Source organism: Lolium rigidum, chromosome 3 (genome assembly GCF_022539505.1).
Source record: "Lolium rigidum isolate FL_2022 chromosome 3, APGP_CSIRO_Lrig_0.1, whole genome shotgun sequence".
NCBI lineage: Eukaryota > Viridiplantae > Streptophyta > Magnoliopsida > Poales > Poaceae > Lolium > Lolium rigidum.
Genome location: NC_061510.1, coordinates 210,747,501 through 210,819,589, shown reverse-complemented (window position 1 = coordinate 210,819,589; position 72,089 = coordinate 210,747,501). Strand labels below are relative to the sequence as shown.

The window sequence follows — 72,089 nt, the reverse complement described above, 5'->3', positions numbered from 1 at the left end:
CGCCGCAGTGGCAACCGCGTCGGTCGAAGCAAGAACCGCCAAAGTGGAGCGCGAACTCCGCGGAAGAGCAACCGCATCCCTCTTCGATATCTGCGCTGCCATTCATCCCTGCTCAATAAGACCCCTACGTCTGCGCATTCCGACCTCCAACTGGCTGACGCCCTTCATCTCTACGACTGAGCAACCTCTCCTCTCTGACCATGAGCAACCTCTCTTTGCCATCGGACACCGATAGCGAGGGGAAGTCGCCGGGATGGCGCCATTGGTGGGAAAGAACTGCCACACCTAGCAGCTCTAGTTCCCCGCCGATGGACGACCGGGAGGAGGAGTGGGAGGCCATCGCCGACGACGGCCAGGAGGAGGAGGGGGAGGCCGTCGCCGCCGATGGCCATGAGGAGAAGGAGGAAGAGGAAGAGGATGGATATGGCAGGTGGAGACGGCTGGAGGCGGAGGAGGCGACTGAGGAGGCGGCAGCAGCAAAGAAGGAGGCAAGGGTTCGGGCGAAGACACCACCGGCGAGCACCGACGACGACGAATACACCAAGGACTACTCGCTGGAGGGGGACACAAGCTCCTCAGACGCGTCGAACGCCACTACCTCTTCGAAAGAGGTGACGAGCAGGAAGCGCCTCCATAAGGGCGACGAGGCGAGGCCATCAAAGAAGAAGTAGCTTATAGTTTAAAAATTAGTTTGAACATTACTTTTCGAAGTTTTTATGTTTAATTTGTTTCAATATATTGCACAACTTTGAAAATCTCGATTCTATCTAAAAATTCCTTCTCTCTATTAAAATGAAAATACAAAAAAAAAACAAAAAAGTTATTTTAATGTTTGGGGCCGCGGCTGGGCAGCGACGCGTCCCAAACGCGGCACGAAGCGGAGGCGTCCCCCAGACGCTCGATCCGGCGCCGTTTGGAGGACGCTTTGGGGGGACACAAGATGGTCTAACACGAAAGTTTGTTCCTACTGAAATTACGACAAGCATTAGCTCACACATGCATGCAGACAAGGTTTTAATCTTGAAATAAAGTATCATGTCACTGTTACAGGTTATAACTGAATTCCACAGCGTTCATGAGTCACAGGCACTAGCATATATCTTGCTCACATGGCATCCAAAAGCACCAATGGATTATTTTCTCCTTTATTAAGAGTTCAGACGATAGTGTCCACGCAGTGAACTTGTCATTTCCACGCAGAGAAAGAGAAGGACTTTATCTGACAGAGATATATGCACGCGCTGCTTAGACTTGACGAAGCAACTCACCTTTTTTTATTAAATTAGTACGGCAGAGATTAAGGAGTAAAGTAAATATGAAGGAAAGTGTCTGTAAAAACGAAAATACTTTGTTGACTGACAGTTTCTTCAGTCAAATATCAAAGACTGCGACAGTACCCTCCGAAAGTTTCTACGTAAGATCTTCAAGGAACAACTGATTTCCTGGATGATCATACACACATGATAACGATACTGGTATGATACTAAATTACTAACTCCTAACCTACAGCTAAGTACAAGTCTAGATCTTCATCGGGGAAAAGAAACCAGAATCATGCATATCGATCTGTAGATTTGAACCAGACAACAAACTTTGGTACAAATAAAATATAAAATGAGTGGAGATTTTTGGCTCCCAGGCACCAGTGATCTTGTTATTTTTTACGAGTTTCAAAGAAATTTGAGAAAAACTTCGGATGTGGACAATAGTTTATCCCACAAACGTGCCAAATATAAATTTCAAATACTACTTTATATTCTGAGTTGCACAAAAATAACAAACGTGTGGATGTGAGTATATATATTTTTGAATCTTCAAATTTGATCAGATTTTGTCATTTTGTGTAGCCCATAATATAAAGAATTCCGCATTGCGAGTTTTCATGTTTTTATGTTACATCATTGACAATGTTCATATTTTTAGTTTTTTTTTAACTTATAAATATCTCTGGACGGATCACTGGAGCTTGGGATCCAAAGAAACTTTCCGTAAAAAATTCATGTAGTTTTTTTTTTTTTGAGAAACACGGTACAAACGCAGACGCTCACATACACGCGCATACACTCGCCCCTATGAACGCACACACGCACACCCTACCCCTATGAGCATCTTCGGAAGACTGAGCCGGCGGATTGGATCTTGAAATTGACGAAGTCACCACAAGCACCTCGCTGTCGACGGGAACGTCGCCTCCCACTGAATGAATATTCCGCCTTTATGAGACACACAGATGTCAAATCGGGGATTTGAACTCTGGTGGGCTGGGGGTACAACCACCCTCCTAACCAGCCAACCTTAGGTTGGTTCTCAAAAAGTCATGTAGTTTTGGTTGCGCTACACCCACTTCTGAGGTCTTGATCGAGTCTTCTAGATGTCCCCTCAGATCTTGAGTCTTGTTTTTTTTTTCTCCAAAGAATGAAAGAAATATCACCTTCCTGCCTTACCCGAAATTTCTATGTAAGCAACATCCATACTCAACTTGGGAAAATGTAGTCAAACACTACATATGTATATTTTATTTAAAAAATTCATGACTTAGTATTGAAGACTGGACCACCCAGCTCTGGCACTTTGAGCCGGTCCATTTTTGGCCCTCCCTGTACACATTGTGACCCAAGTATCAGAACGTGGCTTTTTATCCGGAGCCTGTAGCAGTTACCCTACTTCAGCCTGGCTTGCCCGGCCAATTCATTCAATGTATATGATATGAACATTTATTACTTTTTGGTCCAAAAGAACCATGAATTACTCATCATGTTCGATGTGTTCTGAAATATGTTTTCATGTTCTGTATGTTTCCCAACATGTACACGACGAATTCCCGCGAAGAAACATGTACTAAACCAAGGAGCATAGAACATGCATTAGACTTTTGTGTGTGAGAGCAGAAAGGGAGAAGGAATAGAACTCATGAACCATCTCTTTCCAGGAAGCATCTAATGGAGTAAAAAAGATTAAAAGAGCCAGTAAGAACCAAGACCATAGACTCTCTGAATCTCAGGCTAACAAGTGTCATCTTGCTGTTTACTCTTCTTCCATAACGTTTTCCAAAGTGGAAATATCCTCTGACCTGCCTGGATCTTTCATATTGATTCTCTTGAAGCTACAAGTTAGGCTACAAAAACCAACTAGTTGGCTTCCTAGTTCCTATATAATCCTCCATTGGTACATCTTCCCTTCAACAAAACAACCAGACTACCGAGTTCACAGGTGAAGCCAGCACCAATGGAGAAGTCCCCAGCCACTGCAGCATGTCATCATGAACCAATTTTCCAAGAAGAACTCGGTATTCTCATCCTTTTCACTATCCTCACCTGGTCCATCTCAAAGCTTCAGAGGTTCTTCCCCAGTTCTTTCCAGTCCTGCAGTTGTCCTGTCTCCAACACAACCTCGACGCCTGTCCTCGCCAACACAGAGATATCCAAGGCACTGAATAATAATGAACACAATGAGGTAGATAAGATGCAATCTGATGCTGAGATATCCATGAGAAAGATGGGGTTCAATTTTGATCAAGAACATAGTGTGGCCTTGAACGCAATTAGCTCTGAATGTATCTCTACGCTGTTCGTGGACGAAGAACCTAGCTTGCAGGAAGTGAAAATGGCGTTCTTGCTGTTTGATGAGAACAATGATGGGTACATCGACGCATCAGATTTGCAAAGAGTTTTTCGGGACATAGGATTAGACGGAGTAGGGTTAAGTGAGTGTGAGCAGATGATTTCTAGATATGATATGAACGAGGACACGAGGATAGATTTTATGGAGTTCACCAATGTTTTGGAAGCCAGCTTTTGCTAAAATGATTCCGATGTATATATTTTTTTACACGCAGTGATTTGTATTTACCATTTTGTGATTGACCGAGTTAGTATCCCAGTTTACTCGAGAATTCAATTGTGGATCTTTCACTAAGCTATATTACAAAGGCAACTTCTCGGCCAACAGGACCTATTATGCCAGTTTGCCATACAAGGGGCAGTTCCCTTAACCTGGTAATGCTCATTTACCCAACTTCGAAAACCTCACGACAGGGGCGAGATCCTACTGTTGCTTGTCTAAAATTAGCAGGCAACAAGTACGAGATTACAATGAGTTGTGTCATGCCTCTAGGGCTCCTAGTATCCGGCTTATAAAGGTGTCTGGATCTAGGATTACAATGGTAGCGATCCAATCAGATATGACTACGCCTAAGCTAAGCTAAGTTATCTTGTCGTGTACATCAAGGATCCTACCGATCTCTACTATGGGTCGGATCCGACTACTTCTATCCAGGCTGGATTCCTCCATCTTGATTCTCCAACAACTAGGCTGTTATAGGCCTCACCACCATCTGTGGGCCACCCGAACTTTCCGGAATTAGAACCCTGTCATGGTATACCTAGTTGGCATATTACAACAACTTTGGACCTCCATCTTAGGTTGGCCTCATCAACCAGCCCGCTAGCTCTGCAAATGCCAAGCAAAGATGGCTAGGCACATTCTTCGAATGCCGATAGGCTAGGCACATTCCTCGAATGCCGCAACTCCAAGTGAATCTAGACAGCTGCCACCTCTTGGCTTTATTGCCCGACTATCCTGCAGAATTTTGTATATGAAATACTGATAGTACTTAAATATTGGCTAGCCTTGGTCACAACTCCGTCCTTTTCGGAGAATCCCCCGTGGTTGGATGGTTAGGAGCGCTGTGGCATCTACCAGAGTTCAAACCTCAGGTTTAACACTTCTGTGTCTCATAAAGGTAAAATATTCTTTAAGTGAAAGGTGACGTTCCCGTCGATAACGAGTCACATGTGATGACTTCGTCAATTTCAAGACCCACTAGATTAGTTTCTTCGACTCAGACTCTCGGAGGTGCTAATAGAGGTAGGGTGTACGTCCGTGCGTTCATAGGGGTGCGTGCACACTAATACAACACTCAATGTTAGAGTCCGTTCCCCACAACAGTCCTGAGCTGAATTTTGCCATCCGGATCTAGGTTGCATCTCTATTAAGTTTTTAAAACCGGCTCTAATACTCAACACCCTTCAATCGGTTATAAACAACAACCGTCTCTACTACTACCTCCTCTCCAAATCTTAAGGCTTATATTTTTTTTAGAAAGTTAAACTATGTCAAGTTTGGTCGAGTTTTTATCAAAAATCATTAACACATAAACTACAAAATCAATATCATTAGATAGATGATGAAATATATTTTCATATGGTATCTACAAAATATCATATTTATTGATAGATTCTTCTAAAAGTATAGTTAAACTTTATTTGGTTTGACTTTTCAAAAAATATATGCCTTAAGCGTTGAGATGGAGGTATTAGTATTTTAGCATAGGCGGTCAACCGCCGACTCCAATAATTTAGCACATGTCAGCTTCTACAAGGAAGCGGCTATAGTGCTTCATAGGTGAATAAAAATAAGTACATCTGTCGATGCTATTCCTCGGCAATGCCCACCATGAGGGGTTTAGGGTTGACGGAAGGCGACGATGGAGATTTCGGGAGCAAGAAGGCACACGACGTACCCAGGTTCACATCCCCGCGGTGGAGGATCGGTACGTCCTGCTAGCAATCCACTATATGAATATGTGTACAGGGGCCGCCGTTGGCGTAGTTGTTGTATCTAGTCTAGTTCTAAACCGCGGGTTGCGATGTCTAGGCGTATCGTGTGTTTGTTTTCTGTTTCTAAATATCCTCTAAGGGGTGCCCCTGCCTGGCTTTATATATGCAACTAGGCAATGGTTTACAAGAGTCCTAGTAGAACACGAATTGGAGTCTTCTTTTTTTGTACTCCAAGTTGATATTACACGCGGGTCCAGTTTGTCGAGTCTTTGGGCTGATCCATCGTCATAATCTGTACCGGGTATAGTAATGTCGGGTACCCGAAAGGTAATGCCCACATCAACATCCCTACCCCATAGCAGGGTTCCTCAATCGTACACACCAATTCCAAATATACATACAGGTGATTCAAACCGATCAAACATTTACAAAAACAGATTATACAATATATTTGTAGTACGCCAATATTTCCATTCTGAGAATACACTAGATCAACTAGAAGATTGTTGGAAGACAATTTTTTTTGAACATCAAGATCAATCAATAAATTCTTGTAAGACAACACAATTTCTGTATATACACATTTCTGAGCGTCTGCGTATGTACCGTGTTTCGCAAAGAATTTGGTCTTTCTCTCCCAGGGGCTAAATCCGCCATCATTCTCATTTCCTGGAAAACCTAGAAGGAAAGGAACCGTGATGATCTCCAACAACAAGTCTTCGAGGCCGTCCGTGCTCACCTAAAAAAAAGATGAAAGCAAGAAGTGGATTTTGGCTGGGGCAAAAAAACCTACGGGGAGATTATGTATTGATTGGATTTTTTTTTGGTTGGCCGTCTCTGAATTTTCTTTTTGATTAACATGAACGGCACTTATATATACATCAGCGATGTTAGACAAGGTTTTCAGAATCGTGATACCAAGTAGTATCATTTCCTTGGCACTAGCATCGAATCTCAGATTCGTACGCTACTGTGAGATTTTCGTTTTAAAGTTTTACCTATTTACATTTAAAAAATACCTCAAGTCCACTTAAAGTTAGTTAATAATTTGATTTTCCAGAACATTCTATGTGCTTCAGAGATGCTATTCATATAAATGCTGCATTTATATATTGAATATAGATTCGACTTCAGACTTGAGCATAGGCGGACCCAGGATTTTTTCGAAGCCTGGGCAAGCCAAAGTGCGACAATTTGGTGTCGTTCTAGCGAGCCGCTGCTGGCGGCATAGTTGCTGCTTGTCGACGCCGTTGCTGTGAGCCCGCTGCCATTGGTGCTTGCCGCCGCCGGTACCGTTGCTGCTTGCCGATGCCATTGCTATTTTTGGGCGGCGCCGGTGCTGCGAGTGGGCCGCGCTACTGCTATGAGGAGTCAACCTCGTAGGAGAGCGGCGGTGCTGCCGACGACGTCTGTGGTGCTACCGGTGAGGGCAGCTTTGCTGCCGGGGCGAGTGGGGTCGTTCTGCGGGGATGGCGCTGGTAGATTTTATTGTGCGCTCGTGGGTGTTACTTTTTCATTTTCTTTTTATTTTCCTAGAAAGCATTGACTGCAGATGAATGTCGTGATCGTGCCCATTGTACGGCGGGCGACCCGGGGGATCGGGAATTTTGATCCCTTTGGGACGCTCAGCAGGCTCCATAAATTAGTGGGCAGAACTAAGCTAACACAAAAGTTCAACTAATATTCGAATTTAAGCCAACCTAATTGCCTTGTGCCTGGTGCCCTTGGGGTCGAGCTACTCTGGATTTGCTTGCAAGCAGCGTACAAGCTGGAATTTAGGAATTGGGGATCTCTAGTTTTCCAAGGGAGGTAGAATAGAGATGGACAGCCATGAGGCCCATGAGCCCATGTCCCGTGTGCGTCTGGGTGCCTCAGGGCCCCGGTAGTCGGGAGCGCCTACTCTCCGCCTTAAGCGGGAGGCAGCATTCGCTTCGCCTGAAGAGATTCCCCGTGGGTCGCTCTAAACCTGGGCCCAAAAAAAACGTACTGCTTCTCCCTTTTCTTTCCTTTCAGTTTAGATCTTTAAAAATGTTTAAATCTAAAAAAAATCAAAAATAAAAAAGTTTGAACTAAAAAATGTACAGATTAAAAAATGTTTGAATTAAAAAAGTTTGAATCACAAAAAGTTCAAAATTAAAAAAATTCGGATTTAAAAATGCTCGAATTTAAAAAATGTTCAAATTAAAAAATGTTCAAATTTTAAAAATGTTTGAATTTTAAAAACGTTCGAAACTGAAAAGGTTTGTATCTTGAAAATTCGAAATTCAAAAAGATCAATTAGAAAAAATGTTCAGATCTAAAAAAGTTTGAACTTTGAAAAAGTTCAAATTTCGAAAAGAAAGTTCATAATTTTTAAAATCGACCAAAAACAGAAGGAAAACCGGAAATAACTCGTTAAAAACCGATACACGTAGAACCAGTTGACAGCCAAAAACCTAGAAAACCGGAGAAAAGAAGTTGCGTCGCTAAACTTGGTTGTAACGGGCCATCCCATAAAATCGCCCCTGAGCGGAGCCCTAGATACATCCCGCAATGAGCGGGGAATAGGGTTCACCCCGATAGTCCGATACAAGCAAACAATAGAGATTCGCTAGCGCAAAAAGGGTGGAAGTGGGCAGCAGCGAAAAAAGAACGGCAGGAAGCCCGGGCGTTGCTTGTTTATCGAAAATGAAATGTTCATCTATGATCTTTCTTAATTAAGAAAGGATAAGAATGTACGGCAGTTCTCGTTAGTAGATTCGCAGAACAGAAGAAGAAGTTCACTCTGACTTGCGCACTACAAAAAGGCAGCCAACAACTTCGGACGTACTCCGTCTTTCGAGCCTCTGTTTAGCTTCAAAAGATAAGGCGCTAGTGCAACGAACGCTGCTTTGGTGCGTCCCACCCCAACTAACTAGTGCTTGACTTGACTTTCCCCGCGCGTCGTGTCAAGGAAGCTCGCCGGTGAGAAGCCCGGGCAGTCGCGCAGGCTGCAGGGATGGTGGGTCTGCCCATGCACCTGAGTGAATATGCATGGTCGTGGTATTGCCATGGACGAAAGGCCGTCAAATCTAACGAGCCGTATAAGAGCTCGGGTTTAGAATGGATCGGGTGGTGGTGCATAAAACTCGTTAGAAATGATCCACGTGTATGTTCCGAGTCTTGAGCACAGCTAGCAAGCGAGGTCTGAATGACATGCCCCGACAATGTATCAACAGGCTGATGATCTGGCAAGGAAAGTTACGAGGCAAGGGGCGCGTTTGGTAGGATGTGAGCCCTTTGGCTCGCATCGGTCCAACAAAAACCGGTCCGTTTGGTTGGCTGTAAGAGGTCTGCGTTGTGGCTCAATCGGTTCTCAAAGTATCCCTGGGACAGACCCTGGAGGAACGCCCGAATCGGCAGTTTCTCCGGGGCCAGGCCCATTGTCGTGCCATTTTGCACACCCGCGTGCAACGGTTGCATACGTGGAGAAGCGCGGGAGACACCGCCTTGCCTTGGTCCTCGCTCCCCACTTCCCCTCACCGCTTTAGTCTTTTCTCTCCCCATTCACTCCTGGCACAGACAACATCGCCCTGTCCCATCAACCGCCGCCATGGCCTCCTCGCCTCCTCCGCCTCCGCCTCCGCCATCGTCTCCAGCGCCGACGGATCCAGCCGTACGGCCGTCGGCAACCAGGTCCACCGAGGCGGTAATGCGCCTCGTCCGTGAGTACGAGGCCGGAGGCGGCAACTCCGGGGCTCAGATCGATGCCGGCCGCGTGCCGGTGATGAATCGACCATCACCGTTCGCGAGCATGAGGCCCGCCGGCGTCGCAACTCGGAGCGCCGCCGTCCTGGCTCTTTGAGCCGCCGGGATTCGACCGGCGGATCCGTCGAGGACGGGGGGTTTTCCCCATCCCCACTAGGGTTTCCGACCGCGAGGGCGGCCGCAATGGCGGGCGGTGCTCCGGGCTCCAGCAGGGAGATGGAGCCCCCTCCTGTGTTCGCGTCCACCCCGATGCAGTCGGCGATGCCATGGGGCATGCCGCGTCCGCCTGCCCCCTATGGCGCGCCTCCCGTCCTGCCACCGCCGGGGTTCACCCGACCTCGCGCTCGGTGCCAGACGTCAGCACCATCGGCGCCCAGCTTCCCGACCGCTGCACCGCGGCCGGACCTGAGGACGTACTTATCGGCTTGCCCGCCTCCTCCTCCACCGGGATTTGCTGCTATTCATCCTCAGAAAGGGGCGCTGGCGATCCACCCAATCTTAAGTACATTCACTCAATCTCCTTGTCGATTGTACATGTGAATGTACATAGGTTTCATTGCAATGTGCTTATGTTTGCAATGCCAAGGTCAATCACCATCATGGACTTGACAATGTCAAGTCCATGGCACTACTTGAGCTTGGCATTGCCATTGTCCATGGCAGTGCTTGTTCTTGGCATTGCCTGCTTGTGATTATGCATGACATTGCCATTGCCTGCTTGTGATTGTGCATGCCATTGCCATTACCTGCTTGTGATTGTGCAAGACATTTTCATTGCCTGCTTGTGATTGTGCATGACATTGCATGTTTGTGATTGTGCATGCCATTGCATGTTTGAGCTTATGCATGCCATTACCTGCTTGAGCTTCTGCATGTCATTGCCATTGCCATTGCCTGCTTGAGCTTGACATTGCTTCCTTGTGGTTGTGCAGAACTGGCCCTTCCTGGAATTCTTCTCGGGCGGGCCCATACTGGACGCTATCGACTATGACGTCCGTGTGCAGCTGCGTGATCCCAACACATCGTTCATGGAAGCCCACCAGCAGATCACAGCGCTGAGGCGCCACGCCGGTCGTCCTGCTGACCTGGGGCACGCAGCCAATGCGCGTCTGCCGGCGTTCTTCGTCCAGGTGGAGAGCCACGACCTCCGTGCCCTCGCCGTCCCGCCGTACATGGAGGAGCCCCTCATCAGGAAGTACAAGCTCAAGAACAATGGCCCCCCTGTGAAGGTCTGCTTGTACTTGGGCGCCCGTTGCGAGTGGAAGGTGCACCTTGAAAGGATCGTATGCCGCACCTAGAAGGGGGGGTGAATAGGTGCTAACCAATTTTTAGTTCTTTTTCAATTTAGGCTTGACACAAAGGTAAATTCTCTAGATATGCAACTATGTGAATTTACCTATATGACAAGGTCAACGACTAAGCAAGATATGGCTACGCAATATATAGAGGAGATAAAGGATAGAGGTAACCGAGAGTGGAGCACACGGAGACACGGAGTTGATTCCCGTAGTTCCCTTCCTTTGCAAGAAGGTACGTCTACGTTTGGAGGAGTGTGGTCGCTACGAAAGCCGGACCAACGATCACGAAGACTTCACTCAGGTCTCCTGTGAGCAACGCCACGAAGGCATAGCCCACTTCCACTAAGGGATTTCCTCGAGGCGGAAACCGGGCCTTTACAAGGTTCTTGGGGCACACATCCACAACCAAATTGGAGGCTCCCAAATCTGTAACAACACAACAATCAACAACAATACATCAAAAACAAACAACTAGGGATCCAAAGAGGAACACTAGCAAGAGAGCCCTCAAGCATATGAGGGGGAAATGTAAATCGCTTCGGGTGAGGATGTAGATCGAAGTCTTCTCCTTCGAGTCTCCAAAGATCAAGAGCTTTGGTTGGGTGAGGGAGGAGATCTTGCAAATCTTGAGTTCTTGAGGTGGCTCTAATGGTGGTGAGGCTTGGCAGAATTTCTTCAATGATTGAGCAAGGAGGAAGGTAGGAGAAGGGGGGTATAAATACCCCCTCTCAAAATCCAGCCGTTGGTGACTTTCGAGGGCCGGATAATCCGGCCTAAGTTGGGGCCGGATAATCCGGCCCCCCCAAAAAATCCGGCCCTGGAAAAAACCGGCCAAAAGTCCGGCCCCATGCCAGGGAAGTACTGCGTGACACTGCCTCTGGTCCTTAGCCAAATTGTGGGGGCCGGATATTTTGCAAATATCGGGCCCGGATTATCCGGCCTGGTGAAACTTTTCCAGCTTCCTTTTGACTTGTTTTTCCACACAAGTCACTCATATACATGTATCTATATAATCCCTGCACCACTTCATCAAACATTAGTGTATCACATACATTGACATCAAACACACAAAACATATTGTGAGAGATGTTCTTTCAATCTCCCCCTTTTTGGTGTTTGATGACAATATACGGATTTGCAAGAAAATCACTATAGAGAGCAAGCATGTTGGCAAAACATAGAGGCACTCCCCCTACATGTGTGCATACAAGTAATTTGCATTTGAATACAAATACACAACATATAGGTGCGAGGTGCCTCAACACAAGAGATATCCAACATGAGCTCAAACAAGAGACATAGACAAATATGAAGTTGAGACAAGGTGATAGAAATCATACCCATATGGAGATATATAATACCGGATATATAACATCACACACCATATAATAAACCTTGGTCTCAACATATAGAAATCCGAAATCCATAACATAATGTCTCACATCCACACATAACACATAGTTTTGAACGAACAAACCAACAAGCCAAATGGTTCAAATAAACGACATAAAGAAGGACACAAGCAATAAAGGAATGATAAACGCATATGCTTGTGCCCTAACCATGCAAATCCCCGAGAAGTCCTAATAGAACACTTCTCCCCCTTTGGCATCGAGACGCCAAAAAGGGGAAAAGCGCGATGCTACTCGCCCCATGAAGATCACTCGGATTCCTCGTCGGTCGGGTCCTCCTCTTCATCTTCAGTGTCAGCGGCAAGAGGAGAGTCACGAGTGTAGACGGCCCGCTGAATGCACTGCTCAAGATCATTCCACGGAACCTGAGAAGAGTGCCACCCACTGTAACCTGGGTGAACTGGAGGCTGAGGCGGAGGTCCTTGCTCACCACTGAGCTTGTGAAGAATGACCGCCTGAGTATGCTGAATCTCAGAACGCTGACGGCTGGCCTCAAAGTTTTCCTTGTGAATCTCAATGTTCATGCACAGAATGTTGCGTTGAAACCAACTAAGCTTCTTCACATGCCTTTGCATCACAGGAATATCAACATGGCGAGCAGGGGCAAAGCCACTAGAGCGGACATCTCCCATAAAGGAGTCAGGAGCAGGTGCAGCATGGGGAACTGGCTTCTTCTTGTAAGCCTTCTTGACAGTGTGCTTCTCCTTAGGGAATCTAGTCAAGTCTTCATCCATAGTAGCAGAGTTGTTGATGAGGAGCTGGATATATGGTGCATAGGGCATGGTGGTCCGGGAGACCATGGCATCATGAATCTCATTGAAGATGAAGTCCATAATATCAAGGGTGAAGTCTAAATTCTCATCACCATCACGAGCACACTTAAAGCTGAGGTGCATAAGATCCACAAGAGCTCCACGGAGTCCATCATTGTTTCCACCACTTGGAGCAATGGTGGCTCGAAAGAAGCGGAGCAGCTGACTGTAGATAGGGAGGAGTCCCTTGGTAGAACCAACAACTCCAGATGAGTCATAGAGATCAAAGAGCACATTCTTGTCAGTCTTCTGGGGGGCATGAAGGCGATGAGTGCCTCCCATGGGAACACCAAGAATCGAAGCAAAGCGGCGCAAGGTAGCCTGACAATGGGTGGAGCCAGTCATCCATTCCATAGTGCGTTCATCATCTTTCTTGAAAGCAAGGGTAGCAAAGAATTGCTTGATCAACACGGGGCTATAGTCACACTGTATCTTCATGAGATCCTGCAACCCCATCCTATCAGTGACCGAGATGGCATCCTCAAAGTGATTATTGACAGCAAGGAGATCCACATTGATAGCTTGCATGGGTCTCACTTTCCTCATGGGTTCATATATGTCCTTGAAAATGAACTCCTGCTCCAAGCACCAGAAGCGAGTGTCCTCTATCTCATCATCCCTCTGAACGTCTTCATACCAGTTCTTCTGACGGATAGCTGCATAAGAGACACCGTCCATTGACTTGTAGTTCTCCCTCGATGACTTGCCCTTGCGCCTAAGAGTGGCGGACTTGCGAGGAGCATTTGGAGCAAATTCATCACTTGACCGGTTATGCCTTGGGCGCCTCCGAGAGCCACCACCTGTGAGAAGCAAAGACGGGTAGCAAAGAGAAGATAATGCTCATAAGTCATGCATTGATACAGTAATGTACTCTAGAAACATACTATGAGTTGATACAAGTTTAGACATGAAAGATTGAAACAAGACTGCAGCAGCAACAAAGCTCCAGGCCGGATAATCCGGGGTCCCCGAGGGGCGGATAATCCGGCCCGGCCGGATAATCCGGTGGGCACGGGGGCCGGATAATCCGGCCCTGCGGATCTGCAGAAATCTCAAGCAAAACTTGTCTAAAAACCAGATCGGCCTCATAGCATGCAAATGGAGTATACTACACATGATTTGGAACAACTAAACACCATCTCCACCAAGAAAAATGCACATATAAATCACAACACCTAGGGTTAGGGATTGTGAGTCATACCCGCATCCATTGGGGAAGCCGCTTGGAGGAGATGAGAGCTAGGGAGGAGGGGCACCCGATCCACCCAAAAACTCCGGGAGGGAGCGGACGGGGCGGCTCCGGCGAGGAGGAGGAACTCCGGTGAGTTGAAGGCAGAGAGAGAGAGGCGCGTGGGGGAATTGGTTCTGGAACCGTTCACCCCGCGGTCTCCCCTCATAACCCATCGAAACCTGCCCAGGCTGGATAATCCGGCCCTAAGTTAGGGCGGATAATCCGGTCGGGCCGGATTTTCCGGGTTTCCCAAGGGCCGGATTATCCAGTTTTCTGGAGAATTCCAGAACACCGGAAATCCTGCCTATCTTTTGTTGGTTATTTGCATAAGCCCATATGTGGTGCAATGAAGTATCACAACACATATAAGATGCATATTGACTAATAAGATGGGGCAACCTAGATCATCCGACCGAAATTCCTCAAACTCCAAGTTTTTACCAAAACATGACATGTGAGCAAGATGGAAATGGCTTATAGATGAGTGTAGGCTTGGGTTTAGAAAGCTCAAACTGTTAATGGTACATGATCACTCAAGTTTGCAAGATACGAGCGAATAAGGCCAAACTAGAGTGATTTCCCATAAGAACAAGGAGTTGTCAAATAAAAACATGAAGATCCAAATAACTCCAATTCTTCACAAAGAAGAGTGTGGTGGCCTAGGCCACCATATATGAGTGTTATGGCATGGCACCGCGAAGATATATCTTGGGCCCAAACAATTACTCATCATTGAAGCTCACATATCAACATATGATATAAAGAGAATGATTTCTTAATGTTGGCATTATGGGGGAGGGATAGCTCAATAATTTAAATCGCACTCCCCCTATTTCCATGCCCACATCTAAACCAAATAAAGTTTTGAGATAAGGGTGTGTTTGCAAGATGGTCAAGCTATACTCCTTGAATCAATGATATTTAGCTCATTCCTCAAATAGCAAAACATTGCTTCATCAAGAGGCTTCGTGAATATATCGGCAAGTTGGTCTTCGGTAGGAACATAGATAAGCTCAATATCACCACGGGCAACATGATCCCTAATGAAATGATTCTGGATCTCAATATGCTTCGTTCTTGAATGTTGCACCGGATTATAGGCAATCTTGATGGCACTTTCATTGTCACATAATAGAGGCACTTTGTCACAAATGACACCGCATTCCTTTAAAGTTTGCCTCATCCATAACAATTGAGTGCATCCACTTGCGGCGGCAACATATTCGGCTTCGGCGGTGGAGAGAGATATACAATTTTGCTTCTTAGAAGACCAACACACCAAGGACCTACCAAGGAATTGGCAAGCCCCGGAGGTTGATTTCCTATCATCCTTGTCTCCCGCCCAATCCGCATCGGTATATCCATTGAGAATAAAACTTGAGCCTTTAGGATACCAAATACCATATCTTGGGGTATCAACTAAATATCGAAAGATTCTTTTGAGAGCCATCACGTGACTCTCTTTAGGAGAAGCTTGCTACCTTGCACACACACCAACACTCAACACTATGTCCGGTCTAGATGCACAAAGGTAAAGCAAGGATCCAATCATGGAGCGATATACCTTTTGATCCACCTCTTTACCATTGGGATCTAGTGCAAGATGACATTTGGTAACCATAGGAGTGGCAACACCCTTCATCTCGGTCATCTTGAACCTCTTGAGCATGTCTTGGAGATATTTTGCTTGATTGATGAAGGTTCCTTCTCTCAATTGCTTGATCTCAAAACCAAGGAAGAACTTCATCTCTCCCATCATAGACATCTCAAACCTATCGGTCATAAGCTTTGAAAATTCATCATTGAAAGCTTTGTTAGTAGAGCCAAACATAATATCATCAACATATGATTGGCAAACGAAAAGCTCCCCATTGACCCTCTTAGTAAAAAGAGGGGGATCGATCAGCCCAACATCAAACCCACGGTCTACCAACAATTCTTTAAGGTGCTCGTACCAAGCTCTAGGAGCTTGTTTGAGACCATAAAGTGCTTTATCAAGCTTATAGAAATGGTTAGGAAAGTTGAGATCCTCAAACCCCGGGGGTTGCTTAACATAAACCTCTTCATGCAAAGGACCATTAAGAAATGCACTTTTCACATCCATTTGTTGTAACTTAAAGTTATGATGCGATGCATAAGCAAGAAGGATACGGATGGACTCAAGGCGAGCCACGGGAGCATAAGTTTCTCCAAAGTCAATTCCTTCAACTTGAGAGAAACCTTGAGCCACCAATCTTGCCTTGTTCCTCACAACATTTCCAAACTCATCTTGCTTGTTCCTGAATATCCATTTAGTGCCTATAACATTGCGGCACCCCTTTGGCTTCTCTACTAAAGTCCATACTTTATTGCGCTTGAAGTTGTTGAGTTCATCGTGCATAGCTTCCAACCAATCCGAATCTTCAAGGGCTTCAAATACTTTCTTGGGTTCCACTAAGGAGATATAAGCATGATGATTGCTAAAGTTAGCCAATTGCCTTCTTGTGGTAACACTTGCCCTTAAATCACCAAGGACCTTGTCATGAGTGTGTTCACGAATTTCAAGGTTCCTATCTCTTCTTGCTAGACGACGGGCCTCGATCTCCTCCTTGGTTCTTCTTGGCCTAGGAGGTGTCACTTGATCAACTTGATCATTTGGGTCCCCGTCTTGACCTTCAATTTGAGCTTCCTCAATTTCTTGAGATTGCTCTACTTCATGTGCTTGATCTTAGACATTACTCGGTGAATGACAAGAATTGAATGGATCCTCATCGGAGCCATTATGAACATTTTGTTGATCTTGTCCTTGATCTTGCACACAAGAGGGAGGGTTTTGTTCTTGTTCTTGGGTTGGTGCATCATTTGCTTCAAGAGATGGGGTTTGTTGATGTTGAGAAGATGAGGGCTCCACCGTGGTAGAGCATAGTCCTTCCCGAGATGCCACACCGTGTCCCTCAATGGGGCGGAAAAATCCCACACCCATTCTTACTATGGCATCTTGAGGTATTTCATCACCTGCACATACATCAACTTTCCCCACTTGGGAGCCATCATTTTCTTCGAACTTCACACTACAAGATTCTATGATAATCTTGGAAGATATATCAAAGACTCTATAAGTGTGAGATTCGACACTGTAACCAACAAATATACCCTCCAAAGCTTTAGGAGCAAATTTAGATAAACACACTCCTTTGATTTTGTAGAAACACTTACACCCGAACACCTTGAAGTATGAGATATTAGGCTTGTTGCCGGTGAGTATTTCATATGAAGTCTTGTTCAAGCCCTTGCGGAGATAGAGCCTGATGCGTGCAATCGACACGTCCGTTGGGAACCCCAAGAAGAAGGTGTGATGCGTACAGTAGCAAGTTTTCCCTCAGAAAGAAACCAAGGTTTATCGAACCAGGAGGAGCCAAGAAGCACGTTGAAGGTTGATGGCGGCGGGATGTAGTGCGGCGCAACACCATGGATTCCGGCGCCAACGTGGAACCTGCACAACACAACCAAAGTACTTTGCCCCAACGAAACAGTGAGGTTGTCAATCTCACCGGCTTGCTGTAACAAAGGATTAGATGTATAGTGTGGATGATGATTGTTTGCGAGAAAATAGTAAAGAACAAATATTGCGGTAGATTGTATTTGATGTAAAGAATAGGACCGGGGTCCACAGTTCACTAGAGGTGTCTCTCCCATAAGATAAATAGCATGTTGGGTGAACAAATTACGGTCGGGCAATTGACAAATAGAGAGGACATGACAATGCACATACATGATATGATAAGTATAGTGAGATTTAATTGGGCATTACGACAAAGTACATAGACCGCTATCCAGCATGCATCTATGCCTAAAAAGTCCACCTTCGGGTTATCATCCGAACCCCTTCCAGTATTAAGTTGCAAACAACGAGACAATTGCATTAAGTATGGTGCGTAATGTAATCAATAACTACATCCTCGGACATAGCATCAATGTTTTATCCCTAGTGGCAACAGCACATCCACAACCTTAGAACTTTACGTCACATCGTCCCGCATTTAATGTAGGCATGAACCCACTATCGAGCATAAATACTCCCTCTTGGAGTTAAGAGCAAAAACTTGGCCGAGCCTCTACTAATAACGGAGAGCATGCAAGATCATAAACAACACATAGGTAATAGATTGATAATCAACATAACATAGTATTCTCTATCCATCGGATCCCGACAAACACAACATATAGCATTACGAGATAGATGATCTTGATCATGTTAGGCAGCTCACAAGATCCAACAATGAAGCACATAAGGAGAATACGACCATCTAGCTACTGCTATGGACCCATAGTCCAGGGGTGAACTACTCACTCATCACTCCGGAGGCGACCATGGCGGTGAAGAGTCCTCCGGGAGATGATTCCCCTCTCCGGCGGGGTGCCGGAGGCGATCTCCTGAATCCCCCGAGATGGGATTGGCGGCGGCGGCGTCTCAGTAAGGTTTTCCGTATCGTGGCTCTCGGTACTGGGGGTTTCGCGACGGAGGCTTTAAGTAGGCGGAAGGGCAGGTCAAAGGGCGTCACGGGGGACCCACACAGCAGGGCCGCGCGGCTAGGGCCCAAGCCGCGCCGCCCTGGCGTGTCGTCGCCCCGTGGCCCCACTCCGTCTCCCCTCCGGTCTTCTGGAAGCTTCGTGTAAAAATAGGCCCCTGGGCGTTGATTTCGTCCAATTCCGAGAATATTTCCTTTGTAGGATTTCTGAAACCAAAAACAGCAGAAAACAACAACTGGCCGGCTCTTCGGCATCTCGTTAATAGGCTAGTGCCGGAAAATGCATAAATATGACATAAAGTATACATAAAACATGTAGATATCATCAATAATGTGGCATGGAACATAAGAAATTATCGATACGTCACGTATCAGCATCCCCAAGCTTAGTTCCTGCTCGTCCCGAGCAGGTAAACGATAACAAAGATAATTTCTGGAGTGACATGCCATCATAACCTTGATCATACTATTGTAAGCATATATAATGAATGCAGTGATCAAAACAATGGTAATGACATGAGTAAACAAATGAATCATAAAGCAAAGACTTTTCATGAATAGTACTTCAAGACAAGCATCAATAAGTCTTGCATAAGAGTTAACTCATAAAGCAATAAATCAAAGTAAAGGTATTGAAGCAACACAAAGGAAGATTGAGTTTTAGCGGTTGCTTTCAACTTATAACATGTATATCTCATGGATAGTGTCAATGTAAAGTAATATAACAAGTGCAATATGCAAGTATGTAGGAATCAATGCACAGTTCACACAAGTGTTTGCTTCTTGAGATGGAGAGAAATAGGTGAACTGACTCAACATAAAAGTAAAAGAAAGGTCCTTCAAAGAGGAAAGCATCGATTGCTATATTTGTGCTAGAGCTTTTATTTTGAAAACATGAAACAATTTTGTCAACGGTAGTAATAAAGCATATGTATCATGTAAATTATATCTTACAAGTTGCAAGCCTCATGCATAGTATACTAGTAGTGCCCGCACCTTGTCCTAATTAGCTTGGATTAACACGGATTATCATTGCATAACATATGTTTCAACCAAGTGTCACAAAGGGGTACCTCTATGCCGCCTGTACAAGGGTCTAAGGAGAAAGTTCGCATTGGATTTCTCGCTTTTGATCATTCTTCAACTTAGACACCCATACCGGGACAACATAGACAACAGATAATGGACTCCTCGTTTAATGCATAAGCATGTAGCAACAATTAATGTTCTCATATGAGATTGAGGATATATGTCCAAAACTGAAACTTCCACCATGATTCATGGCTTTAGTTAGCGGCCCAATGTTCTTCTCTAACAGTATGCATACTCAAACCATTTGATTGTGAAAACCTCCCTTACTTCAGACAAGACGGACATGCATAGCAACTCACATGATATTCAACAAAGAGTTGATGGCGTCCCCAGGAGCATGGTTATTGCACAACAAGCAACTTAATAAGAGATAAAGTGCATAAGTACATATTCAATACCACAATAGTTTTTAAGGCTATTTTGTCCCATGAGCTATATATTGCAAAGGCGAATGATGGAAATTTAAAGGTAGCACTCAAGCAATTTACTTTGGAATGGCGGAGAAATACCATGTAGTAGGTAGGTATGGTGGACACAAATGGCATAGTGGTTGGCTCAAGGATTTTGGATGCATGAGAAGTATTCCCTCTCGATACAAGGTTTAGGCTAGCAAGGTTATTTGAAACAAACTCAAGGATGAACCGGTGCAGCAAAACTTCACATAAAAGACATATTGTAAACATTATAAGACTCTACACCGTCTTCCTTGTTGTTCAAAACTCAATACTAGAAATTATCTAGACTTTAGAGAGACCAAATATGCAAACCAAATTTTAGCAAGCTCTATGTATTTCTTCATTAATGGGTGCAAAATATATGATGCAAGAGCTTAAACATGAGCACAACAATTGACAAGTATCACATTATCCAAGACATTTTTGAATTACTACATGTAGCATTTCCCGATTCCAACCATATAACAATTTAACGAAGAAGATTCAACCTTCGCCATGAATACTATGAGTAAAGCCTAAGGACATATTTGTCCATATGCAACAGCGGAGCGTGTCTCTCTCCCACACAATGAATGCTAGGATCCATTTTATTCAAACAAAAACAAAAATAAAAACAAACCGACGCTCCAAGCAAAGCACATAAGATGTGATGGAATAAAAATATAGTTTCAGGGGAGGAACCCGATAATGTTGTCGATGAAGAAGGGGATGCCTTGGGCATCCCCAAGCTTAGACGCTTGAGTCTTCTTAAAATATGCAGGGGTGAACCACCGGGGCATCCCCAAGCTTAGATCTTTCACTCTCCTTGATCATATTGTATCATTTCCCTCTCTTGATCCTTGAAAACTTCCTCCACACCAAACTCGAAACAACTCATTAGAGGGTTAGTGCACAATAAAAATTTACATGTTCAGAGGTGACATAATCATTCTTAAAACTTCTGGACATTGCACAAAGCTACTGGATATTAATGGAACAAAGAAATTCATCCAACATAGCAAAAGAGGCAATGCGAAATAAAAGGCAGAATCTGTCAAAATAGAACAGTTCGTAAAGACGAATTTTAAAGTGGCACCAGACTTGCTCAAATGAAAATTCCCAAATTTAATGAAAGTTGCGTACATATCCGAGGATCACTCACGTAAATTGGCATAATTTTCTGAGTTACCTACAGAGAATTAGGCCCAGATTCGTGACATCAAAGAAATCTGTTTCTGCGCAGTAATCCAAATCTAGTATTGGCTTTACTATCAAAGACTTTACTTGGCACAACAATGCACAAAACTAAGATAGGGAGAGGTTGCTACAGTAGTAAACAACTTCCAAGACTCAAATATAAAATAAAAGTACTGTAGTAAAAAACATGGGTTGTCTCCCATAAGCGCTTTTCTTTAACGCCTTTCAGCTAGGCGCAGAAAGTGTGTATCAAGTAACATCAAGAGACAAAGCATAAACATCATAAGTTGTTCTAATAATAGAATCATAAGTTAACTTCATTCTCTTTCTAGGGAAGTGTTCCATACCTTTCTTGAGAGAAAATTGATATTTAATATTACCTTCCTTCATATCAATGATAGCTCCAACAGTTCGAAGAAAAGGTCTTCCCAATATAATGGGACAAGATGCATTGCATTCAATATCCAAGACAACAAAATCAACGGGGACAATGTTATTGTTAACCATAATACGAACATTATCAACTCTCCCCAAAGGTTTCTTTTTAGCATTATCAGTGAGATTAACATCCAAATAACAATTTTTCAATGGTGGCAAGTCAAGCATATCATAAATTTTCTTAGGCATAACAGAAATACTTGCACCAAGATCACATAAAGCGTTACAATCAAAGTCATTTACCTTCATCTTAATGATGGGCTCCCAACCATCTTCTAACTTTCTAGGAATAGAGGTTTCGAGTTTTAGTTTCTCCTCTCTAGCTTTGATGAGAGCATTTGTAATATGTTTTGTAAAGGCCAATTTTATAGCACTAGCATTGGGACTTTTAGCAAGCTTTTGTAAGAACTTTATAACTTCAGAGATGTGGCAATCATCAAAGTCTAAACCATTATGATCTACAGCAATGGGATCATCATCCCCAATGTTGGAAAAAATTTCAGCAGTTTTATCACAGGCAGTTTCAGCAGTTTTAGCGGTTTCTGGCAGTTTTGCAGGCTTTGCATTAGAAGTAGAAACATTGCCAACACCAATTCTTTCACCATTATTAGTAGGAGGTGCAGCAACATGTGGAGCATTAACATTACTAGTGGTGGTAATAGTCCAAACTTTAGCTACATTTTTCTCTTTAGCAAGTTTTTCATTTTCTTCTCTTTCCCACCTAGCATGCAATTCAGCCATTAATCTTATATTCTCATTAATTCTAACTTGGATGGCATTTGCTGTAGTAGCAATTTTATTTTCAATATCCTTATTAGGCATAACTTTCAATTTCAAAAGATCAACATCAGAGGCAAGACTGTCAACCATAGAAGCAAGAATATCAATTTTATTGAGCTTTTCCTCAGCAGATTTGTTAAAAGCAGTTTGTGTACTAATAAATTCTTTAAGCATAGCTTCAAGTCCAGGGGGTGTGTTCCTATTATTGTTGTAAGAATTCCCATAAGAATTAGCATAACCGTTACCATTATTATAAGGATATGGCCTATAATTATTACTAGAATTGTTCCGATAAGCATTGTTGTTGAAATTATTATTTTTAATGAAGTTTACATCAACATGTTCTTCTTGATCAACCAATGAAGCTAATGGAACATTATTAGGATCAACATTAGTCCTATCATTCACAAGCATAGACATAATAGCATCAATCTTATCACTCAAGGAAGAGGTTTCTTCGACAGAATTTACCTTCTTACCTTGTGGAGCTCTTTCCGTGTGCCATTCAGAGTAATTAATCGTCATATTATCAAGAAGCTTTGTTGCTTTACCAAGAGTGATGGACATAAAGGTACCTCCAGCAGCTGAATCCAATAGGTTCCGCGAAGAAAAGTTCAGTCCTGCATAAAAGGTTTGGATGATCATCCAAGTAGTCAGTCCATGGGTTGGGCAATTCTTTACCAAAGATTTCATTCTCTCCCATGCTTGAGCAACATGTTCATTATCCAATTTTTTAAAATTCATTATGCTACTCCTCAAAGATATAATTTTAGCGGGAGGATAATATCTACCAATAAAAGCATCCTTACATTTAGTCCATGAATCAATACTATTTCTAGGCAGAGATAGCAACCAATCTTTAGCTCTTCCTCTTAATGAGAAAGGAAACAATTTTAATTTTATAATGTCACCATCTACATCCTTATATTTTTGCATTTCACATAGTTCAACAAAATTATTAAGATGGGCAGCAGCATCATCAGAACTAACACCAGAAAATTGCTCTCTCATAACAAGATTCAGTAAAGAAGGTTTAATTTCAAAGAATTCTACTGTAGTAGCAGGTGGAGCAATAGGTGTGCATAAGAAATCATTATTATTTGTGGTTGTGAAGTCACACAACTTAGTATTTTCAGGAGTATTCATTTTAGCAGTGGTAAATAAAGCAAACTAGATAAAGTAAATGCAAGTAACTAATTTTTTGTGTGTTTTTGATATGGAGAACAAGACAGTAAATAAAGTAAAACTAGCAACTAATTTTTTTGTGTTTTGATATAATGCAGCAAACAAAGTAGTAAATAAAATAAAGCAAGACAAAAACAAAGTAAAGAGATTGGATTGTGGAGACTCCCCTTGCAGCGTGTCTTGATCTCCCCGGCAACGGCGCCAGAAAATGTGCTTGATGCGTGCAATCGACACGTCCGTTGGGAACCCCAAGAGGAAGGTGTGATGCGTACGGTAGCAAGTTTTCCCTCGAGAAAGAAACCAAGGTTTATCGAACCGGGAGGAGCCAAGAAGCACGTTGAAGGTTGATGGCGGCGGGATGTAGTGCGGCGCAACACCGGGGATTCCGGCGCCAACGTGGAACCTCGCACAACACAACCAAAGTACTTTGCCCCAACGAAACAGTGAGGTTGTCAATCTCACCGGCTTGCTGTAACAAAGGATTAGATGTATAGTGTGGATGATGATTGTTTGCGAGAAAATAGTAAAGAACAAATATTGCGAGTAGATTGTATTCGATGTAAATAATAGGACCGGGGTCCACGAGTTCACTAGAGGTGTCTCTCCCATAAGATAAATAGCATGTTGGGTGAACAAATTACAGTCGGGCAATTGACAAATAGAGAGGGCATGACAATGCACATACATGATATGATAAGTATAGTGAGATTTAATTGGGCATTACGACAAAGTAATAGACCGCTATCCGAGCATGCATCTATGCCTAAAAAGTCCACCTTCGGGTTATCATCCGAACCCCTTCCGGTATTAAGTTGAAAACAACAGACAATTGCATTAAGTATGGTGCGTAATGTAATCAATAACTACATCCTCGGACATAGCATCAATGTTTTATCCCTAGTGGCAACAAGCACATCCACAACCTTAGAACTTTCCATCCATCGTCCCAGATTTAATGGAGGCATGAACCCACTATCGAGCATAAATACTCCCTCTTGGAGTTAAGAGCAAAAACTTGGCCAGAGCCTCTACTAATAACGGAGAGCATGCAAGATCATAAACAACACATAGGTAATAGATTGATAATCAACATAACATAGTATTCTCTATCCATCGGATCCCGACAAACACAACATATAGCATTACAGATAGATGATCTTGATCATGTTAGGCAGCTCACAAGATCCAACAATGAAGCACATAAGGAGAAGACGACCATCTAGCTACTGCTATGGACCCATAGTCTAGGGGTGAACTACTCACTCATCACTCCGGAGGCGACCATGGCGGTGAAGAGTCCTCCGGGAGATGATTCCCCTCTCCGGCAGGGTGCCGGAGGCGATCTCCTGAATCCCCCGAGATGGGATTGGCGGCGGCGGCGTCTCAGTAAGGTTTTCCGTATCGTGGCTCTCGGTACTGGGGGTTTTGCGACGGAGGCTTTAAGTAGGCGGAAGGGCAGGTCAAAGGGCGTCACGGGGGACCCACACAGCAGGGCCGCGCGGCCAGGGCCCAGGCCGCGCCGCCCTGGCGTGTTGTCGCCCCGTGGCCCCACTTCGTCTCCCCTCCGGTCTTCTGGAAGCTTCGTGTAAAAATAGGCCCCTGGGCGTTGATTTCGTCCAATTCCGAGAATATTTCCTTTGTAGGATTTCTGAAACCAAAAACAGCAGAAAACAGCAACTGGATCTTCGACATCTCGTTAATAGGTTAGTGCCGGAAAATGCATAAATATGACATAAAGTATACATAAAACATGTAGATATCATCAATAATGTGGCATGGAACATAAGAAATTATCGATACGTCGGAGACGTATCAGAGCCGGTTAGAAGAATGGCAAGCGGTGGAGATAGCTTCGGCCCAAAAATTATAACGGGATTTGTTTTCCGCCATCATGGACCTTGCCATATCCAAGAGAGTCCGGTTCTTCCTCTCCGCAACACCATTTTGTTGAGGGGTGTATGAAGCGGAATATTGATGTCTTATCCCCTCATCACTAAGAAAATCATTGAGTGTGTAGTTCTTGAACTCGGAGCCGTTGTCACTTCTTATTGCCATAATGAGGAGATTGTGTTGGCGTTGCACCTCGGTAGCAAAGTCAATGAAGATTTGTTGAGTCTCATCTTTCTTCTTGAGAAAGTAGACCCAAGTGTATCTTCAATAGTCATCAACAATTACCAAGCAATATTTCTTCGCACCAAGACTTGCATGAGAGGTAGGACCAAAGAGATCCACATGAAGGAGCTCCATGATCCTCTTGGAGGAGATGATAGTCTTGCTTGGGTGCAGAGAGTCATGCATTTTGCCTTCAACACGAGCCCTACAAACACGATCTTTGGCAAAAGAAACATTTTCCATTAGTCCCACAATATGGTTCCCCTTGTGAAGACTTTGCAAAGTTCTCATGTTGACATGGGCGAAGCGGCGATGCCACAACCAACCCACATCCTCCTTTCCGAATAGGCACATCGCACTTGAAGTGGTGGTCCCCGAAAAGTCCACCACATACAAGTTATGTTCGCGATACCCAACGAAAGCGACTTTTAGAGTCTTGCTCCACAAGAGGACCACAATATCATTATCAATAAAGACGGCGAAACCCATCTTGCCAAGGGCGGAAACGGAAAGCAAATTGTAACCAAGGGTTTTGACAAGCATGACATCCACAAGAGTAACGTTGTGTGCAACCACAACTTTGCCAAAACCCATTACCTAGGATGTAGAATTATCGCCAAAGGAGACGGTGATATTATTTATGTTGGGCCTCAACTCCTTGACGAGGTTCTTGCCGCCGGTCATATGACTTGTACATCCACTATCAAGTACCCATTTTGAACCTCCGGCGGCATAGTCCTACATGAGATCAATTCTTGGATTTAGGTACCCATTTCTCAATGGGTCCTCTTTTGTTAGCAACAAGGGTCTTTGGGACCCAAATAGACCAATCAACATAACCATCATATGGGCCAACATATTTAGCATAAACATCACCATAATAATCTTTAAATAGAACATAGTGAGGGTTAGCATTTCCCGCATCATCATCATTAATGGTTTTGCCCTTAGGGGCTTCACCATTAGTGATAGCTTTCTTCTTCTCTTGTGCGGGCTTGGCCTTTTGCTTGTTTGCCTTCTTTGTCTTGGCATTATAACCTAGGCCCTCCTTCCCATTGTTTGATCTTTGCTTACTCAAAAGATCATCCAAAGAAAGTTTACTTTGGGGAGAGGAGGCCTTAGCAAGTTCATCCTTCAACCTAGCATTTTCCTCAATAATATTTGCATGATCACATGAAGGGGTAGAGGTACTAGGTATGTCATATGAAGCAAGCCTAATTTGAAGTTTCTCATTAGACTTGGAGAGAAGAGAGTATTCACTCTTCAAGGCTTTGTGAGCCTTGTCTAGTTCATCTAGATCCTTCACAAGTTTCCCATGATCAACACCAAATTTGGCCATTTCCTTTTTAAGCATTTTGGTCTTAGCCCTAGCAAGATCTCTAGCTTTAGTGAGCTTGTTAATTTTATCTTGAGGTTCTTCAAGGGTTTCTAGCCTCTCTTCAAGAGAAGCTATGGATTCTTGACTTTCCTCAAGAGCATTTTTAAGAGCATGAATTTCAAGAGAGTCTTCTCTCTCTATTTGACATTTTTTCTCAAGAGTATCATTAAGTTGTGCTATACGAATCATGAGATTTGAAACATGCTTTCTAGTGTCACCTTGTAAGTTAAGAATGAACTCATCAAAATCAAGAATTTCTTGTTTCACTTTTAAACTAGCATGATCAACCCCTATATCATTTGATATGTTAAGCATAGAGGGGTTAGGAGATGATACCTCGGAGGATTTAGCCATAAGGCAACTTTCTTCCTCCACATGAATGACTTCATTGGAGAATTCACTTGGTGATGAAGAGTTGGTGGAGAGGGAGGCAAGAGCAACCAATCCATTTGAAGTTTCATCTTCTTCATCATCAACCTCATCATCTCCGGAGGTATATTCTTCTTGAGTTGATAGCACAATAGATGTGTCCAAGGTGGACCTTGCCATGAAGCAATGTGCATTCTTGATAGGAGAATTCTCATTGGGAGATTCAAAGAGAGATGAAGAGGGAATGTTGGTAGTTACAATGGCGGCCACTTCCTTCGAGCTTTCTTCTTCTTCATCATCACTAGAACTTTCAACTTCATCGGAAGAATATTCTTCCCTAGTCACTAGCACAATCCTTGGGGGCCTCTTGCCCTTCTTGCTCTTGTTGTTGTAGAATTTCTTGTTGGGGGCCTTTGAATCTTTGCCCTTTGAGTCTTTGCTCTTGTCCTTGGGAATGAGCCTTCCACCATGAGTCTCCCTATGCTCATAAGGGCATTGGGCGATGAAATGGCGCTTGTCACCACAATTGTAGCATGATCTTGTTCTTGGACCCAAGCTAGTGGACCCACTTGAGTTGTTTCTCTTGATGTTGTCTTCCTTGGCCTTGGATGGATCAACCCAAAAAGATTTTGCATGGAAGGCCATGTGATCATTGTAGTGGAGTTCCAAGTCTTCCGGATAGGACATACTCCAAGATGCCCTATATGATTCTTGAGGGGTCACTTCTTCTACGGAATTGGCCGTCAAGACAAGATTGTTCCCTTTTGACATTCCAATGGCACGATTGCGAGAATCATGAGAGTTTTGCTCGAGCACCTTGAGGGCTTGCATCTCGTGCACGGCTTGTTGAGAAGTGAGAGCGGAATAGCATTCTCTCCCAACAAGAGTCTTGACATCAATGGGTTCAAATGGCATCATGCAATCGATGTACTTATCTTTGATCCAAGATTCATTGATGTGGGTGGCACCCACATTCCGGAAAGCATCGGCAACGGTGATAAGTCTTCCATACATGTCTTCATGATCTTCATCCGGTAGCCTCAAGAATCCTTCGGCTTGATTCCGAAGAGAATTGTACTTGTTCCTTCTCATGCTATCACTTCCAATGCAACTAGCGGCCAAACCATCCCAAGCTTCCTTGGCGGTGGTGAAATTCCGAACACGAGACAATTCCTTTGTCCCCACACTAGTTTGAATCATGTGCAAGGCAGTGTCATTGAGTTGACTATCAACCACTTCTCTTCTAGTCAACTTGTCAGGGTTGAATGGCTTGAAGCCTTCCACAATGATTCTCCAAAGTTCATTGGAGGCACTGCGAACATGAGAACGAAACTCAAATTGACATGTATCGAAATCTTTAACATTAAACTTAGGTGGGTCGCCCCTAATATTTATATTAGGATGGGGAACCGGGATATCGGGAGATAGGAAAGGCGGAGCCACTCGATTGTAGCTAACACCTCCACTAGTTTCCATAGGAGAAGTAACGGGGAGTTTAATAGTGTTTAAGTTATCACCATTCGAGGGATTGGTAGAGTGGGGTGATGTCGAAGCATCTTCCTCTCCTACCGCACCCTTGTCCCCTTCCTCTATGAAGGGAACGATGGGGGGAGACGGGGGAAAGCGGTCGTTAAACATTTTCATCAAGCTTTCCATTTGAGTTTGCATGGTGGATCTCAAGGATGTTTCCAGCGACTTGAGATCATCCATGGAAACCGGCTTTGCGGCCCCCTCCGTGCGTTTGTCATCCGGCATACTCTTAGGCGGTTAAGCCTGAAATAAGAGCCAAGGCTCTGATACCACCTTGAAAGGATCGTATGCCGCACCTAGAAGGGGGGGGGGGTGAATAGGTGCTAACCAATTTTTAGTTCTTTTTCAATTTAGGCTTGACACAAAGGTAAATTCTCTAGATATGCAACTATGTGAATTTACCTCTATGACAAGGTCAACGACTAAGCAAGATATGGCTACGCAATATATAGAGGAGATAAAGGATAGAGGTAACCGAGAGTGGAGCACACGGAGACACGGAGTTGATTCCCGTAGTTCCCTTCCTTTGCAAGAAGGTACGTCTACGTTTGGAGGAGTGTGGTCGCTACGAAAGCCAGACCAACAGTCACGAAGACTTCACTCAGGTCTCCTGTGAGCAACGCCACGAAGGCATAGCCCACTTCCACTAAGGGATTTCCTCGAGGCGGAAACCGGGCCTTTACAAGGTTCTTGGGGCACACATCCACAACCAAATTGGAGGCTCCCAAATCTGTAACAACACAACAATCAACAACAATACATCAACAACAAACAACTAGGGATCCAAAGAGGAACACTAGCAAGAGTGCCCTCAAGCATATGAGGGGCAAATGTAAATCGCTTCGGGTGAGGATGTAGATCGATGTCTTCTCCTTCGAGTCTCCAAAGATCAAGAGCTTTGGTTGGGTGAGGGGGGAGATCTTGCAAATCTTGAGTTCTTGAGGTGGCTCTAATGGTGGTGAGGCTTGGCAGAATTTCTTCAATGATTGAGCAAGGAGGAAGGTAGGAGAAGGGGGGGTATAAATACCCCCTCTCAAAATCCAGTCGTTGGTGACTTTCGAGGGCCGGATAATCCGGCCTAAGTTGGGACCGGATAATCCGGCCCCCCAAAAAATCCGGCCCTGGAAAAAACCGGCCAAATATCCGGCCAAAAGTCCGGCCCCATGCCAGGGAAGTACTGCGCGACACTGCCTCTGGTCCTTAGCCAAATTTTGGGGGCCGGATATTTTGCAAATATCCGGCCCGGATTATCCGGCCTGGTGAAACTTTTCCAGCTTCCTTTTGACTTGTTTTTCCACACAAGTCACTCATATACATGTATCTATATAATCCCTGCACCACTTCATCAAACATTAGTGTATCACATACATTGACATCAAACACACAAAACATATTGTGAGAGATGTTCTTTCACAGCTGCAGTGGACAGGGCAGCGCGTCGGGTTCGTCAAGTCCTGGAGCGAGTTCTGCGCCAGGATTTTGCTGCACGTCGACGACACACTCGTCTTCACACCTCAGGACGACGGCTTCAAGGTCGCCGTCTTCAGGAAGGAGACGTCCGTGTCCAGCGTCTTTGGCTGCAAGAGGCACCGCGAGAGCCCTTTTGCTGATCCTCGCCAGTAAGGTGCAGTTGCTCCATCGCTCCCCTCTGTTTATGTCTGATCCTGTTAGTTGTGCTGGCCTCTAGGAGGCTGATAAACACTACTTTTGTGCATATCTCACTGTTGTGTTGGCCTCTAGGAGGCGTTTGAACACTGCTTTTGGACCTGGGGAGTCTGCCCCCAGGTTTAGGCAAGCGTCTTACCACTCTGACGCTAGATTAGGACATGTCAGGTACTCTATTCTGTGTGTATAAGTGTTTGCTGTGAAGTATGATCGTGTTTGAGCTGTTTGTGTGCCGTTATATGATGGTAAGGTCACCATATTTGAATGTGGTGAGGAGAAGCTCTTGTGAGGGTGCCCAAAATGGAACCAAACACATGTGCGGTAGCTGAACAGAGAAGGAACGCTGTCTCCAGGCATCCAAACAATTTGCAACTCTGTTCGGGCCGGTGCAGCACAGACTGCCAATCGATGGGCCAAAAGTGGCCGACGGCCAGTTCTCAACGCGCAGGGGCGCCCATCTCGCTACGCCAGTGGTGCACGATTTCGACTCAGTCAACCAAACGCGCCCAAGGTGGATCATAGAGAGTTGTCCACCTTGGCAGGTGGCTCGTGTTTGATAAGAGGGCGGTCCGATGACCTAGCTAGAGTCAAGAAGATCTACGAGGCGTAGTTTTACCAAGCAGAGAGGGTCAAGACAAGTTTGTCAACGTGTTGTCTGTCCGGTTGGAAAATATTTCGAGGTTCCTTGATAAGGGACACTCCCGCCCGGGAAGCGGTTGTCTACTGAGTATAAAATTAAATACTACCATATGATGACGTGTGTGCACATGAATCCAAGGATATCTTGTAGAACATCCATCTTAATGGTATTATTAGGGTAGGACTCTAAATTAACGTGTAATGCAACACAGTGCCTAAACTGAGAGTTAAGCTGTCCAAAGCATATATTTCCAATAGTCGGTATGGTCTACGAGCCAGTGGCGGATCGATTTTTTTGTGTGGCGGAAACGATAATGCAGACATTCGAAGAAAACAAGCCTATTTTCTCGGTTCTGGAGCGCTTTTAGTTCCGGTTGCTCAACCATGACTACTAAAACGGAACTAAAGCTCCCACCTTTAGTCCTGGTTGGGTTACAAACTGAGACTAAAGGTCATCCACGTAGGCGTTGCGGAACGCTCGGACTGGGTAAATTCCTCGCAAGTCCGTTAACGCCTCCATCTTCATTATTGGTCTATTCCACTAGTGGAGATAGAGGGGGCCATGGCCGGGGTAGCAGCACAACTACAAAAATAACAGTGTATGCTACTCGTGCACATGGTAATGGGCGAGGGAGATAGCTAGGGTGAGAGGAGAATCTGCTCGGTTGCTCCCAGTTCATAGAGAAATTAATGGACATTGACCTCATACTGGAGGTGTTGTCATGTCAGTCAAGTCGTCAACACTTGAAAGGATACGATTATGTCGGTAGAAAGTGAGCGACACCTGAAAACCGGAGCGTGGGCTTGGTTAATGGTTTGAATAGTTAGATTAATTATTTTACAAAACATAAAATGGTTTTGGATTGTTTCTCCAAATTTAAACACTTTTCATGTTCAATTTTTTTTTCAAATTCGAAAGTATGCAACATTTATTCAAAATTATACAGATTTCTAGAAAGAATTTAGTTTTCGCGCAAATAAAAGATCTTTAGTCCCGGTTGATGACACCAATCGGGACTAAACCGCGAGCACCTTTAGTCCCGGTTGGTCTAAAGGTCCCGATCGAACCGGAAATAGAGGTGGCCGCGCGTATCCCGATTGAAATCACGTCCGAGACTAATGCTTCTTGCAGCTCCGAACAAAAAACTCGTTTTCTACTAGTGATTATACGTACAATTAGAAATAAAAGTGTTGTATATGTTACTAGAATTTATGATACAAAATGAAATCAACAATGCATACAACCTTGTACCAGAAGACACAAAGTAGGATATGTAAGAATACATCACTAAATAAATTGTGCGACAGATCCGATTGATCAGGCATAGGCAACATGCCTCTAGAAAATTAGGCTTTAGGAGTTATTCGGTCTAACTTCTATTCCTCTGCATTATCGGTGGTGCCACTCACAATGCATCTTGAGGCTAGAGGGTAAGGATCTTTATATAGTCTCCAAATTTCAGATATTTCTATCTGTTTTCAGATAGGACTCAACGACTTGTTAAATCAACCAGGAGCAATCTGCTGAGCCCAACTGTTAATCAATTAATTATGTCCTAAACACGCACATGTGAGTCGTGCACCGAGTTTGAATACGAAATCAAACTCGCAGGCTTTAACAATTCATAGAGCCAATCCAACGGACAACCTGGCATTTCGCTCTATACTGTTCCCGGGTATAATTCCAACGCACTCATATACATTGTGTTCCAGTATAGCCGTACCAGTTTCCTTAAGTACAATTCCACATCTATTATTCCCTGTTATTTCCATGTATAATTCCACATTGAGGTTTTCATTCCGGGAGTATAACAATGTAGTGAACATGTAAAATATTAAGAGCCATAAATTCCTACATCTCGCACTTGGTTTAAAATATTTTATCCAACAAAGTGATTTCCCATGATATTAACATGGTCAACAAATTCCCTCAATGTATTCATGTTGCATATAAACTTTGTGACTTTGGAGTCGTATTATCACAAAGTAACCGGAAATTTAATTCGGCTCCCGGGTGCGTATACTCCCTCTACTAAAAAAAATATATTTCGAAATGTTAAAAAATTTGGACAAAAAATTCTACATGTACATCTTCATAATATACGTGCGTTCGTAAAATTTCACGAAAAACCAATATTTTGTGTGGTCTATATAAAAAGGAGAAAGTTTATCTTGTGAAAAGCATTATTTTTAGCACTGAATTTTGTCTTTTTTACACACGTCACATGATAAGTCGATTTTTTATGAAATGACTTTGTGAGCACGAAGCACGTGAAGATGTACGTGCGAACTATTAGTTTCAATTTTTTTAAAATTTAAAATGTATGTAAGATGCATTTCTAAATATAGAGAGCATATGGACCCATGTTCCAAAACACCGCTCCCCAAAGTAACAGGTTATGATGTTTTTTCCACGACCATAAGTATATCAAAATAATTCCTTAGTTGCATGCCTTCCTTTAATGTATTAGAGCATCAAAGTATTATACGTTTCGTAAGAAAGACCCTTTGAAATATTGTACTTTCTACACAATAAAGATCTGCAAAAATAAATATTAAACACACAAAAATATAAAATACCTCTCATCAAGATCATGTGGCCGAAAATAACATTAGTATATCCTTGCAGTGATGTTGTGACACAGTGATGAATAATCCGTGATATCTTGACATTACTCCATATGCATTTCCTATGATTCCAGCAATCTTTCCATGATGAGTCGTCCACTTGCTGACAATTCCAACAAGTGTGAGATACTATGCTAATCAAAATAGCAATAATTCCAGTAGCCTGGCTAAGATTGGGTCACACAAATAATGTCCCAAAATAATTACTGGATGACAACTATTCTTCATTTTTCCTCGGGACTTCAAACTTAATTCCTCACAGAGTATCATTCCCTTTATCAAAGGTGTTTGACAGGTTTGCAATTTTCCATAGAATTTCTATGTAATTCCACCTTGTCTTTGTTCCCACTTTCTCTAAAATCCAGAGAAGCAATAGTAATAGTAAAACACAACAGAGAGAGTTTTCCGCAAAGTACAAATATTTCCTTTGCTTAAAGTATTTAACAAGCCTAACATTGTGCTTTCCACTAAGCATGTTGCAGTAAACACTCTTCTAATTTTTTTGTTTACAACCTATATGCATGCGGTTGTCTGGTTAGATAACGATTTCCCAAAATTGTATTCTTCCTCATAGAGTTTATTCCTTCCCCCAATGCTTCCAGCAATAGTTGACATTACTAAGCTTTAAGTCCTTTATATGAGTCTACTTGTTCCTCTAAAACATAGAGTGAGTGAATTCCACACACAAAAAGCATACAACAATAGCCAAGATGGACCACCTTAATTCCTCCTACTTTTCCTAGCATGTTAGTGTTGGGAGTTTAGCTTGGGGTTATTACGGTACCCCACATGGGATTCCAGTGTGGTATGGTTGCTAGTAATTCTAACCTTGATAAAATATGGTGTATTCCTAATTTCCATCGCATTTCTTTTCTAGACCAAAAGCGATACCATTGAATACACCAGATTCTCAATAATAATTATTATAATAATAGGCGTGACTTGTAGTAATATATAACATATCATAAAGATAATGTCGAACATAATGAAAAATACATTCTAGTCTACTAAGCATTATTAGTGACCGTGAGAGATAATGAATTGTTGAACAAATAGAAGTATTTAATTCCAAGGAAAGAAGAAAGTGTTATATTCCTCCATTAAACAGTGGAGTGTACGCCATAATACGATGCTGAATAATTTCATGCTCTTCTATAAATTTCAATTAATATTCCTGAAGTGTACTTCCCCCACCAATCAGTTCACAAACCTGTAAATCTTTTGATGAACTGATTTTCCACTTCAGTATAAGATGTTCATAATAAAACAAAGATATTCCAACTTGTATTGTAAAAAGATATAAATAACCACATTGAGTGCAATCATGAAGTAATAAAATAAAATAAATAGTTTGACCTTTAGGGGAGTATCCAGAAATGCCATAAAAGCATGACGACAAAGTATCATAATCCTCCCACTAAAGTTTAGATTTCCAAAATTAATATGCCACTTAATTCTGTTCCTTGATATGCGACCCAAGTCTTAATATAAAATAATTAAACTTCTAGTGGGGGTGTGAAAACAAAATGTCACAAATGCCGCAATGAAAGAATAGAATCCATAATTTATTGTCCATCCACTTAGGTATATAATTCTCTAATTAAAGAGCAACTTAACTATTTTACTTGGTATGTAACCAAGTCGTAAATATCATCAGTAATAAAATTCTGAGCATATGTTCCTATTATTAGTGTTCCTCCGTATGGAGTTATCTTCACCAAATAAGTAACTTGTGTTGCCAACTTCCAATGGATGATCACAAAAAAAAGATCATTGTATTAAATTCCGTAATGCAATAATTTCCATTGAGCAATAGTTCCACTATTCCTTCTCCAAATAGCATGCCATAGTCAGGAAATTCTGACAATGAACTATAAATTAAATTCCTTCCCTATAGATGAATATATAGTCATCACCACCATATATCACAACAATTCAGGAATTGTTAACAAAAACTGAGAACGGAGAAGAGACTAATGTCCGACTGCAGAGATAGCAGATCATGGTGCATAAAACTGACAAAGTTGACACCAAATAAAATTCAGTGAAAAGGAAAACTGGGGGCTTGGGGGTGTGCAACTCATAGATAAACATTGCATATATATGTACATACTTTACACGAATATTCACAGTTGCAATACAAATGAAAGACTCACAAACACCTCTTATCGCCTTTATTGGTGTTACAATCATTCAGATGCGTTAAACAAGACTGAATAGAGCAGCGGTAAAAGGAATTGGAAACAAGGCTTCCATGAATCCTGCTTTCCCATTCTAAATGTTAACTCCCCGGAGCCTACATTCCTTACCATTCTGAATGGTAACTCCCCGGAGCCTGCAGTCCTTCCCATTCTCAATGATCAATTCCCCGAAGCATGTAGTCCTTTGGATAACCGAACATTCTTCAATGTAGTATTGTTAGGTACATAAGCATGACACAAGCTGTGAACAAAGGAAAAAATCTGCATCACATCTTGTTGAGGACATTCTTAAATAATAGATCAACCTGGCAGAAAATGCTTAGCAAACGCAAAAAGGAAAAGAATTGACATGCCTATTTGATCTCTGTAGATAGACACTATTCTCTATGAAAAGATGGTTAGATGCAAGAATCTGTCAAGCTTGCCCTTTTAACCATGCAAGAAGCAATTACATATGATATGATGGATTACCTACAACATAAACAATTGGTTTGTAAGTAGTGGATTTTGCTTTGATAAAGTTGCACTTGTATTACATAGAAGCCATCCATGTCTGGAAGCCAGGAACCATTAGGACAAAACAAAAGGCTCAAGTTTCAGAAGAACACAAACAGTTCGATAGTTCTAGAGCTATCAGAAACATCAGATCCCAAATAAGCACCCATAAAAACAGAAATATCACTCCAAAATAGTGGAGCAAGGAGAGCTTTTTTTTTTGAAAGCTGGAGCAAAGAGAGCTAGATTAACTACAAAAACATAATTGGATTGTTTGTTAAGGTTATACTTTCTGTGACAAAATCTTTTTAAACTTAAGATCAGTTCACCACATGATTGAAGAGTCACTGTTCAGCTCTGGCATAGCCAACCAACCGCATGCAAATTTATTAACATAAAAGAATAATATTTATTTACATAAACTATTAGTACAATCAGACTACCAGAGACATTAAAAGTTGTTAGTAAACAAATAGGAAGACAAAATGATTGGGAAAAATGCATGAACTGAAGAGAATTTCATATCTATAAAGTTACCAGTATCACATAATCGTATACATATGCAATGATGCAACACGTGCCCCATTAATAAATATGATAAGACTAAATCTATATAAACCATGACATAATGAGTTGCAGAAACATCCTCTAGTAACATGTTCACCCCAACGGAACATTTATCTGTTCCAAGAAGAAAAAGGTCAAACAATTACAAATTATTGAGTTGAAAATGAATGGCTACCAAAGAAGATCATTAAAGGAGAAATTTTATCATAAAAAATGTCAGTCGAATAATAAACAAATCGTATTTTAGTGCTGCCAATTGCAGTCCTAAACTTGAGGAAAAAAATGACTTGCTAATTAATTCAAATTGCTTGCAGCCTTGAACATAAGGAAGCATATCAGATGATGACAACTCTAAAGGCAGATAGTGTACTTCTCATATTTTAAATGCTGATCCATAACGTGATCCACCAGGTATATGCAGCAAGCATAAGAAACAGTTTTGCTTATCATATCATTCATGAAGCACAGAACACTTCTGCAGTATTAAAACTAATGCACATAATGAGAGTACAGTAACATAGAGTATGTGTCAGCTGTCTAGGAATAAATAAAGTTCTCTATGAAGGCATCCTAATGTACCTTAACATAAACATGCAAACTAACATGGGCTCTTTTACCTGCCCCACAAAAACTAACATAAGCCGATATTACAAGCCCATAGTAGCCTTGAGTAAGAATGCAGCAAGCACCCTTGCCAGCCCAGAAGAGATGGATATCAAGGAAGCTTTTTACCACATGAACAACATAACCCTTATAATAACAAAAGAATTCACTCTTGCAGCCTCTCTTATGTCAGAATTCTGATCCTTGCCCTCTCCCTATACAGATAACAATCAAAAATGCATTAATCACAGTATATGAGCTAAGAGTAGTAGAGAGTAGAGAAATTTAAGCTTCTAAGCCACATGTATCCCACGGTATGATTGCTGCACCCCCATGGGGCTCTCACAGGCGTTTGAATTTTTGGCCGTTCGATCGAGGTGACGTGGCGCGATCTCGGCCGGTCGTTCGTCCAGGGCGCTGAGGCCCTCCCACAGACCCACTTTTTATCCATGGGTCACTAAAAGCCCATCCCGGCCCGGCTGGCCATCCAATCTCGTCGCTGCTCCTCCCCCAATCCCCCTCTCCTCTTTTCAGCCGCCGTTCCTCCACCCTCTCTCTCGGTGGCTGCCCGACGGCGGCGGGGTCCCCGAGGCGGACGCGGCCAGGGCCGACGCGATCCACGCGGCCGCCACGGCGAGGCGCGGCGTCGGCGCGCGGTTCGCGGCAGAGTTCGTGGGGCGGCTGGTGGGCAGGTTCCGGCGGGGCGCGGAGACGTACGCGGGGCAGAAGGAGAATGCGGTCGCCGACGGCCTGCGGCGACGCGCGGCGGAGGTGGAGATGCTTTGTGCCGATCCGGAGTCTCGTTTCCACGGAGGCCGACCTCCGGCAGGGGCCGCCCGCGTGCAGACAACGCGCGGCCGGTCTCCACGGCGGCGGCGGCTCGATTGGAAGCGTGGCTTGGCAGGCCATGATGGAGATGACCCGGGGAACAAGGCGAAGAAGGTGGATCTGCAGTGGAAGGAAGAGATGAACAGGAAGATCGCCTCCTAGAAGTCCCTCTCCGTCATCCTCTTACGCGAGCCTACCAAGGCTGTCCTCAACGAGCACGAATCTTCCCACAAGGTATGTTCTAACTTCTCCTTTTCGTTAATTTGTAGCTCTCTTATTATGTATAATCACCACTAGATCCCATCGGTTCTGATCACGTTTTTTGCTTCAGGATCCTCTCACGGTGTAAAGCAGGTCCCCTCAACCATGAATCCATGAGTCAGTCCAAGGTTGTCTTTTCTTTTGCTCTGATTTCTCTCATCCTCTCTCTCTCTCTTTCACGTTTTTTTGTATATATGCCTATAATGTGTTTGATTGAAATCCAATGAGCTCTACTGTTTACTCAGTAATTCTTTACTTCTGAAATTTAGCTGCAGTTAACGATCTCTTAGCTATAGAGTACATCAGCTATGTGCCTAGGTATATGACAGAAAAGATTTGAGATAAGATTCAATACCATGCATTTAGTGGCATTCAAACTATATAGCCATATATTTCGGGCCGTTGTATTTCTTTTTAACTAAACAAGAGCCCGTTGCGATCTTACTATTTACGTTCACTTACATCACATGAAAATTTCTTTATGTCATGTTAGTCTCTGTATTTATGAGTTTTAACCCAAATCTTCCCATGAACATTGACTTGCCTTCATGATTTTTCAGGATTATTTCTATTATACAAATTGTTTAGATTCTTGTAATTATTGTTTACTATGAATTGGATTTTATTGGACAGGTCGGGAGAGTCGGTGCTCATCACCCAGATTGCTTTGCTTGTTATATAGTATGAGCCACCAAGGTTTGTTTCACATGTCATCTCATAACTTAACTGCCTATACTGCATGCTTAGGATGATCTAATATCATAGAACAAGATACTCACCATTTAACAGCAGGACCAGATCTTTAGCATTGGTCATATATGTACACAATTCTTTATACATCTGCTAACCATGCCGAGGGAGCACGAGCACATGACAGCATAGAAGCTCATGCATTTTCATGGCCTGGTGTCTCTGAAATTTCTTAATTCCTACTGCAGATAGAAATTCTACTTCAAGAATAATCATCCAAATGCCATGCTTGTGTGATTTACTTATGACTAAAACCAATCTAGCTATGTACCCATTTAAGTTGTGTTCGGTCAGCCATTTCTTTGATTGTATTATCGTCTCGCCTTGGTTATTCTCATTGTAGCGTTTCATGTTGCAGGTTTGCAAAGAGGAGTTGGGATTCCCAAGAAACCTTGACGGTTTGAGGGCCAGCCACGCCATGGCAGAAACTAGAGCTCAGAAATAATCGGTATGTCAAGAGACATGTGTATGCTTCCTTTCTATATAATGAATGGTCATTCTTTTCTTCCGTCTTAGCAAGACTCGCATGTTTATAATTAGTACACCTTGCACAAAAAGATAACTTTGAAGGATATTTTTTCAGAGAGTTTTGCAGGTATTGGTACGGGAAGTATGTGCACGTGAACTCGTGAAGTGTTGTAATCCTCTATCAAGTAACAAACAACACAAAAGCTGAGCTATCATACTCAGTGGCTCACAGGATATCTTGATGAACTGAGTTGTTGTATGGGGGGGAACTCATGTTTGTTCCTTTTCCGAAGGCACATATTTTCTTGAAGATCGATCCTCACTTGTTTTATCTTAGGTAACTATCTCAACACATCCCTTCTACTCTGATTTTTAGAACACATATTCATTGACACATGCCATTAGTTAGTCCAGGCATATCCGACAAAAAACTTCCTTTCCAATATGAAATGAGTAATTATAAGTAGCTTGTTTCCATCTGTTTTGTTTCATCACTCTTTTCAACTTGTGGTGATCTGTATAGCTTGTGGTGACCTAAGATGCCATTGATATTTACATGCATCATACATCCAGCCATGTGGGATCGATAAGGTGTAATACTCCTATTAGTTTGATCCTCTTATCTCTCCATTGGCTCAATACACTTTAAGGGCTATTATCATACTTCTAATTTCATTGCCACTCTCTTCATTTGGGAGAGGTTTTTATTTCGACCCTATGAATCACTCTATTTATTCTCCAAATGTAGTGCGAGAAAAATATTTAGCTCACACTTTCAGATTGGTTGTCATTTACCCTCCGAACTGCAATTAAGTAGCTTATGCTTGTGGATTTACCTAGCCGGTATTTAAGTAATTGGTTTTGTATAAATTATCCATGCAATTTTGAGGATCTGTTTACCTTATCATGAGAACAATTTTATATTTGTTAAAAGTTTAGATCGAATTTTGTTGTCAATTCTCTCTCGCTATATGGCAGGTATACATGCATGATCTATTTATGAATGGATTGCTTCTACATGAACGCCTTTTAGCACTTTTGGTCACATAACAACTAGATGGAAACAGTAAGATGCAGAATACTTCGGGTCCATGCAATACACAAGTGATCCAAAGCTATTGGCTCAACATTTTGTGTTCTTTCACGGGAAATTGTAATATCCTTCTATCATTGAGAACATAGTTAACTCTTACTGCCTTCTTCAAGATATTAGTTATCACCTTGGTACTTCTCGATGGATTAAAACCCAACCTCGAGGCAGCTGCTTTGAGTTGTACATGGGGGAGTTGCGGCGGCTCGCGTGCCTTGGCGTGCCCGACGGCGGCGGCGACGTGCGGCCTCCCGTGTGGAAGGTCCCCACTCGTCTTCTCTTCTGTGCTTGCCGCTTCATTTTATTTTAGTTTATGTTTGGAGCTGGCTTTTTGTACTAGCAATTTTGGAGGTTTATGAGCAAATTTCGAGAGGAATAGAGTAAGAAATGGAAGAACTATTGCAAGGTTACACAATAAAGTTTGTTAGTACCATAGAAGCACTTAGAAATGAGGATAAGAACCATGCTATTGTCAGTGTGTTTGATTAGCCAGAGAACTATCAGTACATGAAAAGGGCTGGGGCATGGAAATGCAGGTAGATGGTGTGGCACACAATTGTTCAACCGTGCCTTGAAGTTTATTAACGTCCTGAAACTGTTAGACAACTTTCATGCTGCAGTTGGAAATCCACCACAGATGTGCACCGACCCCTTTGTGATGCGCATACGCCATAGCGAGTCATAACCGACCCTACTTCCTCATGCTTGTATCAATATAATTTCAAGTTATCGTTTTATGGTTCACGAGGCTATTATTAACTATGTAATGTACGGCCTGTCGATAGACTTCTAATGAATCTCGTTACCCAGCTGCCTTTTTTGTACAAGAAACTTATCTGATTATCTTTATAGCGTGCAGCTTCTCTTGGGATATTTGCCAACTGAAAGATCTTTATGGCCTTATGAATTGGAAAAGAAGCGGAGCCAGTACAGTGCATATAAAGACGAGTTTCTTCTAAATCCTGTAAGTTCGGATTTGCCCGTCTCAGCTATCAGTTTTAAAGATATATTTACCCTAGGGTATCTCTTGTACCGGTTATCATGATTTCTACCAAAGGTAGGAAACAACTTCACTTAGGTGGTGATTACAAACATTACTTTATTTTTGAGTGAATAAGACAGTAGACATGCAATATTGTGTAGCTCTCTGCCTGCAAGTACACATCCACAAACCGACCCAAAAGTGGAAAATCTGTTAATGACGGCTACTGCATCTTAAATTTACATATAGTTTCAGTTTCAGGAAAACTGATATGCTGAGCAACTCCTATAACTCTTTCCAGCCTTAATACCATCGTTTATAGTTCCCTTAAGAGTTCCTATTTTGAATAACAGTGTAATAGTGAGTGATTTCCCTTTTTAAGCACTTTAATTTGTTATGTATGAAAGTGCTGATTGTGTCTTTCTGCGTGCAGTCAGAAAAACTACGTAGAATAGAGGAATCAAAATGATGCCCCCCATAGGGGGTCTCACAGCACTTTAATTCCTCGGATGGCCGTTTGTTAATGCATATATTTGTGATATTGCAGCAGAAAGAAATAGTGGTTGCATGCTCGGTCTAGCAAATGTATGCCACTTGCAAGATAAAAATATACAGGATCCTACTCCTAAGATACATGGTTTCATAAATCTACTAACCTATTTGCTTTTACCCGAAGTGTGTTGAATAGCTTGATTTGATGGTGTCTTGGAAACGAGGCATTGCATTTTAAATTTAGCTAAAGATAATTATATTTGGTAATAACAAGCTATGTGTAAAGAGATCCTTGAGATCTATTAGAAACATTTGGAATATATATATCTCCTTAGGGTCTCCCCTTTCTGCCCCAAAACAATATTGACTGAGTTGATGAGATGTACGTATGCACTGAAGTATTATAATTCATCATTGTAGTTGTTGGAGTAGTGTTGTAGTATTCAGTTATATTGTCATTTACGCCAACAGTCAACATACCTATATGCCATCCAAGCATGTCAGTACACTGAATTATTCTTGATTTCTAGGAGTAGATGAAGTGAAGCGGAAATTAATATCTGCATTGTATAGTTGGTTGTTCTGCATTCTTTGCTTCTTCCCCCTCTAAATTGTGACCTTGTTCAGTTAGGTGGGATGAAGCTAATATCGAGGACAACCATTTTTCAGGTGGTGTGCCAGCGACGACATCGACGAGAGGAGCGAGCTTCTTCTTCAGGCGGTAACACTCGTGGAGTTGTGGTAGCACTTGTTCTTCCTTTGGTAGCATCCCTTATTTACAGCTAGAGAAAATAAAATCTCATTTGATAGTGTCAACTGTATTTAGCTGGATCATACCATTCTCCGTTGTGTGTCTGGCGTATTGTTCTTTTAGTCTTCTTCAGAAATCTATTTTATATGAATGCATCTCAATTAAACATGTATGCCATTTCTTTGACAAGATCTGTTATATGTGTTGTCCCAAAATATAAAACTATTGGGAGGTATTTTAGATTTCGAGTCAAGCCTAACATACTGTACTCCCCTAAACACGCTTTAAACATTTTTTTTCTAGATTACGCGCATTAAGCAAAATTAACCCGCCAATCATATGAGTTGGTGCTTGATTATTCATATAAATTGTTGAGATATATTCTGTGTTTTGTACTTAACTTTAACTAACATAATAGTGCAAGTACTTGTTATGATGATCCCATGAGTTCCTCAAAACTGAGATGAACTAAGATACATCATTTTCTGCAAGTGGTAAATTTTATTGGGCTAGAATCTTATGATGATCCAGCCGCGCAGGTCGTCGGCGTGGGACGACGACCTCGGGTCTGGCATGGCGTGGTTACCAGGCGCCATGGCATGGCCTCTTCAGCGATGGCTTGGTGGGCTGCGCTGTGGCGTTGTGCAACCTTGGAGGGCGGCACTCTGTTCGCCGCGTGGTACGAGCCGGCAACTGTGGTTTGCCTAGCGACGGGGCTTGCTGGAGCCTGATCTGGGCCGTAGCACCACATACATATGTAAAAGATGAACTTGCTTGCACTTTGTACAGAACATTGATGTGATAACTGGAGTGCACCGAAATTTTTTCTACCTTTACACCACATATACATATGGTCTAACCCAAAAGGTTTCTTTGTAGTCGGTGCCCCATTAGCCTAGGTTACCAGAAGCTGGTAGTCAGTTAAATTGTGTTTCTTTGGCAGGTAACTTTACTATAGACAAATGCACTATGCCAGATATAACTGTAGTATGGATTGCTGTTTGATATTTATCGTTCTCGGTTCCTCCTTCACCAGTACTTCTATCTTTGTTACTCTGATTGACAAATTCATAGATTCCATATATTTAGTATTTCTTTTATGTAATGTTGAATAATTGTGTCCTTGAATGAATCTGATATCCTTTTGTTTACTATGGTTATATTTTGCAGGTCCAGATAAGTATCTATCCAATGATATTTAATGTCACACTTGATAGTTCCAGATTTTGGAAGATCAAGTGGATGCATATGCCTCATCAATGTATTCGATTAGTAAACATATTTTTACAAGCACAGTAATTGTTGAGGTAGTGATTACGGATGATGTGCATGATCATGCTATCAATTACCATTGTACATAACAAAAGCCAAATAGTACTTTACATATGTGATAATTTTCTGTTCCTATCCTGCACTTAAAATATTTTCCACAATTATTGATAACTCTGGTTAAACATCGGCAACCAGAGATCTTGGGAGACTGTTGTTCTGGTGTAGAGAAAAAATATTTAAATTGTATGAGGCCAAAGTTGCTGGCTATCTGATACATTATAGGCACACAAGCTGCTATTATTTGTTGATTCAATTCCATTATTATTTTTTCGTTTTGTAGAAATTGGAGTTTATATACAGCAGCCGAATGAATCAAAATAATACCTCTGCGTTTTTTTTCAAGGATTAGGATTTCCGTTCCTCATGTGCATTATTACTCCATAGACAATCTCACTAACAAACGAATTGGATTTGAGCCATCCTACTACCCATTCTTAGTGTTTAATTTCGTTGGTGAAAAAAAGCCACCGCTCAACTAGCATCTCTGGCCGCCGGTACCGGTGTCGCCCGACCGCCAAAGGAGGTGAGGGCGTGCGCGCACCCTGGCACGGCTCCTTCGTGAGAAGAAGCATCGCCTTCTGGGTCGCGCGACCTCAACTAGGCGGAGTGGCAGCGGTGATTCAGAGCGTTGGAAGGCGTTGTGGCGCGGTGCCAGCTGCGCGCGGTGCCAGCTGCGCGAGAGGTTGGCGGCAACGCTCTGGCCCGACCTGGGCTGGACGGGCCACGACCGTGCACCCCGCGATCCAATATCATTCCACCCATCCTCCGTTGGTGGAGGACGCCGTGCATGCGAGCAAGAGCCTATTGTTGTTATGGTCTATAGTCGAGGGCACCTCTTTACCAAGTTGTATTTGCTTGGTGAGGACGATCGTGTATGTGTGTGTCGTGTGTGTTCCCCTGATGTCTTCTTCCTATTCAATGAAATCGAACGAAAAATCTCTTGCGTTTCCTTGAAAGAAAAACTGAAAAATATATTACCATTTTCTCACTTAATTTTTTATCACCGTTATATAAAATGTAGATCAATATGAATTCTACGGGGTCGTGCGCCAAGACGCACATCTAAATCTAGTAGATATCAAAAGTCATCCTCCATCTGTGCTTCCAAGCCTCTGGATCAGGGGAGATTCCAGAACCTAGTGTTCTGAAATTGGCTTCAACTCTAGATTACGTAACTTCTATTGGGTGGGTCCATGAGTCTTTCATTACTGCTACTACCCCATATAGGTGCACACCCAACATAACACGATTCAGCACCAAGATTGGCCTAATCGGCCAGATACATGTAATTGTCTGAGACTTATACGGTTCTACTACGACCACTTTCCACCAGCAAGGAGTAAGATGAAGTTGGGGAGCTGGTTTCGGATTTTGTTTCTTTCTTAGTTAAGCATGTTAGACGGTCTGCGAATAATTCATCTCATCTTTGTGCTAAGTTAGCTTGCACACTTGAGATGACGAGTAGCTGGCTCGATGAGAGTCCAGCTTTTCTTGTATCCAGTATAAAGGATGATTGTAACGGAACCATAAATCTATAAAGCTCCTGAAATTCTCCGCAAAAAAAAAGGAGTAAGATAACAGTGGTCGTTACTTTGGAATCCGCAATTATATATGGTTATAATATTACTGTTGTATATTAAGTAAATCAAATCATTGAAGCTTACACTGATGAGGGTCAAGAAAACATGGGGTATTTCGCTGAAGATAATTCAACCCCCACTACAAACATGGCAAATGAAAAGGGTGATAATTCTGAATTCCACTTACATGTTCAGCTGGATTTTTTTTCCATAGAACATGCTGAGTATAACTTTCCTTACATTCTTAAGGCGGCAAGTATCTTTCGTTAGAACTATCCATCACAATCTTAGTTCAAATAGACAGATTTTATGTTCAGTCAATAAAAGTCATGAATACAATTGTAGATTTTTCCGACTCATCTAGTGAGCTCGCATGTGTGTGTGGTAAACAAGCATTATCCATACCTTGGCGGAGTTCAGACGAAGAGAAGCTCAACGGGGAGGAGTCGTACGGGCCATGGTGGAGGGAAGAGTGGAGGCAGAGCTTGTGTGAGAAAATCAGGAATAATGGCTGTGTACCCTTTCTGCTCCAAGAAAATGAAGCAAAGGGTTATAATTTGCTTGATATTGCCTTCTTAAACCCGCATTGAACCAAAACATTACTCCCTCTCTAGACTCCACAAGCTAACACGCATCTGCCAAACATTATGCATTTTATTTGTTTATGTCTGCCAAAATCAATGCGGTCAGCGCTCTATTTGGTAGAAACATGCATTCAGGCGGCCTGGTGCTCGATTTTATTTGCAGAAATCGTTTTTTTTAGACTTCCTTCTGTTGTGTATGATAGAGAAAAAATAAATAGACAGGCAAACATATCAATATACAAATTTTCAAAGCATTATAACTATTGGAAGGAATATTGGATTCGTAAGAAAACCATAAACTGACAAAAATATATAACAGATTCTGATTCCTTCGAAACTGCTCCTGAATCCTGGCTACTATCAAGCTATTTTGCAAAGAAAATGTGCAAACAAAATTTGAAGCCGCGCAATATTCCTCAAGTATCGGAAAGACTAAGTATCATTTCATTTTAATTTTTTGACAGCAGTAGTAAGCACCATTTGGACTTTATATTTTGGCAGTAGTAGTAAGCACAATTTGTTTGTATCCAAACCAAGCATAGCAAGATCAAGCGTTACATGCTTAGGGAACAATTTGCTACGTCCAATTCAAAGATCAACTTTTGTCGAATCGACCATGCAATGTTAAACACCAATGCAGAAATCTTTGGAAAGCCATTGTATGATAACCAATGCCCAAAGCAACGATATTTGCAACAGTTAAGATTAATAAACAGATAATGCTAAGGGAGGGGAGAGAGCAAACCAAAGAAACCAAGAGCATGAGACGACAACGACCGTTGGCTTGTCCACTAAGGAGGTCAGTTCAGTGGAGGTGGCGACATGGATTTATTATCTTCGCGAGAAAGCGCTTGAGGTTGGCCAGCAACAAGGAGCCTTCGCCGTCCGGCAATCCAGCACCATCCGGCAGAGTGAGACTGTGAGAGCGTGCGGCGGATGTCTTCCGGGTCGCCGTGCGCCTCCCCTTCCATCCACGCCTATCCTGACCTCTCTCCCTACACCCCTCCCGATTTCTGAATCCCTAGAGAAGGCCATGGCGCTCGGCTCCGCATCAATCGTCGATGATGGTGGTGCCGGGGGTCAGGCGACATCCTGTGGGGAGGCGGCGGTAGAGAGGGGGCGGCGGCGCAGGGCAAGGTTGCGTGAGAAATTGGAAATGATGGGGAGAACCGATCTCCACGATGGTGGCCCTGCGCGGAGAGGCGGGTGAACGTGCGAGGCATTTTTTCGATCGGTCAGTTTCGGTCTTCCGGGGGATAGTCCGCCAGGGATTGTCCGCTAGTGTTTGTATCGTTGGGTAGGCGATGTAGGGCTATGATTAGTTGGATCACCACCCTCTCTTCCTTTTTATATTATATGAGACGACAACGACCGTTGGCTTGTCCACTAAGGAGGTCAGTTCAGTGGAGGTGGCGACATGGATTTATTATCTTCGCGAGAAAGCGCTTGAGGTTGGCCAGCAACAAGGAGCCTTCGCCGTCCGGCAATCCAGCACCATCCGGCAGAGTGAGACTGTGAGAGCGTGCGGCGGATGTCTTCCGGGTCGCCGTGCGCCTCCCCTTCCATCCACGCCTATCCTGACCTCTCTCCCTACACCCCTCCCGATTTCTGAATCCCTAGAGAAGGCCATGGCGCTCTCTACCAGACGGCTCCGCATCAATCGTCGATGATGGTGGTGCCGGGGGTCAGGCGACATCCTGTGGGGAGGCGGCGGTAGAGAGGGGGCGGCGGCGCAGGGCAAGGTTGCGTGAGAAATTGGAAATGATGGGGAGAACCGATCTCCACGATGGTGGCCCTGCGCGGAGAGGCGGGTGAACGTGCGAGGCATTTTTTTCGATCGGTCAGTTTCGGTCTTCCGGGGGATAGTCCGCCAGGGATTGTCCGCTAGTGTTTGTATCGTTGGGTAGGCGATGTAGGGCTATGATTAGTTGGATCACCACCCTCTCTTCCTTTTTATATTATATTATATTATATTAATTAATGGAGATAACGCGCTAGCTAGGCAAGTTTTGTACGTTTCGGACGAGCAACCCTAGCTAGAGGTCAATCACTTGGGCAGTCCTTTTCAGACCAGAAATTTCTATTTTTAGTAAAACTTGGAATTTCTATGTATGGTAAAATTTTCTTTTATGGCAAAAAAATCTGACAAAATTTGCTATATAAGGCATGCATGCACTCGCTGATGTCAGCGGAATCTTTTCCAATTTTGAATATTCAAAACGGTAAAACGTTCAAACAACAACTCCAATTTAAGATTCATTTTCACCAACAAATCCGTCTCAACGAGAACTTCAAAACTAGCACCCATATTGATATATTTGAACAAATTTTCTTTTTTGCTTAATAGTTATCAACTCCTCTATTTGAATAATCAATCCTCTGTACTAAAGTGATCAACGGTAAATGTTTAAGATTATCAACCCCCAAAGTTAATTTTATTTGAAACATTTTGACGAATTTTTTAGCTCACATGTTGTTATTAGCCGATATTTTCTTTTCTAGCAATTATTTGACGGTATTTTATATTTACGGAAAAATTTGCATGCATTTGCTACTACACGAAAAGAATAATGTCAGTGAGAATCTTTCTTAATCTTTAAATTCAAAATATTTTATCTCCCAAATCACAACTCCAATTTAAGATACGTTTTCACTAATGAACTCGTCTCGACGAGATCTTCAAAACTAGCACTCATGTTAATATGTTTCGACAACTTTTTTTCGGCTAGAAGTTATCAAGCCTGAAATACAAAATTTATCAACCGTATATTTAAAAACTTACCAACCTAGAAAGCAAATTTCATTTTGAATATTTTAACAACTATTTTTTAGTTTACAAGCTATCAACCCGGTGCCCCATTATTTATCAACCGTAATTATAAATAACTATCAACCCCAAAAAATTAATTTCATAATATTTTATCGGCCAGTTTTTTTAGTTTAGTCACTATCAACCCTGTGCCCTGATACGTCTCCAACGTATCTATAATTTCTTATGTTCCATGCTAGTTTTATGACAATACCTACATGTTTTATTCATACTTTATATCGTTTTGATGCATTTTCCGGAACTAACCTATTAACAAGATGCTGAAGTGCCAGTTCGTGTTTTCTGCTGTTTTTGGTTTCAGAAATCTTACACAGGAAATATTCTCGAAATTGGACGAAATTAATACCCACGATCTTATATTTCACGGAAGGTTCCAGAGCACCGAAGAGGGGCCAGAGGGGAGCCAAGGGGGCCCCACCCTACAAGGCGGCGCGGCCAAGGGAGGGGGGCGCCCCCCTATGGTGTGGGTCCCTTGGGACCCCTCCGAGGCTGCCCTTCCACCTATAAAGTCTCCCAGACGTGAAAACCCTAAAAACATAAGCCACGAGACGAGAAAAGTTACGCAGCCGCCGCCATCGCGAAGCCAAGTTCGGGGGACAGAAGTCTCTGTTCCGGCACGCCGCCGGGACGGGGAATTGCCCCCGGAAGCCATCTCCATCAACACCACCGCCATCTTCATCGCCGCTGCTGTCTCCCATGATGAGGAGGGAGTAGTTCTCCCCCGAGGCTGAGGGCTCTACCGGTAGCTATGTGGTTCATCTCTCTCTCCCATGATGTGATCTATATGAATGTGTAGATGTTACTCTTGTCTATTATGCACTCTAGAGGTTACTTTAATATGAACTCCGGATGTTGTGGAGCTTGTTTACTCCGGCTTGAGGGAGCTCTTGTAGCCCTACACAATGAATGGTGTTTGTCATCCAACAAGAGAGTGTTTGAGAGTAGTACTTATTTGTTCATCTATGTGATCGTGAGCTTTGTAATCTAGATGTCGTTATGCTATTCAAGTGGATTTTACTTATGTGATCTCCGGAGACTCCTTGTCCCACGTGTGTAAAGGTGACAGTGTGTGCACCGTGTGGGTCTCTTAGGCTATATTTCACAGAATACTTGTTCACTGGGTTATGATTTGAGTTGGATGTCTCTATGAAATTGTGGTGTGTTAGTACCTCCTATGAATGCTCACAGTGAAAACGTGGGGTGTTTATTAGTACTTGGGAATACATCTTTAAGGTTTGCTTTTGCAGCCCTACACGGTGAATTAGTGTTCGTTATCCCGCCAGAGATTAATTCAGAATAGCATAGTGAAGTGCTTATATTTATATTCAATTATGATTGCAATGTTGAGAGTGTCCACTAGTGAAAGTATGATCCCTAGGCCTTGTTTCTAAGCATTGAAACACCGTTCTAACAAGTTCTACTACATGTTTACTTGCTGCCATATTTATTTCAGATTGTTATTACCGCTCATATTCATCTATATCACTTGTATTTCACTATCTCTTCGCCGAACTAGTGCACCTATACATCTGACAAGTGTATTAGGTGTGTTGGGGACACAAGAGACTTCTTGTATCTTAATTGCAGGGTTGCTTGAGAGGGATATCTCTGACCTCTACCTCCCCGAGTTCGATAAACCTTGGGTGATTCACTTAAGGGAAACTTGCTGCTGTTCTACAAACCTCTGCTCTTGGAGGCCCAACACTGTCTACAGGAATAGAAGCGTGCGTAGACATCATGCCCCGTTATTTATCAATGGTAAATACAAATAACTACCAACCTAAAAAATATTTCATTTAGAATATTTTAGCGACTCTGTTTAGTTTACAAGCTATCAACCCGGTGCCACGTTACAAGCTATGAACCCGGTGACCGTTATGTATCAATGGTAAATATAAATAACTATCAACCCTAAAAAGTTAATTTTATTTAGAATATTTTAGCAACCTTTTTTACAAGTTATCAACCTAGTGCCCCGTTATTTATCAACGCTAAATTTAAATACCTAGCAACCCTAAAAACTAAATTTCATTAAGAATATTTTAGCAACATTTTTTTACCTTACAACTTAAAATAATACTTAATTTGAGTAGCAAGTGGTAGTTTATTTGAGTTGCAACTGAATCCCCCACCCGTTATCCCCCCTCCTAAAAACCACTAGCCCGAAAAAGGGAATTATAAAAATTACTTTCAAAAAATATGAATTACCGTACAAAATAACAAAAAAATAGAATTGCAAAAAGAGAAATGTAACAAATAAATAATGGAACCGAAAAAGAGAATTGATAAAAGGGAATTGCAACAAGGGAATTGTAAATATGAAAATAAATTGAAAATTGGTAGCAAATAGCTTCGAGGCAGCTAGCTAACAAACATCATAAATTTATGCATGCATGAAAATAAAGAGAGTTGATAAAATGAAAAGATAAAATATGCAAGCATGCGTGATGAAAAATGGTGGCATGCAAACTGACCCTGATGCATGCATGTATGTTTAATTAGTATAGGTCTAATCATATGCATGCTCGGGTGTCCTTGCATGCAAGCAAATAATGAATACTTATCACTTTTTGCCCGGTCCCTACCTATTTGTCATATCTGCATGTGCATGTGAAATGACCATCTAATTAATTGTATTTGTGCATGCAAAGGGAATTGAGGTCGTCCCTCCGTGCTGACAGAAACTAACCGCGTGAGCGGTTGAGTGCCATGGAGAGAATTCGGTTTCTTGGGAACGTGCCATGCGAGGACTGAGGAACAAACTGAGCGAGAGACGTCGGTCACGATACGCACGAAACACGTCCCGACGTACGAACGAATAGCGACGAACGAGGGAAATACAAACTAAACCACGGAAACGCTTTTGCTTTTATTATTAGGTATATATTTACAAAATTTCACATTAGATCCGTGTGTAGCCCTTGCGTTAGCTTAGAGGGTCTGCTAAACTTCAGGACTATGGTACAAGCACTTGGTGGGGTTGGTGATATGGTGGCACAACTTTGCTTAACTGCTTTGACCGGCAGTTTAGCAATAGAATTTATGATGTATAGGTGCTACAACTATCCTTTTTGCTTGCAATGGAGTATATATGCTCTTATCTTTATTTTGTAATCAACTATAAAATCAACTATAAAATTCGCAGTAGGATGAATGTGTGCATTGATTGGTGCTGATACTGGAGGTATGCCTTCTTTTCAAAAAAAAATTAACACTTCTTAAGTGACAGATTCTCTCGTGATTGATGGTTCGTGTTATTGATGACAATCAAGCACACCGTCTTCCCCAATTTTTACTGGTCCAATATGATCAAAATTGGGCATTGTTCAATTTCAGAAGTTCATTTTCTAAATGCTTTTCTCGTTGTAATACTCCCTATGTTTTTCTTACACCATGTTCTGGATTTAGTTCAAGTCAAACTTTATAAATTGTGACCAAATATATATAGGAAAACATATCAACATCTACAATATAAATTTATTATTATTAGAACCAACATATTTTTTTCATACCATATGCATTTTAGATTGTGGACGTTGGTACGTTTTTACATATACTTGGTAAAGTTTTATAAAGTATAACTTTGACAAAACTCAGAATGCACGGTCATTCAGGTTCAAAGGGCAACATTCAACCCCACACGATGCCAACTCTAGTGTCGGTTGATGATTCTTAATTACCCCGTGCATCCAAATTGATGCCGAAAGTAGCGACCAAACAATGGCATGCTTACCTACAATCTTTTAACTTTGTCCCTCAAAAAAAGATGTCTCGTTCCTTTAAAGCTACATATCTTAGTACAGACTGTGTAGAAGTATCTATTTAGTTTATGATGAAAGTAGTGCTTCACTATAGATACTAGATTTAGATGTGCGCCTTGGCGCACGGTTCCGTGGAGATCACACAAATCTACGTGTAAATAGAAATACATTTTATTAGATTTGAAAAGCAAATCCAGTAGAACTAAGCTATACTCCCTCCGATCCATAATAAGTACCAGAAAATTATTGCACATATCACTAATAATAAGAGTGGAACAATCATAAATATATACACAAATCTGTTTTCTGAGGAAGCACACCACAGAACGAAAGAAACTACAAAACTAAGCAGCTGATAGCAGCATGAAGCAAAAGCACTCGCATACAACCATTGCACCAGAGCTTGATTCATATGTCCAATACCACAGCAAAATGGTACAATCCTCAGATCCCACAGTACGTAGATAAGAGGAAGCAAACAACTATCAGTGATTGGAGAGTGATAATATTTTCAAGATCTATTATGACCTTGTTCTTTTATTTTGCTACCTCACTAGGGATAAAGTGAATGCATGTGCTATATTTGTCACATGACAGTAGTGATGATCTTGTTTTTTTAAGGTAGAAAATTTAATATTCAAACATCATGTCAAATTACTTATGGCTATTCTATGTTAATTCTTAATACAAGATTGCATGGAGTTTTTGCTTTCTTGTGGACTATAAGAGAGATGTGTTGCATCATCTCTATGTTACGACGTGATGCCCATATTAATTTTGCTCTTACGCATAATATTATTTGCACTCTCATATCTCAATGATGAATTACTATTTATCCACTACAACTTAAAAGAGAGAATAGTCAAGTGAATCCATGAACCCCGGTCCACTTTTATCTTAAGAAACACCTTTATATTGATTTCATCTTGTTTTCTATTTGCTGCACTATTTTAAAACAAAAAATACAAAAATATTTAATTTTTTTATTTGCATCCAAAACACTAAAAACAATCAATCCTTTACAGTTTTTTACTTAGTTATTTTTTCTAGTCTAGTTTTACTTGTTTTATTTCTACTTGTGTTCATTTACTTCCATGAAACCTTGTGCTTGACAACCATACGGTGGAGTTGGGGACACAAAGGTTTTATTTTACTTGCATGATTGCTATAAGAAGGGAGAAGAGAATACTCTTTGTCCAGTTTCCCGAGAGTTTGATATAAACCCTCGAGTCACCCTTGTAGGGAAAATACTCTGCTAACACAACACTCTGTACTTGGAGTCCCAACGTCATCAAAACATTTTATGGCGCCGTTGCCGGTGAGCTGAAAGGAGTTACATCATAGTGGTTGTTGCGTGAGAGGTATTCCCTACAAGAATCTTCTTACAAGTGCGCCAAAGCTTGGGGAGGTAACACCACTGTGAGCTCTCTTATCTCTTTTAGATTTTGCATCGTATTTTATTTGTCCTGTTTTTAGTCTTTGTTTGCTTGTTTTTTTTTTGTTTTTGCCTGTTAGTTCTTTTTCATAAAACAAAAAAACCCATAAAAATGAAAAATGTATAATATCAAAAATAGTCATGGTATGGCTACTAGTCAAGGTAAAAATTTCACGTTGAAAGAGGAATATAAAAATGCTTCGACATTTATGAAATATAGAGTCTCATGTGAAGGGAAACGTCTGAAAAGTTTCTTAAGGATTCTAAATAAAGCCGCTACTGAGTTGCTTGCACAGTATGAAAGGTCTTGTAACTTTTGTTGCGGTGAACATTTTGACTTCCAATGTAAATCCCATGAACAACATACAATTGCCTCATATCATACTTATAGTTATGTTCATAGGATGGAAGAAGTAGAAAAATTTATGAGCTTTATGGCAGCCTTTGAATTAAAAAAAATTCCTTGATGAAACCTATGAAGCAACTGGTGAGACTCATGATTGTGATTTTAATGTCTCTATTATCTTAAATTATTGCATAGACGACTTTTCTGATAATATCTATGTTCTTGACTACAATGAAAATAATTGTCTAGCCTGAGAAAACACTAGCTCATTACATAAAGAAGAAACTGAAGAATCCATAGTTCAATCTAAGCCAGGGGAAGAGGGGGATGTTCCACCTTCATGACCCACAATTGATAATAATGCTAAAACGGATTATGCTCTAGATGATGGCTTATTTTTTGCTTGAGAATCCTCCATGCTTAGAAAGTACTATGTTATGTGAGGATGAAAATGATAAAATTTCTCTTTGTGATAATGCTCTCATACATGAGAATCTCATGTTGTTATTAAAATCCCCTATTTAGACAATAGAGGAGAAATATGCTTATGTTGAGAAATACTTGTATGAATTGCAACTATCTTATGCCTATGGAAAATCTTCTTGCAGCAACGATGTCATGATTAAAGTGGTACTAATAATTATTTGAAAGAGGAAAGAATGATTATTAATCCCCTAATAAATTTAATGATCCTCTTTATATGCCACAATTCTCTAAGATTCATGATTCAAATAGTTACACTATACATTTTCCTGCAAGTAAGTGCAGTTATTATGAAAGAGGAGGATATAAGCACCCTCTATATGCTAATAATAATTATAAAATGCATTTACCTACTGAGATATTCTTTGGTATACTCTTATGATCTGTGATTCATTTATATATAAAATACCAATGCATATGAAGAAAGTTAAGACTTCGTTGCATATTTCATGTTGTGTGCTAATGTGCTTTAAAGTGTTAAATATATTTATTGGTATGACACACCATGGGACCCTTGTATCTTTTTCATATATTATTTCTAATAATGAGAAGGATATAATCAAGAAGCATCACTCCTACAAGATCATAACTCCTACAATCAAGTAAGTAAGCCTAACTATATGTCTACAAAGAAAGCGCTTTACAGGAGGCAACCCGGGATGTTTTTATATTTGGTTTTTATTTTGCATTACTGCTCTAGAATGTTAGTTTTGTTTTATTTTACTCTCTAATTTTCAAATAAAGTATCAATTTTTACCCATTTGGATGTTTAAAGTCGCAAACATAATATGGAGTTGTTGATTTATGTGTTGCACTTTTTAGTGCACGATTTTTATATTTGTTTTGGTAACTTCTAAAATCTTGATAAAATCACAGTAGCTGTAAATTTTCATCCTGTAGATGCACCTAAATTGGATAAATTTTCTGAGGTGTCTAAGTCGTGTCAAAAATTCAGTTTTGCTGCAGCAATTTTTTTGGATAGATTCTGCCTTACTTTGTTAGATCCATTCTTTTGAGTGTGAAAATGATTTTTTACTTGGAACTTCTGTTATACTAGAATGATTAGAACATTATTCTCTCTCTGGTTCATGAATATATAATTTTATTCCTGGTTAAAATAGCAGCAAGCATGATTTCTTTATACCTCTAACATCACCCCATAGAAAAGAATGGGCATAAAAGTTTGTGTTGATGTTTTTTCATAGAGAATAGAGGAATATCACACTAAGATGATTCAAGTATGATGAATATTATAAGCTTGGGGATGCCCATGAAACCCCACTGGACTCATTCAAAAACTTCTGATTTGAGCGCCTCTAAACTCTGTTTTTTAGCAACATAGAATTTTCGCAAAAACTTAAAGCATCCTTGTTTTATTTTGTCTAGTTTTGTTTTTTTATGAGAGGACCATCATATTGAGTGTTTATAATTCATATGCGCATGAGCAACTCGACCAAACTATTTATCTCGGAATGTTCAAAGTTAAATAAGTTGCATGCTCATAAAAGAAAATGAGGAATTCCTAAAATCCGAAATTTATTTTGTGTATGGTATTTCTAGTTTCACATGCTCTATTGAGTGATGATTTGTTATGTGCCTTATTCAGTGCTACTTCTTGCTAGTATACATAGATTCTTAATTTAAGTATCATTGTTTGATGATGAATTAATAGTCTATGGATACTATTGCATGCTTTTAGACCTCTTGCTAGCAAAAAGATTTGAATTCTTACATAAGCATAGACTTGTTTCCAACCTCAACTCAAATCCAATGTCTATTATACCTACCTATATAGCACTTGATACAAGTATAATGTGTGTGTTTTTCCTCCAACATTTTCAAAATTTCCTTTTTGTGTAATTTAAAGCTCATAAGAAAGTAAGGTTTGGTAGGAAAATACCACTATGCACGTTGTTGGTTTGACTGATTATGAGTAATGAGCTAGACCGTAACCATGTTTACTGGGTAAGTCTTTCAACATTTCATTTTTGGGGTATTGCACCCTGCGTTGATCATCATTTATTTTGTTTTGTTGATGGCTATCTCTTGTGGAATGAATGGATATTATTTTAATTAAGTAGGCAAGCATTGTTAGAGAAGAGCAATGGGCCGCTAACCGAAGCCATGCTTAATCATGGTGAAAGTTTCAACAATGAGCATCCTCAATAGGAAGAGTGAAAAAAGTAAGAGAAAAAGAGTTGTGAAAAAAAGAGTGGAAAAAGAAAAGAAAAGAATGAAAAAAGAGTATGAGAAAAAAGTGAGAGAGAGAGAGAGTTAGAGAGGATGCTCAACGTATGTTGTTCGTGTTGTCCTGGTATGGATGGCCTATAGTTGAGATACACATCTCCTTTGGTCCTTCGTACATGCAGCATGAAGTTACGATACTTGGTTGAAACATGTATGTTGAAAGGTCTTGGTAACCCGAAGTTGAGTAACAAGAGGTGTAGTCCTTAGCATTCAAGAAAATGAGGCAATACTTACTCATAAGAGGTCAAACTCATGACACATAGATATCTTCATACATGATATAATTGGTACCCCATCCTTATTATTATTGTTTACATGAATTGCATAACTCAAAACCATGTTTTATGCTCTCTACTTTTTTTATTTTGTTGGAGGTTTAGCACATACATTCCCTGCTTACTTTCGTGTGTTCAAGAGTCAAAATAAATAATCCTGAAAAGAGAGAACAAAGAATCTTCCAACAATTCTATAGGATTCTACTAAGCTTGCTTTATGATTCGTACTACTTATCATTCATGTTTCTTACAATGCTATTTACTATTATGCATGCTTTGTAGAATGTAAGAGTTATCACTTGATGAGTTCATATTACTTATTGTCAATTTTATTGATTGAACCTTGTGATACTTTGCATGATTATTTAGAAGCTATATATTATAAACTCCAAAGTTCATGCCCGTTTTATCACCTTCATGCTTGGGACGATCATAGGTTAAGCTTTGGGGATGTTGATGCATGTAAAATGCATATATGAACTTTATCCTTTATCTTATTAAATTCCCACATATTTGCAACATATATGATGAAAATACCATGTTTAACATTGATTTATGAGGATTTACCAATGATCCCCTTTATTTGGTTTACCCTGCAGAACAGGAAAACCCATGTTTTGCGGATTTTTCACTTTGAGAGACCTATATGGAATCAAATTGACCTGAGATTTTTCGAGTGTCACTTTTTCATCGGGGCAAGCACCCTGGGCCCTGGAACCGCACCTAGAGAGGCATGCAGCCTGAAAGAGCATAGGTGGCTGATGAGGACATCCCATCCATTGATACAACCGCTGTACCTACCGCCACACAAATACAAGGACCAATCACTCGAGCTCGTGCCAAACAACTTAACTATCAGGTCCTTTCGTTTCTTGGAACTATTCCTCATATACATGAGAATATGATGCTGCCTAAATCAGATATGTTTGTTACTCTTAGGAATGATGGACCTAGCATGGATGAGGAGGACAAGCATTGGAGCATGATCACACATGGAGGAGATGGCAGCAAGCACTTGAGGATTGAAGATGACGCCACAAGTTGAGATTTCAGAACTTTGAAGCCACCATAAGAAGAGATGAAGACATGGACGAAATATAGAGTTCTCCACTTCATAATTTCGTCCATAGCATAATATGGTGCTGCGTCACCTTTAGTTTTTGGGCCAGGCCCATGTCATTTTCGCAGGAATTAAGTCAGCCACTTTTTAGAGCCCGTATTGAAGGGGGAAAGGCCTTCTAGGATTTGGTTCGGCCACCATACGTATGGCTGGTCGAAATCCCACCTTTTCCTCCTTTAAATACCCCCATAGCCGTCATGTTTAGACTTGGATTTTGATTAGACTAAAAGTTAGCCATTGCTGCAAGTCTCGTGTACTTCTTTTGAGGCCAACGCCCAGAACAAGACCGACTATTCGGAATCCCACCTTATTCAATAAAGATTTCATCTTTCATCCGCAATATTCTGATTGCAATATTAGTTCTTACTTGTTCTCGATTTCAGGTAGGAATTAAGACCCTCGCTGGTCAGGCTGATCGTGCTTCCGCAAGGTCAGTAACTCCCGGAGATTGTCCTAGCGATTGCATTGGCGCACGAGCTTTGCACGTGTAGTCGGATCGTCAAGAACGAACTCCACCAACAAACCGACGCTATCATACTCTCATCGAAAGATCGGCCACCTTTTCCCTATCAAGTGGTATCAGATTTCAGGTTGCTCGGTGAGATTTTACAGTTTTCGTAGTGTAGATTGCATCTGCCATCATACCTATATATAAACCACGAAAAAGCCAAAAATACTGTTAGGGTTTTTAGATCATCGTCCCATAAACCCCCTGCCAAGCCTTGCATTGTCTTTTCAGTTTTGCATAAATGAATTTGTGTCTGCATCTTCGTGTCGAGTTGCTGGTCTTAGCGTCTAGTTCCTTTAGAGTTTCGAGTTCTGGTCATAGTAGTTACGCCGCCGCATACTCGCACCGTTCGCAGATCATCACCACCATATACTTCCGCCACTGCCATATACGCCCACCTTATATACCAATGTTAAGGAAATCGGTAATCGTTAACTGCTCGGCCGGCTTGGGAGTAGCGATTAATCGAAATTCGGACGATTAACTGATTTAATCGGTCAGCTATTAATCGGTGCAACCAACACAAATTAGCACTTAAAACAATTTATATAAGGAAAATAATAGTATATGAGCCTCTATATGTCTCTCCCTACTTCTCTAAGGCCTAAAATCCTAGAAAGATGTGTACGCTTCTCCTCCATGACCTAATCTTTAAGGTCAGGAGCGAATCAGGATCCACTAGCCGAAGCCGCGTTCCTTCCTTCCACTTCTTCTCCTCTCACCTCTGAAGTTTATATTGTCCTACCACCTACCTAGGGTACGTCCCCTCTTACACCTCAACCACCTAACCTATTGAAAGTGTCCTCCAGTTCCTGGACGAGCTCCTCATGGTGATCGAGCTCCTGTATCTGAGGTCTAGGAAACTATGAGTAACTGGTCTGGGAGGGCAAGAAACTATTTGGCAACAGTGGAAATGAAGCTACTGGAGGCTGCAATCAAGCGGGAGCTTCGCAAAATCTACTTTATTGGGGAGGGGTAGCGCCTGTATTAGAGATATGCATTGAAAATATTGTAACTTTTTTGACCAAGTGTGGTAGTTAATCGGGGAAATACCTAGTAATCGGACTTTCGGACTGATTAATCGGGCTAAAGGATTAACACAAGAGATTAATGGTAATCGACACGGTCAAGCCCCTAGTAGCGATTAATCGGCCTAGTAATCGTTGAATCGGCCTAGTTTTTGAATAATGTTATATACCCCCACCGCTGCCATATACACCCACCAGATCGTTTCCGCCACCATCATATATATCTGTCATATACCCTGTGTCCTACTGCGACATAGATCGTGTTATTTCTCTACCACGACAGAGTCCTTGTCGAATTAGGTTTTCCGTGAGATAAGTCTCGGACGCCGGTCAAGACTTCAAAAAAAAATTGCAAAAAAAAAAAAATTCAAATCCACATCCAAGTCGGGTTGACCATGATTTCCACTAGTCAGGTCGATTTTAGTCTGAATTGGGCAGTTTTGGACAGCAAACTTTGACCGGCCATAAGTTTTGCATACGAACTCCGTTTTGGACGTTTAACCACTCAAAACGACCGGGAGAAAAAGTTCTATCCAGCCACAACCGCTTCACCGTTGTTCGCTTTTCCAAACTCTCAGAATTGCCAAAAAACGTCGGCAAGGTTGAGATTTTTGACCTTTAAGTTTACTACCCGGAAATTCCTGTGTTCTTCACTTATATCTTGCTTTTGAGCTATTCCTTTGTGCTTGTTGGAGCCAACCTCCACTATATATCACTTCATCGCTGCTCGTTGCTTGTGTGCCGCGCCGTGATTTCGTTGGTGAACTAGGCTCGCGTCTCTAGTACGGTCTAGCCTAGGACCAGCACAGTACCGTGGTTGAGCATACTTTCAATATTGCATTGCTGTTTTTACATTTGCTGTTTGCTACCATATTAGCCTTCCTACAGCTCTACATATTGTCTCCACGTGCTTTGTATCGACACCTGGTAATCGCTTTGGCAATCTTTGGAGACGCTGATTCTTGTTGGTTGCTACATCGCCTTTCCTCTTGTTTGGTAAGAACTTGTAAGAGCTTTGTATTTTGCTTGACGAATTGCACGTGAGCCACCATATTCCGTAGTTTGTAGGCATATACATTTGTGCTTTCTTGTGTACTAACCATGACAGGCACAGAGTCGGCGACCGTTGACCAGGATAAGATGACGAATGCAGAGATGCATGCTCACTTCACCCATCTTTTGGGCGGGCATGCAACCGATGTGGATGGGCGCCTTGGTGATGTTGACGCCAAACTCACCGACGCGCTGGACAAGATCGATGGCCTCGAGGCAGCCTTCAACTCCAAGCTCGATGCCAAGTTTCAGGAGCTGTTGACTCGGTTACCGCAGCCCGTGCGACGTCGCGCACGCCGCGTTCCCCGTGTGGACGTGCCAGCGGGTACCGCTCCTGCTGCTGCAGCCGCACATGACGCGCCTTCTGATGAAGTATACGAGGATTATGGAGGGAATGAATATGAGAAAGTAGATGAGAACGTGATGGAGGACGAGGAGGTCCAACAACCTGCACCTGGTCGTCCACGGCAGCTGAACCGCCACGCTCGACCACCTCCACGGCCGGTACGTGATTATGATCATGTTGCTAAACTAAAATTGAATATTCCGCCATTTGAGGGTAGATATAATCCTGATGCATATCTTACATGAGAATTGGAAGTAGAGCAACGCTTTGCATGTTTACGCTATCCTGATCATTTACGTGTTAGTGCTGCTACTTGTGAGTTCACAGATTTTGCATCTATTTGGTGGTCTGAGCATTGTAGAGTACACCATGCTAATATTCCTATTACTTGGGTTGGTTTAAAACTTGCTATGCGTACTCGTTTTGTTCCTCCACATTATCAACGTGATTTTCTTAAAAAATTGTCTCGCTTAGAACAAGGAAAAAATTATGTAGAAGACTATTATCAAGAATTACAAACTGGCATGATTCAGTGTGGTGTTGTAGAGGATAATGAGGCTATGCTTGCATGTTTCTTTGGTGGTTTGAATAAAGAGATTCAACATATTTTAGATTATAAGGAGCACAACACTATTACTCGCTTGTTTCATCTTGCTTGCAAAGCTGAACGGGAAGTGCAGGATCGTCAACCACCATGGAGAAGAGCTAATGTTTCTGCAGGTCGTACATCGTCTTGGTCTCCGCGACAATCAGCGCCACCATCTCGTGGGACTGATCCACCACCTACTACCTCCAAGTACACCGCGCCTGCATCACGAGCACCACCTGCTGCTGCTCCACCACCATCTGCTGGTCCTCCTCGGAGTTCATCTTCCATGGCCTCCACAGGGAAGACGCGCGACATTCAATGTCGCAAATGCTTGGGATTTGGTCACATAGAGAGAGAATGCAGAACCAAGCGTGTGATGTTGGTGCGTGAAGATGGAGAATATGATTCTGCAAGTGACTTTGATGAAGATACATTAGCCCTTATTACTGCACGTGATGGTGCCAATTCTGATTCTGAGAGAGAGATGGAGGTAATGGAAGATGACACTGCTGATCAGTACAGGAGCTTAGTTGCACAGTGATACGTCTCCGACGTATCGATAATTTCTTATGTTCCATGCCACATTATTGATGATATCTACATGTTTTATACACATTATATGTCATATTTATGCGTTTTCCGGAACTAACCTATTGACGAGATGCCGAAGTGCCGGTTCTCGTTTTCCGCTGTTTTTGGTTTCAGAAATCCTAGTAAGGAAATATTCTCGGAATTGGACGAAATCAACGCCCGGGGTCCTATTTTTCCACGAAGCTTCCGGAAGTCCGAAGGGGAAACGAAGTGGGGCCACGAGGTGGGGACACGGTAGGGCGGCGCGGCCCAAGCCCCGGCCGCGCCGGCCTAGTGTGTGGCCCCACCAGGACTCCACCGACCTTCCTTCCGCCTACTTAAAGTCTCCGTCGCGAAAACCCTACCACGTTCGACGAAACCGGAGAAAACCTTCCGGAGCCGCCGCCATCGCGAAGCCAAGATCCGGGGGACGGAGAGTCTCCGTTCCGGCACGCCGCCGGGACGGGGAAGTGCCCCCGGAAGGCTTCTCCATCAACACCACCGCCATCTTCATCAACGCTGCTGTCTCACATGAGGAGGGAGTAGTTCTCCATCGAGGCTCGGGGCTGTACCGGTAGCTATGTGGTTAATCTCTCTCCTATGTACTTCAATACAATAATCTCATGAGCTGCCTTACATGATTGAGATTCATATGATGATGCTTGTAATCTAGATGTCATTATGCTAGTCAAGTGGGTTTTACTTATGTGATCTCCGGAGACTCCTTGTCCCACGTGTGTAAAGGTGACAGTGTGTGCACCGTGTGGGTCTCTTAGGCTATATTTTACGAAGTACTTATTCACTCGTTATGAATGGCATAGTGAAGTGCTTATTTATATCTCTTTATGATTGCAATGTGTTTTGTATCACAATTTATCTGTGTGCTACTCTAGTGATGTTATTAAAGTAGTTTATTCCTCCTGCACGGTGTAATGGTGACAGTGTGTGCATCATGTAGTACTTGGCGTAGGCTATGATTGTGATCTCTTGTAGATTATGAAGTTAACTATTGCTATGATAGTATTGATGTGATCTATTCCTCCTTTCGTAGTGTGAAGGTGACAGTGTGCATGCTATGTTAGTACTTGGTTTGGTTATGTTGATCTGTTATGCACTCTAAGGTTATTTAAATATGAACATTGAATATTGTGGAGCTTGTTAACTCCGGCATTGAGGGTTCGTGTAATCCTACACAGTTAGTGGTGTTCATCATCCAACAAGAGGGTGTAGAGTCTAGCATCTATTTATTTATTCTGTTATGTGATCAATGTTGAGAGTGTCCACTAGTGAAAGTATGATCCCTAGGCCTTGTTCCTAAATATCGCTATCGCTGCTTGTTTACTCGTTTTACTCGCATCGTTACTTCCTCGCAATATTACTACCATCAACCGCACGCCAGCAAGCACTTTTCTGGCGCCGTACTCATCGCTCATATTCATTCATACCACTTGTATTTCACTATCTCTTCGCCGAACTAGTGCACCTATTAGGTGTGTTGGGGACACAAGAGACTTCTTGCTTTGTGGTTGCGGGGTTGCATGAGAGGGATATCTTTGACCTCTTCCTCCCCGAGTTCGATAAACCTTGGGTGATCCACTTAAGGGAAACTTGCTCGCTGTTCTACAAACCTCTGCTCTTGGAGGCCCAACACCTGTCTACAAGAATAGAAGCACCCGTAGACATCAAGCTATTTTCTGGCGCCGTTGCCGGGAGGAAAGGTAAAAGGCACTCATACTCCGGTCCCGGGTAAAGTACTTTTCTCGTTGCCGTTGTGTGTGTGCTCGAAGCTATTTCCTTTAGATCCCGCAATTGCATCTTTTTGTTTCTTGTTTACACTAGTTAGGCATAATGGACAACAATGAGCTTCTTATTCTATTTCCTGATTTAAGACATGGATGGTTTGATGCAAAAATTAAAAAACCTATGGAACATATTAGTATGAACGCTTTGAACACCATTGTTGCTAATGATATGGAAAATTCTAAGCTTGGGGAAGCTGGCTTTGATGAGCATGATATTTTTAGTCCCCCAAGCATTGAGGAGAAAATTTACTTTGATGATACTTTGCCTCCTATTTATGATGATTATAAATTTATAATGATATTGGTCTTTTAGTACCGCCTGTTATGGAGGATAAATTTGATTATGATTACAATATGCCTCCTATATTTGATGATGAGAATAATAATGATAGCTACTTTGTTGAATTTGCTCCCACTACAACTAATAAAATTGATTATGCCTATGTGGAGAGTAATAATTTTATGCATGACACTCATGATAAGAATGCTTTATGTGATAGTTATATTGTTGAGTTTGCTCATGTTGCTACTGAAAGTTATTATGAGAGAGGAAAATATGGTTGTAGAAATTTTCATGTTACTAAAACACCTCTCTATATGCTGAAATTTTTGAAGCTACACTTGTTCTATCTTCCTATGCTTGTTACTTTGCTCTTCATGAACTTGTTTATTTACAAAACTTCTATGCATAGGAAGCATGTTAGACTTAAATTTGTTTTGAATTTGCCTCTTGATGCTATCTTTTGCTTCAAATACTATTTCTTGCGAGTGCGTCATTAAAACTGTTGAGCCCATCTTAATGACTATAAAGAAAGAACTTCTTGGGAGATAACCCATGTGTTTATTTTCCTACAGTACTTTTATTTTGTATTTGTGTCTTGGAAGTTGTTACTACTGTAGCAACCTCTTCTTATCTTAGTTTTATTGCATTGTTGTGCCAAGTAAAGTCTTTGATAGTAAAGTCAATACTAGATTTGGATTACTGCGCAGAAACAGATTTCTGTCTGTCACGAATCTGGGCAGAATTCTCTGTAGGTAACTCAGAAAAATCTGCCAATTTACGTGCGTGATCCTCAGATATGTACGCAACTTTCATTAAATTTGGGCATTTTCATCTGAGCAAGTCTGGTGCCATTTTAAAATTCGTCTTTACGGACTGTTCTGTTTTGACAGATTCTGCCTTTTATTTCGCATTGCTTCTTTCGCTGTGTTGGGTGGATTTCTTTGTTCCATTACCTTCCAGTAGCTTTGGGCAATGTCCAGAAGTGTTAAGAATGATTGTGTCACCTCTGAACATGTGAATTTTTGATTATGCACTAACCCTCTAATGAGTTTGTTTCGAGTTTGGTGTGGAGGAAGTTTTCAAGGGTCAAGAGAGGAGGATGATATACTATGATCAAGAAGAGTGAAGAGTCTAAGCTTGGGGATGCCCCGGTGGTTCATCCCTGCATATTTCAAGAAGACTCAAGCGTCTAAGCTTGGGGATGCCCAAGGCATCCCCTTCTTCATCGACAAATTTATCAGGTTCCTCCCTTGAAACTATATTTTTATTCGGTCACATCTTATGTACTTTACTTGGAGCGTCTGTTTGTTTTTGTTTTTGTTTTTGTTTGAATAAATGCTTTTGTGGGAGAGAGACACGCTCCGCTGGTTCGTATGAACACATGTGTTCTTAGCTTTTAATGTTCATGGCGAAGGTTGAAACTGCTTCGTTAATTGTTATATGGTTGGAAACGGAAAATGCTACATGTAGTAATTGGTAAAATGTCTTGGATAATGTGATACTTGGCAATTATTGTGCTCATGTTTAAGCTCTTGCATCATATACTTTGCACCTATTAATGAAGAAATACATAGAGCTTGCTAAAATTTGGTTTGCATAATTGGTCTCTCTAAAGTCTAGATAATTTCTAGTATTGAGTTTGAACAACAAGGAAGACGGTGTAGAGTCTTATAATGTTTACAATATGTCTTTTATGTAAGTTTTGCTGCACCGGTTCATCCTTGTGTTTGTTTCAAATAACTTTGCTAGCCTAAACCTTGTATCGAGAGGGAATACTTCTCATGCATCCAAAATCCTTGAGCCAACCACTATGCCATTTGTGTCCACCATACCTGCCTACTACATGGTATTTCTCCGCCATTCCAAAGTAAATTGCTTGAGTGCTACCTTTAAATTTCCATCATTCGCCTTTGCAATATATAGCTCATGGGACAAAATAGCCTTAAAAACTATTGTGGTATTGAATATGTACTTATGCACTTTATCTCTTATTAAGTTGTTTGTTGTGCGATAACCATGCTCCTGGGGACGCCATCAACTCTTTGTTGAATATCATGTGAGTTGCTATGCATGTCCGTCTTGTCTGAAGTAAGGGCGGTTTTCACAATCAAATGGTTTGAGTATGCATACTGTTAGAGAAGAACATTGGGCCGCTAACTAAAGCCATGAATCATGGTGGAAGTTTCAGTTTGGACATAAAACCTCAATCTCTTATGAGAATATTATCTGTTGTTGAATGCTTAAGCATTAAAAGAGGAGTCCATTATCTCGTTGTCTATGTTGTCCCGGTATGGGTGTCTAAGTTGAAGAATGATCAAAAGCGAGAAATCCAATGCGAACTTTCTCCTTAGACCCTTGTACGGGCGGCATAGAGGTACCCCTTTGTGACACTTGGTTGAAACATATGTTATGCAATGATAATCCGTGTTAACCCAAGCTAATTAGGACAAGGTGCGGGCACTATTAGTACACTATGCATGAGGCTTGCAACTTGTAAGATATAATTTACATAACACATATGCTTTATTACTACCGTTGACAAAATTGTTTCTTGTTTTCAAAACCAAAGCTCTAGCACAAATATAGCAATCAATGCTTCCCTCTGCGAAGGGCCTTTCTTTTACTTTTATGTTGAGTCAGTTCACCTATCTCTTTCCACCTCAATAAGCAAACACTCGTGTGAACTGTGCATTGATTCCTACATACTTGCATATTGCATTTGTTATATTACTCTATGTTGACAATTATCCATGAGATATACATGTTATAAGTTGAAAGCAACCGCTGAAACTTAATCTTCCTTTATGTTGCTTCAATACCTTTTACTTTGAATTATTGCTTTATGAGTTAACTCTTATGCAAGACTTATTGATGCTTGTCTTGAAAGTACTATTCATGAAAAGTCTTTGCTTTATGATTCATTTGTTTACTCATGTCATTACCATTGTTTTGATCGCTGCATTCATTACATATGCTTACAATAGTATGATCAAGGTTATGATGGAATGTCACTCCAGAAATTATCTTTGTTATCGTTTACCTGCTCGGGACGAGCAGAAACTAAGCTTGGGGATGCTGATACGTCTCCGACGTATCGATAATTTCTTATGTTCCATGCCACATTATTGATGATATCTACATGTTTTATACACATTATATGTCATATTTATGCGTTTTCCGGAACTAACCTATTGACGAGATGCCGAAGTGCCAGTTCCTGTTTTCTGCTGTTTTTGGTTTCAGAAATCCTAGTAAGGAAATATTCTCGGAATTGGACGAAATCAACGCCCAGGGTCCTATTTTTCCACGAAGCTTCCAGAAGTCCGAAGGGGAAACGAAGTGGGGCCACAAGGTGGGGACACAGTAGGGCGGCGCGGCCCAAGCCCTGGCCGCGCCGGCCTAGTGTGTGGCCCCACCAGGACTCCACCGACCTTGCCCTTCCGCCTACTTAAAGTCTCCATCGCGAAAACCCTACCACGTTCGACGAAACCAGAGAAAACCTTCCAGAGCCGCCGCCATCGCGAAGCCAAGATCTGGGGGACAGGAGTCTCTGTTCCGGCACGCCGCCGGGACGGGGAAGTGCCCCCGGAAGGCTTCTCCATCAACACCACCGCCATCTTCATCAACGCTGTTGTCTCCCATGAGGAGGGAATAGTTCTCCATCGAGGCTCGGGGCTGTACCGGTAGCTATGTGATTAATCTCTCTCCTATGTACTTCAATACAATAATCTCATGAGCTGCCTTACATGATTGAGATTCATATGATGATTCTTGTAATCTAGATGTCATTATGCTAGTCAAGTGGGTTTTACTTATGTGATCTTCGGAGACTCCTTGTCCCACGTGTGTAAAGGTGACAGTGTGTGCACCGTGTGGGTCTCTTAGGCTATATTTTACAGAATACTTATTCACTGTTATGAATGGCATAGTGAAGTGCTTATTTATATCTCTTCATGATTGCAATGTGTTTTGTATCACAATTTATCTGTGTGCTACTCTAGTGATGTTATTAAAGTAGTTTATTCCTCCTGCACGGTGTAATGGTGATAGTGTGTGCATCATGTAGTACTTGGCGTAGGCTATGATTGTGATCTCTTGTAGATTATGAAGTTAACTATTGCTATGATAGTATTGATGTGATCTATTCCTCCTTTCGTAGTGTGAAAGTGACAGTGTGCATGCTATGTTAGTACTTGGTTTGGTTATGTTGATCTGTTATGCACTCTAAGGTTATTTAAATATGAACATTGAATATTGTGGAGCTTGTTAACTCCGGCATTGAGGGTTCGTGTAATCCTACACAGTTAGTGGTGTTCATCATCCAACAAGAGGGTGTAGAGTCTAGCATCTATTTATTTATTCTGTTATGTGATCAATGTTGAGAGTGTCCACTAGTGAAAGTATGATCCCTAGGCCTTGTTCCTAAATACTGCTATCCCCGCTTGTTTCTTGTTTTCTTGCATCGTTACTTCCTGCAATATTACTACCATCAACCGCACGCCGAGCAAGCACTTTTCTGGCGCCGTACTACTGCTCATATTCATTCATACCACTTGTATTTCACTATCTCTTCGCCGAACTAGTGCACCTATTAGGTGTGTTGGGGACACAAGAGACTTCTTGCTTTGTGGTTGCAGGGTTGCATGAGAGGGATATCTTTGACCTCTTCCTCCCTGAGTTCGATAAACCTTGGGTGATCCACTTAAGGGAAACTTGCTGCTGTTCTACAAACCTCTGCTCTTGGAGGACCAACATTGTCTACAAGAATAGAAGCACCCGTAGACATCACATAGCTTGTGCTGAGCGTGCAATTGAGCAAAGCTGAGCATGATCAACGCCACAATCTGTTCCAAACACGAGGTGTTGTAAAAGAGCGAGCCATACAGATCATCATTGATGGAGGGAGCTGCAATAATCTGGCTAGCGTTGACATGGTGGAGAAGCTTTCTCTCCCTACAAGACAGCGCACACATCCATACTACATTCAATGGTTTGAGAGCTCTTGGAAGCTCAAGGTAACAAGAACTACACGTGTGCATTTTACTATTGGTACATATTCTGATTTTGTTGATTGTGATGTTGTACCTATGCAAGCTTGTTCTTTGTTACTTGGTAGACCTTGGCAATTTGATAGAGAATCTGTTCATAATGGTAAAACTAATCAGTATTCTCTTATGCATGATGGAAAGAAAATTGGTCTCAAACCTATGACTCCTGAACAAATACTAAAAGATGATCTTGCTAGAGCTAGTAGAGTAAAAAACGAGGAGAAACTTAAGAGTGAGAATCAGATTGTTGCTGCAGATTTTGTTCCACATAAGACTAAAAAATCTGATTCGAACCATGCTACTGAAATTCGTTTTAAAAATCCTTGTTTGCTTGCTAGCAAATCTGATATTGCTGAACTTGATGTGAACACTACTCAATGCTATGCTATTATTTGCAAAGAAGTTCTGTTTTCATTTGAGGATATGCCTCCTTCTTTGCCACTGCGGTTGCTAACCTTTTGCAGGAATTCATTGATGTGTTCCCACAAGATGTACCACCTGGACTACCACCTATCCGTGGGATAGAACACCAGATTGACTTGATTCCAGGTGCTTCGCTGCCCAACCGTGCGCCATATCGTACCAATCCTGAAAAGACCAAAGAAATTCAGCGACAAATTCAGGTTCTCCAAGATAAAGGTTACATTCGTGAGTCTCTTAGCCCATGTGCCGTTCCTATTATCTTGGTACCTAAGAAAGATGGTTCTTCACGCATGTGTACTGATTGTCGGGCTATTAATAATATTACCATTCGATACCGTCATCCAATACCTCGTTTAGATGATATGCTTGATGAATTGAGTGGTTCTATTATGTTCTCTAAAGTTGATTTGCGTAGTGGTTACCACCAGATTCGTATGCAATTAGGAGATGAATGGAAAACAACGTTTAAAACTAAGTTCGGTTTATATGAGTGGTTAGTAATGCCTTTTGGTTTAACTAATTCACCTAGTACTTTTACGAGACTGATGAACGAAGTTTTACGTGCTTTTATTGGACGTTTTGTGGTGGTATACTTTGATGATATTCTGATTTATAGCAAATCTTTAGAGGATCATTTGAATCATTTACGTGCTGTTTTCAATGCTTTACGTGATGCACGTTTGTATGGTAATCTTGAGAAGTGCACCGTTTGCACCAATCGAGTTGCGTTTCTTGGCTATGTTGTTACTGCGCAGGGAACAATACTTGCATGATGCTGATTTTAAAGATGTGTTGTTGAATTGTAGAGATGGTAGAACATGGAACAAATTCGTCCTCAATGATGGATTTGTGTTCCGTGCTAACAAGCTATGCATCCCAGATAGTTTCGTTCGTCTTTTGTTGTTGCAGGAGGCGCATGGAGGAGGATTGATGGGACACTTTGGTGTCAAGAAGACGGAGGATGTA

The 72,089-nt window shown here is 41.9% G+C and overlaps 1 protein-coding gene and 3 long non-coding RNA genes across 4 annotated transcripts; all 4 read left to right on the top strand.

The window, feature by feature from the left end:
* Positions 1-3,225: 3,225 nt before the first annotated feature.
* On the top strand, positions 3,226-3,801 carry LOC124699647 (probable calcium-binding protein CML46). Its single transcript, XM_047231916.1, has one exon. The coding sequence runs from the start codon at positions 3,226-3,228 to the stop codon at positions 3,799-3,801; it is 576 nt and encodes a 191-aa protein (XP_047087872.1).
* A 34,920-nt stretch (positions 3,802-38,721) lies between these two features.
* On the top strand, positions 38,722-39,610 carry LOC124698911. The gene is made up of 3 exons (XR_007001165.1): positions 38,722-38,920; positions 39,018-39,075; positions 39,581-39,610. It is a non-coding gene; the product is annotated as an uncharacterized LOC124698911 (long non-coding RNA).
* A 2-nt stretch (positions 39,611-39,612) lies between these two features.
* On the top strand, positions 39,613-40,423 carry LOC124698910. Its single transcript, XR_007001164.1, has 3 exons — positions 39,613-39,643; positions 40,056-40,145; positions 40,281-40,423. It is a non-coding gene; the product is annotated as an uncharacterized LOC124698910 (long non-coding RNA).
* A 1,056-nt stretch (positions 40,424-41,479) lies between these two features.
* On the top strand, positions 41,480-42,702 carry LOC124699264. Its single transcript, XR_007001336.1, has 3 exons — positions 41,480-41,517; positions 42,115-42,219; positions 42,671-42,702. It is a non-coding gene; the product is annotated as an uncharacterized LOC124699264 (long non-coding RNA).
* Positions 42,703-72,089: the final 29,387 nt, after the last annotated feature.

Excerpts from the sequence above, each read along its gene's own strand:
- LOC124699647 (XM_047231916.1), top strand. The coding sequence starts at position 3,226 with ATGGAGAAGTCCCCAGCCACTGCAGCATGTCATCATGAACCAATTTTC.